Source organism: Haliotis cracherodii, unplaced genomic scaffold (genome assembly GCF_022045235.1).
Source record: "Haliotis cracherodii isolate W230 unplaced genomic scaffold, xgHalCrac1.p SCAF_2, whole genome shotgun sequence".
Taxonomy (NCBI): domain Eukaryota; kingdom Metazoa; phylum Mollusca; class Gastropoda; order Lepetellida; family Haliotidae; genus Haliotis; species Haliotis cracherodii.
In genome coordinates, this window is record NW_027266275.1 from 48,942,420 (window position 1) to 49,014,508 (window position 72,089).

Here is a 72,089-nt window from a genome sequence, read left to right on the forward strand (position 1 = left end):
TACTCCTTGATGCGAACATGTGCCTGGTCTAAGTGTTTCCTAGCCAACATTGTAGCCTGCCATAGCCTATTTTTGATTTGGGAAACAGTTTAATAAATCAGTAGAACGATTTTCCAGGCCTCTAAGACGAGTTTGAGGCCACACAGAACTGATCGCTGCCCAGTAAGTGCCCAGTGTCGAACCATAAGATGCCTTGTACTTCATAGTTAACATAGGTAATCTGCTACTTGTGGTATAGTAGCTTGGCTGCGGAAACCCCTGGATCTTGCAAACTGGTGAAGACTTTTCCATTTATCGTCACAGAGATTCTCGTTGATTGGGGAAGTGCTAAGGAGGCTGCCTTAGCTGCTCTAATGGAAAATCCTCAGCGAGACTGCTCTTGATACTCCGTACGTGAAGTTCGTATAATTTTGGTCTTGGATGGACCTGATTGGAGGGATGATGTAGCAGTACATGTGACCAGTTTGGAAGTCTTAGTAGTGGAATCCCTGCCAGTTTGACGAGCTCTGGAACCCAAATTCTTGTCGGTTAGAAGGCGCTACCAACAGCAGTTGTTGGTAGCTCGTGTGTAGGATCTTTGTAGTATCCGTGGTGTCAAGGCTAGTGGGAGAAACGCATACACGTTTAGGTCCTCCCATGATATTGTCAGAGCATCGACTAATCATGCTTGTGGGTCCGGCGCTGGTGCCACAAAGTTATCTGGTGACAGGAACTTTTGTTGTTGAGTATATGTTACGAAGGCTTGCAACAACTGAATGCACTTGTGTCCTCTCAATGTCAAAGACGTCGTTTGACGACCGAAGGATTAGGCAGATGAATAGGCATGTTTGAAACTGGGTCAGCATAACGCGATGTTGCAAACGTCTTTGGCGCCAGACAAAGTGTAATCGGCAGGTCATGGAATCGATACTAGACTTTTGGATCAGCTACCCAGCGACATGCAGGAGGTCACAGCATTCCACCCTACAGTGGGAAGACAGGTTTCTCTCAATTGCAGCAAGACGTTATCACTTCACGACTGCCACCACACTTAGAAATGACCTGCCAAAATCCAGTGGCGTTAACGGAACTGACTTCATTTTGCTGCCACTAGTTACCACCTGAGTCAATTAACTCAACACTCTAATGAGTGAATAACCTCGGCTGGACTAGTCACTTGGACTATAAAATATACTCACACGCAAAAGAAACGCAAGTCGAGTATGCAATATACATGTTATTTATTTTCAACAGTAAAGACAAGAAATACTAATAGGGCAAGATTGTTGACAAAAATTTGACTGAAGACAGTTTAATGGATTAAAAGGCAGATGACATAATTGTTTTTTTCAAATGTTAAGGGCTTACACAGTTTCGGGTCAATACCCAAAATGTCAGTCAATACCTGGTGTGACCACCATTAGCATTGATCACTGCCACACATCTCCTGTGCATTGTGAAGGCCCTAGGGATCCCCCTGCACACATCCAGAGCAGCTGTACGTATTTCATCGGCAGCTGTAGGGACTGGGCACATATTGTGCAGACGCCTTTGAACCTCATCCCACAAGTGTCCGATGGGGTTCAAATCATGGCGGAGGGCTGGCCACGGTAGAACACGGATGTTGTGTTGTTGCAGAAAGGCCATGGTAACTCTGGCAACATGGGGACGAGTGTTGTCCTGCTGGAAAATGTGTTGTTGATGTTGTGCAAAAAATGGAACAACGTGGGGGCTGATCACTTGGTCGATATACGGCTGAGCAGTGACGCCGTGTCCCCGACCTTGACCAACATTCAGAAAGCACATGGGTCCAAGTCTCTCATTAAGTCCAATCCCTGCCCATATCATGACTCTAGGTCCACCCCATGAATCCCTTTCCACAACGTTTCTGTCAGCGAAACGATCACCTCGCCGCCTCTAAATTCTGACTCTTCCATCTGCATGGGAGACACAAAAGCGACTTTAATCAGAGAAGATGACACGCCTCCACTCACGATGACGCCAATTGTGATGACCCTGTGCCCACTGGAGACGTGCTGGTCGGCGACATCTGAGGTTGTTGGAACGGAGACGTCGGATCACAGTGTCCCGGCTAATGTGTCGATTATGTGTTCCTATGGTCTGTCGAGCACTTTCAATTGCAGTTAGGAACGGATGTCGCTGGTGTTGACGGGTAATCTGCCGATCTTGTCGAGGTTTGGTGACCCTAGGACGACCGCTCCGAGGAAGGTCATCTGTGGTCTGTGTAGCATTGTATCGATGCAGGAGACGGTAAATTGTGGTTATGTTAACGTTGAAATGACGGGCAACATCTTGGACAGACTCTCCAGCTTCCAAACGTCCGATAGCCAGGTTTCTCTGAATTTGCGTTAGGCGTGGCATTGTTGACCAAGGAGTGGTAGGTCCAAGAATCGGCCACAGTTTTATACCCACTACAGTTCGTGACAGTTCGTGCATTTTCGATTTCGCGAGAAATGGGTGTATGATACCCACACATTCATTGAAATGGTGCGTTTTGGCGATTCGTTTTTTATGTTGCGTTTTTACTCGGGGCTTCCAAAATGCAAACAAAAATATTGATAACACCCTCAGGCTTCACTACATGGTAAAACTCGTATCAATTTATGGTTCCGTGTTTGTTTCCTATTTGCTTAAAACCACTTGCGTTTCTTTTGTGTGTGAGTATAGTTACAATATACTGGCGTAAATCATGGTGGGCATCTGATGAACTTGGCAACTAGCTAACAGACGTATCATAGACCCCACAAGAAAGTGTTGTATACTTAAATGTTCATTTACTGACAGTCCAGTCAATGACAACCTGAAAGAGAACAAAGTTTTTCCAAATATGGTGACTATTGAAAGAGAACAAAGTTGTTCCAAATATAGTGATGATGTGTATAATCGCGGAGAAGAGCGAGGATTCCATCTACACTTGCTGTGACGGGGGCTACGGCATGTCACCTGTGCCTGAGCGAGTTCACACTTGTTCATGTGAACAGTGAGATATGCCTGCTGGAGTCTGCCAGGTGGTCTTGCCAGGTATTGGAAATAATTACCTCACCTCCATTCCTCGAATGTCTGTCCGCACAAAGTTAACGTGAGGTGAGGTAAAATTGGGTTTAACGTCGCGTCCAAGATTATTGCACTTATATAGCGACGTGCATGTACGTGTGTGTGTTTGTGTGTTTACTCCTTGATGCGAACATGTGCCTGGTCTAAGTGTTTCCTAGCCAACATTGTAGCCTGCCATAGCCTATTTTTGATTTGGGAAACAGTTTAATAAATCAGTAGAACGATTTTCCAGGCCTCTAAGACGAGTTTGAGGCCACACAGAACTGATCGCTGCCCAGTAAGTGCCCAGTGTCGAACCATAAGATGCCTTGTACTTCATAGTTAACATAGGTAATCTGCTACTTGTGGTATAGTAGCTTGGCTGCGGAAACCCCTGGATCTTGCAAACTGATGAAGACTTTACCATTTATCGTCACAGAGATTCTCGTTGATTGGCGAAGTGCTAAGGAGGCTGCCTTAGCTGCTCTAATGGAAAATCCTCAGCGAGACTGCTCTTGATACTCCGTGCGTGAAGTTCGTATAATTCTGGTCTTGGATGGACCTGATTGGAGGGATGATGTAGCAGTACATGTGACCAGTTTGGAAGTCTTAGTAGTGGAATCCCTGCCAGTTTGACGAGCTCTGGAACCCAAATTCTTGTCGGTTAGAAGGCGCTACCAACAGCAATTGTTGGTAGCTCGTGTGTAGGATCTTTGTAGTATCCGTGGTGTCAAGGCTAGTGGGGGAAACGCATACACGTTTATGTCCTCCCATGATATTGTCAGAGCATCGACTAATCACGCTTGTGGGTCCGGCGCTGGTGCCACAAAGTTATCTGGTGACAGGAACTTTTGTTGTTGAGTATATGTTACGAAGGCTTGCAACAACTGAATGCACTTGTGTCCTCTCAATGTCAAAGACGTCGTTTGACGACCGAAGGATTAGGCAGATGAATAGGCATGTTTGAAACTGGGTCAGCATAACGCGATGTTGCAAACGTCTTTGGCGCCAGACAAAGTGTAATCGGCAGGTCATGGAATCGATACTAGACTTTTGGATCAGCTACCCAGCGACATGCAGGAGGTCACAGCATTCCACCCTACAGTGGGAAGACAGGTTTCTTTCAATTGCACCAAGACGTTATCACTTCAAGACTGCCACCACACTTAGAAATGACCTGCCAAAATCCAGTGGCGTTAACGGAACTGACTTCATTTTGCTGCCACTAGTTACCACCTGAGTCAATTAACTCAACACTCTAATGAGTGAATAACCTCGGCTGGGTTAAATAACGGGAAATAAACACAAAAGGCATTTCCCTGCAACTTGGACTAGTCACTTGGACTATAAAATATACTCACACGCAAAAGAAACGCAAGTCGAGTATGCAATATACATGTTATTTATTTTCAACAGTAAAGACAAGAAATACTAATAGGGCAAGATTGTTGACAAAAATTTGACTGAAGACAGTTTAATGGATTAAAAGGCAGATGACATAATTATTTTTTTCAAATGTTAAGGGCTTACACAGTTTCGGGTCAATACCCAAAATGTCAGTCAATACCTGGTGTGACCACCATTAGCATTGATCACTGCCACACATCTCCTGTGCATTGTGAAGGCCCTAGGGGTCCCCCTGCACACATTCAGAGCAGCTGTGCGTATTTCATCGGCAGTTGTAGGGACTGGGCACATTTTGTGCAGACGCCTTTGAACCTCATCCCACAAGTGTCCGATGGGGTTCAAATCATGGCGGAGGGCTGGCCACGGTAGAACACGGATGTTGTGTTGTTGCAGAAAGGCCATGGTAACTCTGGCAACATGGGGACGAGTGTTGTCCTGCTGGAAAATGTGTTGTTGATGTTGTGCAAAAAATGGAACAACGTGGGGGCTGATCACTTGGTCGATATACCGCTGAGCAGTGACGCCGTGTCCCCGACCTTGACCAACATTCAGAAAGCACATGGGTCCAAGTCTCGCATTAAGTCCAATCCCTGCCCATATCATGACTCTAGGTCCACCCCATGAATCCCTTTCCACAACGTTTCTGTCAGCGAAACGATCACCTCGCCGCCGCCAAATTCTGACTCTTCCGTCTGCATGGGAGACACAAAAGCGACTTTAATCAGAGAAGATGACACGCCTCCACTCACGATGACGCCAATTGTGATGACCCTGTGCCCACTGGAGACGTGCTGGTCGGCGACATCTGAGGTTGTTGGAACGGAGACGTCGGATCACGGTGTCCCGGCTAATGTGTCGATTATGTGTTCCTATGGTCTGTCGAGCACTTTCAATTGCAGTTAGGAACGGATGTCGCTGGTGTTGACGGGTAATCTGCCGATCTTGTCGAGGTTTGGTGACCCTAGGACGACCGCTCCGAGGAAGGTCATCTGTGGTCTGTGTAGCATTGTATCGATGCAGGAGACGGTAAATTGTGGTTATGTTAACGTTGAAATGACGGGCAACATCTTGGACAGACTCTCCAGCTTCCAAACGTCCGATAGCCTGGTTTCTCTGAATTTGCGTTAGGCGTGGCATTGTTGACCAAGGAGTGGTAGGTCCAAGAATCGGCCACAGTTTTATACCCACTACAGTTCGTGACAGTTCGTGCATTTTCGATTTCGCGAGAAATGGGTGTATGATACCCACACATTCATTGAAATGGTGCGTTTTGGCGATTCGTTTTTTATGTTGCGTTTTTACTCGGGGCTTCCAAAATGCAAACAAAAGTATTGATAACACCCTCAGGCTTCACTACATGGTAAAACTCGTATCAGTTTATGGTTCCGTGTTTGTTACCTATTTGCTTAAAACCACTTGCGTTTCTTTTGTGTGTGAGTATAGTTACAATATACTGGCGTAAATCATGGTGGGCATCTGATGAACTTGGCAACTAGCTAACAGACGTATCATAGACCCCACAAGAAAGTGTTGTATACTTAAATGTTCATTTACTGACAGTCCAGTCAATGACAACCTGAAAGAGAACAAAGTTTTTCCAAATATGGTGACTATTGAAAGAGAACAAAGTTGTTCCAAATATAGTGATGATGTGTATAATCGCGGAGAAGAGCGAGGATTCCATCTACACTTGCTGTGACGGGGGCTACGGCATGTCACCTGTGCCTGAGCGAGTTCACACTTGTTCATGTGAACAGTGAGATATGCCTGCTGGAGTCTGCCAGGTGGTCTTGCCAGGTATTGGAAATAATTACCTCACCTCCATTCCTCGAATGTCTGTCCGCACAAAGTTAACGTGAGGTGAGGTAAAATTTTGTTTAACGTCGCGTCCAAGATTATTGCACTTATATAGCGACGTGCATGTACGTGTGTGTGTTTGTGTGTTTACTCCTTGATGCGAACATGTGCCTGGTCTAAGTGTTTCCTAGCCAACATTGTAGCCTGCCATAGCCTATTTTTGATTTGGGAAACAGTTTAATAAATCAGTAGAACGATTTTCCAGGCCTCTAAGACGAGTTTGAGGCCACACAGAACTGATCGCTGCCCAGTAAGTGCCCAGTGTCGAACCATAAGATGCCTTGTACTTCATAGTTAACATAGGTAATCTGCTACTTGTGGTATAGTAGCTTGGCTGCGGAACCCCTGGATCTTGCAAACTGGTGAAGACTTTTCCATTTATCGTCACAGAGATTCTTGTTGATTGGCGAAGTGCTAAGGAGGCTGCCTTAGCTGCTCTAATGGAAAATCCTCAGCGAGACTGCTCTTGATACTCCGTACGTGAAGTTCGTATAATTTTGGTCTTGGATGGACCTGATTGGAGGGATGATGTAGCAGTACATGTGACCAGTTTGGAAGTCTTAGTAGTGGAATCCCTGCCAGTTTGACGAGCTCTGGAACCCAAATTCTTGTCGGTTAGAAGGCGCTACCAACAGCAGTTGTTGGTAGCTCGTGTGTAGGATCTTTGTAGTATCCGTGGTGTCAAGGCTAGTGGGAGAAACGCATACACGTTTAGGTCCTCCCTTGATATTGTCAGAGCATCGACTAATCACGCTTGTGGGTCCGGCGCTGGTGCCACAAAGTTATCTGGTGACAGGAACTTTTGTTGTTGAGTATATGTTACGAAGGCTTGCAACAACTGAATGCACTTGTGTCCTCTCAATGTCAAAGACGTCGTTTGACGACCGAAGGATTAGGCAGATGAATAGGCATGTTTGAAACTGGGTCAGCATAACGCGATGTTGCAAACGTCTTTGGCGCCAGACAAAGTGTAATCGGCAGGTCATGGAATCGATACTAGACTTTTGGATCAGCTACCCAGCGACATGCAGGAGGTCACAGCATTCCACCCTACAGTGGGAAGACAGGTTTCTCTCAATTGCAGCAAGACGTTATCACTTCAAGACTGCCACCACACTTAGAAATGACCTGCCAAAATCCAGTGGCGTTAACGGAACTGACTTCATTTTGCTGCCACTAGTTACCACCTGAGTCAATTAACTCAACACTCTAATGAGTGAATAACCTCGGCTGGGTTAAATAACGGGAAATAAACACAAAAGGCATTTCCCTGCAACTTGGACTAGTCACTTGGACTATAAAATATACTCACACGCAAAAGAAACGCAAGTCGAGTATGCAATATACATGTTATTTATTTTCAACAGTAAAGACAAGAAATACTAATAGGGCAAGATTGTTGACAAAAATTTGACTGAAGACAGTTTAATGGATTAAAAGGCAGATGACATAATTATTTTTTTCAAATGTTAAGGGCTTACACAGTTTCGGGTCAATACCCAAAATGTCAGTCAATACCTGGTGTGACCACCATTAGCATTGATCACTGCCACACATCTCCTGTGCATTGTGAAGGCCCTAGGGGTCCCCCTGCACACATTCAGAGCAGCTGTGCGTATTTCATCGGCAGTTGTAGGGACTGGGCACATTTTGTGCAGACGCCTTTGAACCTCATCCCACAAGTGTCCGATGGGGTTCAAATCATGGCGGAGGGCTGGCCACGGTAGAACACGGATGTTGTGTTGTTGCAGAAAGGCCATGGTAACTCTGGCAACATGGGGACGAGTGTTGTCCTGCTGGAAAATGTGTTGTTGATGTTGTGCAAAAAATGGAACAACGTGGGGGCTGATCACTTGGTCGATATACCGCTGAGCAGTGACGCCGTGTCCCCGACCTTGACCAACATTCAGAAAGCACATGGGTCCAAGTCTCGCATTAAGTCCAATCCCTGCCCATATCATGACTCTAGGTCCACCCCATGAATCCCTTTCCACAACGTTTCTGTCAGCGAAACGATCACCTCGCCGCCGCCAAATTCTGACTCTTCCGTCTGCATGGGAGACACAAAAGCGACTTTAATCAGAGAAGATGACACGCCTCCACTCACGATGACGCCAATTGTGATGACCCTGTGCCCACTGGAGACGTGCTGGTCGGCGACATCTGAGGTTGTTGGAACGGAGACGTCGGATCACGGTGTCCCGGCTAATGTGTCGATTATGTGTTCCTATGGTCTGTCGAGCACTTTCAATTGCAGTTAGGAACGGATGTCGCTGGTGTTGACGGGTAATCTGCCGATCTTGTCGAGGTTTGGTGACCCTAGGACGACCGCTCCGAGGAAGGTCATCTGTGGTCTGTGTAGCATTGTATCGATGCAGGAGACGGTAAATTGTGGTTATGTTAACGTTGAAATGACGGGCAACATCTTGGACAGACTCTCCAGCTTCCAAACGTCCGATAGCCTGGTTTCTCTGAATTTGCGTTAGGCGTGGCATTGTTGACCAAGGAGTGGTAGGTCCAAGAATCGGCCACAGTTTTATACCCACTACAGTTCGTGACAGTTCGTGCATTTTCGATTTCGCGAGAAATGGGTGTATGATACCCACACATTCATTGAAATGGTGCGTTTTGGCGATTCGTTTTTTATGTTGCGTTTTTACTCGGGGCTTCCAAAATGCAAACAAAAGTATTGATAACACCCTCAGGCTTCACTACATGGTAAAACTCGTATCAGTTTATGGTTCCGTGTTTGTTACCTATTTGCTTAAAACCACTTGCGTTTCTTTTGTGTGTGAGTATAGTTACAATATACTGGCGTAAATCATGGTGGGCATCTGATGAACTTGGCAACTAGCTAACAGACGTATCATAGACCCCACAAGAAAGTGTTGTATACTTAAATGTTCATTTACTGACAGTCCAGTCAATGACAACCTGAAAGAGAACAAAGTTTTTCCAAATATGGTGACTATTGAAAGAGAACAAAGTTGTTCCAAATATAGTGATGATGTGTATAATCGCGGAGAAGAGCGAGGATTCCATCTACACTTGCTGTGACGGGGGCTACGGCATGTCACCTGTGCCTGAGCGAGTTCACACTTGTTCATGTGAACAGTGAGATATGCCTGCTGGAGTCTGCCAGGTGGTCTTGCCAGGTATTGGAAATAATTACCTCACCTCCATTCCTCGAATGTCTGTCCGCACAAAGTTAACGTGAGGTGAGGTAAAATTTTGTTTAACGTCGCGTCCAAGATTATTGCACTTATATAGCGACGTGCATGTACGTGTGTGTGTTTGTGTGTTTACTCCTTGATGCGAACATGTGCCTGGTCTAAGTGTTTCCTAGCCAACATTGTAGCCTGCCATAGCCTATTTTTGATTTGGGAAACAGTTTAATAAATCAGTAGAACGATTTTCCAGGCCTCTAAGACGAGTTTGAGGCCACACAGAACTGATCGCTGCCCAGTAAGTGCCCAGTGTCGAACCATAAGATGCCTTGTACTTCATAGTTAACATAGGTAATCTGCTACTTGTGGTATAGTAGCTTGGCTGCGGAACCCCTGGATCTTGCAAACTGGTGAAGACTTTTCCATTTATCGTCACAGAGATTCTTGTTGATTGGCGAAGTGCTAAGGAGGCTGCCTTAGCTGCTCTAATGGAAAATCCTCAGCGAGACTGCTCTTGATACTCCGTACGTGAAGTTCGTATAATTTTGGTCTTGGATGGACCTGATTGGAGGGATGATGTAGCAGTACATGTGACCAGTTTGGAAGTCTTAGTAGTGGAATCCCTGCCAGTTTGACGAGCTCTGGAACCCAAATTCTTGTCGGTTAGAAGGCGCTACCAACAGCAGTTGTTGGTAGCTCGTGTGTAGGATCTTTGTAGTATCCGTGGTGTCAAGGCTAGTGGGAGAAACGCATACACGTTTAGGTCCTCCCTTGATATTGTCAGAGCATCGACTAATCACGCTTGTGGGTCCGGCGCTGGTGCCACAAAGTTATCTGGTGACAGGAACTTTTGTTGTTGAGTATATGTTACGAAGGCTTGCAACAACTGAATGCACTTGTGTCCTCTCAATGTCAAAGACGTCGTTTGACGACCGAAGGATTAGGCAGATGAATAGGCATGTTTGAAACTGGGTCAGCATAACGCGATGTTGCAAACGTCTTTGGCGCCAGACAAAGTGTAATCGGCAGGTCATGGAATCGATACTAGACTTTTGGATCAGCTACCCAGCGACATGCAGGAGGTCACAGCATTCCACCCTACAGTGGGAAGACAGGTTTCTCTCAATTGCAGCAAGACGTTATCACTTCAAGACTGCCACCACACTTAGAAATGACCTGCCAAAATCCAGTGGCGTTAACGGAACTGACTTCATTTTGCTGCCACTAGTTACCACCTGAGTCAATTAACTCAACACTCTAATGAGTGAATAACCTCGGCTGGGTTAAATAACGGGAAATAAACACAAAAGGCATTTCCCTGCAACTTGGACTAGTCACTTGGACTATAAAATATACTCACACGCAAAAGAAACGCAAGTCGAGTATGCAATATACATGTTATTTATTTTCAACAGTAAAGACAAGAAATACTAATAGGGCAAGATTGTTGACAAAAATTTGACTGAAGACAGTTTAATGGATTAAAAGGCAGATGACATAATTGTTTTTTTCAAATGTTAAGGGCTTACACAGTTTCGGGTCAATACCCAAAATGTCAGTCAATACCTGGTGTGACCACCATTAGCATTGATCACTGCCACACATCTCCTGTGCATTGTGAAGGCCCTAGGGATCCCCCTGCACACATCCAGAGCAGCTGTGCGTATTTCATCGGCAGTTGTAGGGACTGGGCACATTTTGTGCAGACGCCTTTGAACCTCATCCCACAAGTGTCCGATGGGGTTCAAATCATGGCGGAGGGCTGGCCACGGTAGCACACGGATGTTGTGTTGTTGCAGAAAGGCCATGGTAACTCTGGCAACATGGGGACGAGTGTTGTCCTGCTGGAAAATGTGTTGTTGATGTTGTGCAAAAAATGGAACAACGTGGGGGCTGATCACTTGGTCGATATACCGCTGAGCAGTGACGCCGTGTCCCCGACCTTGACCAACATTCAGAAAGCACATGGGTCCAAGTCTCGCATTAAGTCCAATCCCTGCCCATATCATGACTCTAGGTCCACCCCATGAATCCCTTTCCACAACGTTTCTGTCAGCGAAACGATCACCTCGCCGCCGCCAAATTCTGACTCTTCCGTCTGCATGGGAGACACAAAAGCGACTTTAATCAGAGAAGATGACACGCCTCCACTCACGATGACGCCAATTGTGATGACCCTGTGCCCACTGGAGACGTGCTGGTCGGCGACATCTGAGGTTGTTGGAACGGAGACGTTGGATCACAGTGTCCCGGCTAATGTGTCGATTATGTGTTCCTATGGTCTGTCGAGCACTTTCAATTGCAGTTAGGAACGGATGTCGCTGGTGTTGACGGGTAATCTGCCGATCTTGTCGAGGTTTGGTGACCCTAGGACGACCGCTCCGAGGAAGGTCATCTGTGGTCTGTGTAGCATTGTATCGATGCAGGAGACGGTAAATTGTGGTTATGTTAACGTTGAAATGACGGGCAACATCTTGGACAGACTCTCCAGCTTCCAAACGTCCGATAGCCTGGTTTCTCTGAATTTGCGTTAGGCGTGGCATTGTTGACCAAGGAGTGGTAGGTCCAAGAATCGGCCACAGTTTTATACCCACTACAGTTCGTGACAGTTCGTGCATTTTCGATTTCGCGAGAAATGGGTGTATGATACCCACACATTCATTGAAATGGTGCGTTTTGGCGATTCGTTTTTTATGTTGCGTTTTTACTCGGGGCTTCCAAAATGCAAACAAAAATATTGATAACACCCTCAGGCTTCACTACATGGTAAAACTCGTATCAATTTATGGTTCCGTGTTTGTTACCTATTTGCTTAAAACCACTTGCGTTTCTTTTGTGTGTGAGTATAGTTACAATATACTGGCGTAAATCATGGTGGGCATCTGATGAACTTGGCAACTAGCTAACAGACGTATCATAGACCCCACAAGAAAGTGTTGTATACTTAAATGTTCATTTACTGACAGTCCAGTCAATGACAACCTGAAAGAGTTTCAAATATGGTGACTATTGAAAGAGAACAAAGTTGTTCCAAATATAGTGATGATGTGTATAATCGCGGAGAAGAGCGAGGATTCCATCTACATTTGCTGTGACGGGGGCTACGGCATGTCACCTGTGCCTGAGCGAGTTCACACTTGTTCATGTGAACAGTGAGATATGCCTGCTGGAGTCTGCCAGGTGGTCTTGCCAGGTATTGGAAATAATTACCTCACCTCCATTCCTCGAATGTCTGTCCGCACAAAGTTAACGTGAGGTGAGGTAAAATTGGGTTTAACGTCGCGTCCAAGATTATTGCACTTATATAGCGACGTGCATGTACGTGTGTGTGTTTGTGTGTTTACTCCTTGATGCGAACATGTGCCTGGTCTAAGTGTTTCCTAGCCAACATTGTAGCCTGCCATAGCCTATTTTTGATTTGGGAAACAGTTTAATAAATCAGTAGAACGATTTTCCAGGCCTCTAAGACGAGTTTGAGGCCACACAGAACTGATCGCTGCCCAGTAAGTGCCCAGTGTCGAACCATAAGATGCCTTGTACTTCATAGTTAACATAGGTAATCTGCTACTTGTGGTATAGTAGCTTGGCTGCGGAAACCCCTGGATCTTGCAAACTGGTGAAGACTTTTCCATTTATCGTCACAGAGATTCTTGTTGATTGGCGAAGTGCTAAGAAGGCTGCCTTAGCTGCTCTAATGGAAAATCCTCAGCGAGACTGCTCTTGATACTCCGTACGTGAAGTTCGTAAAATTCTGGTCTTGGATGGACCTGATTGGAGGGATGATGTAGCAGTACATGTGACCAGTTTGGAAGTCTTAGTAGTGGAATCCCTGCCAGTTTGACGAGCTCTGGAACCCAAATTCTTGTCGGTTAGAAGGCGCTACCAACAACTGCTGTTGGTAGCGCGAGATAATCCTCGTGTGTAGGATCTTTGTAGTATCCGTGGTGTCAAGGCTAGTGGGAGAAACGCATACACGTTTAGGTCCTCCCTTGATATTGTCAGAGCATCGACTAATCACGCTTGTGGGTCCGGCGCTGGTGCCACAAAGTTATCTGGTGCAAATAGGGTTACTTGGAGACAAACTTTTCTTTTATTGCCAGTTGGAATGCTTCGGCCTTAGCTTACATTCTGTTGGTGATTGTGTGGCTGGTCTCGATAAGGTGTCTGCTAATCCATTTGCCGCTCCCCGTATGTCTTGCCTTTATCGCTAAGTTGAGCTTGTCTACCAAAGGTGAAAAGTCAACTGTAGGAGGGTCTCTGATTACATCGTGTCTTAAGGTGTATAGTGTATGCCACAGTTGAAATGAGTGTCCCGATCGTCAGACGTTCGTTTCTTGACTGTGGGGTCCAATGAAATATTATCCGGATTACAGCCTCGTATTCCAGATAATTGATGTGGTAGAGCTGTATGCTTCTGACCATAGGTCTGATGTTACTTCCAAGTTGAAGTGAGCTCCCTGGCCTTGAGGTGAGGTATCCATGAACAGCAGGGTTAGAAATTGGCACTAGTCCTACAGTCCCCGCCAAACCGCCCAATAGTAGAGGTATCATAAGGACTAGTAGAATTTTGCCATTTTAAAGGTTTTGCTATATGCTATCATTATAAGGACTAAAGTACTGTTTTGCTGGATTTAATAAACGACACAAAGCATTACGTAGATGTAAATACGAAATAAAAAACAATAAGTCCCAAGCACGAGAATCTGATGGCACACAAGTTCAGTAGCGTGTATGGCCACCATGTGCGTTGACAACTGCCACACAACGCCTCCGCATGGACCTTGTGATGCTTGTGAACACATGATTGGGAAGACGACGCCATTGTTGCTGCAAAATGGTGCCAAGATCTTGCAAATTCTGTGGTTGGTTCTGGAGAGTGCGCAGACTTCTGCCAAGAGCATCCCAGACGTGTTCGATGGGATTGAGGTCGGCCAGTCCATGACGTTGACTCCCGCATTCTGAAGGAAATTCCTTGTCAAAATTGCTGTGTGGGGTCTGGCATTGTCGTGTTGGAAAATCAAACCGGGTCATGTGCTGCCATAATAGGCAGAAGTTCTGGTGCCAGTACCTGGTCGCGGTAAGCAGCACCGTTGAGGTTGCCACGGATGACAAGAAGCCTGGAACGTGCATTGCCACAGAAAGCACCCCACACCATGACACTTCCGCCTCCAAATCTGTCAACTTCCTGTACACTACACTGGGCGTAACGTTCATAACGGCACCGCCACACCCTCGCCCTACCATCAGCAAATCGGAGATTAAATCGGGATTCATCACTGAAGACGACTTGATTCCAATTCCTCTGAGTCCATCGTTAGTGTCGCTGTGCCCACAATTGACGTTGACGTCTGTGTAATTGAGTCAGAATCGGCCCGCAGTAAGGCCGTCGTGCTTGAAGGTGAGCAGTTCTCAGACGGTTTCGAACAGTTTGCGCACTCAGGGAGTGAGTGAGTGAGTTGGATTTAACGCCGCTTTTAACAGTATTCCAGTTATATCACGGCGTGTCAGCTTAATGTGGGAGGAAAGCCCGAAGTGATGCAGGTCTCAGACGTTTACCGCTTCGGTGAAACACACGAGCACAGGTATGGTGCTGACAAACCTAGAAACATAATCGGGGCGAACCGGGATTCAAACCCACAATCATAGGTTTCTGGCGTGCCCAAGGGACGCAACTCTGCACAGCGAATCGCGACGCCTTAGACGACTGGGCCACCCGTGCCCCCTTGCGCACTCAGTCTACCCTTAAACAGTTCATTTCTGGTTGATGTAGCCGTCAAAAATCGGTTACAGAGGTAATCCTCTGCATGTGACGTCACACGTGGTCGACCTGGCCGAGGGCGATCAGCGGTGGTACCCGTTTACTGTAGACGCGTCTGTAAATCATAAACAGTCCGTCGAATACAACCCATCGTCCTTGCGACTTCAGCTACGGACGTTCCCGTCTGCAACATGCCGATGGCACGTTCACGTTGCACATTTGAAAGGCGTGGCATGACAAATGGCCGTAAAGACTTTTTTTTTTTTTTTTTGTTAATGACTGCTAACAAGTATGGCTGAAAACACGTGCGGTATTATGGCCACGTGACCAGTTGCACGTGAAAAACCACTTTTGCCACTATAGTGCTGTGCACATGATTTTGATCGAATCACCTGCACAAAAACGTGTGTTATCTGAAGACAATACGTGGCCATTACTGTTTAAATACACAATAAGGGCCCACAATGATAACTGGTCAAAATGTTAAATTTTTAGGATTGTGAAGTTTTTAATTTGGTTCAGTATAATAATAGCATGTAAGTTGTTGTTTGAGAAGGGAATATGTTACTTTTACGTTCTGATATTTTAACGATGATTGACTATCCCACATTGCAACACACAAATCACTAACCACTGACAAATCACATGCACGTGGGTTTCAAGCACCTGTCGTCAAGATGTCATGGACATTCACCTTGATCTACTAACACCTGGTTATGCTCAGTTTCACAAAAGTCTGTATTGTTCATATTTTTACACACTTTTACGTGTAAAAAGACATAAAAACCTTTGATACGCTGTATTTGTGCCAAGGCCCAATTAGTACTAATTGAGTTGTTAGAATATTTATATATTTTGTATATAAACTGCATTTATTTAAAATCTGAGATCGAAAAAACAGGGTTTTTTTCATTTCCGTGAGTACTTTAGCGGACTGAAACTGTTAGTTTCTACCGCTGAAAGGTGGTTGTTGTATTCCGGCTTGTGTAAACAAGTTCCTGCGCAAACAATCGATTCCACTGTCCATAACAAGAGGTGTTTCCTCAATGTGTTCTGGTACTAGGATGTTAGTCTCATTAGACATGATCCTAAAGAATGGAGATCCTGGAATTGTTGTAAGTCGGACTTCTGATAATTAATTAACCAACGTAGTTATGTTAATAATTTCCTGGTTAATATTGTAGTCCGGGTTTGTATCCCTTCATCCAGGTACAATGTATTACGGATTCCTGTGTGACGAACAGCAATTGGTTTAGTCACTCGTGTACATAGTCATGGGTTGAATTAATTCCAGAGGGTAGTGTACCGCCAGTGACAAGAAGGGTGGTTCTCCTTCCAGTTGTGTTAGTCCAAGCTGTCGTCTGTTGACTGGTGACGGTTGGAATGGGGTAGCGGAGAGGTCGTCCTAAGTGTAATAGCTATTACCATACGAAGGACGTTGAACTTTCGAGTTGTTGATGTGGAGATGAGTTGGCCTGCTGATCGACGTTCAAGTACAAATTACAAAAAAATTGTGTAATAAAGCGATGGTTAAAAATCTTGACGGTCATTCGTGTCATCTAGTATCTCATAGAAAAACGATGCTGAAGATGTAGTTTATCGGTTGGCTGATCGTACGAAGCAGGGTAATCAGGACAACGTTGAAGAGCGGTAGTAGCAAACACCTAGCCTTGAATGGACGTGGCTAACATTAGGATCATATACCGAAAAAAAAATTGTCGATGTTCACCAACTCGTGTTGTGAATAAGTGAGGGATGACTTGTCCTGCCAGGTTGATTGGTGACGTGTATGTAGCAGGGCGTGGAGTCATCCCACAGATGACATTCTTACCTTGTCAGGTTGCTGACGGGGTTAACCTCTTTGGTCATGTGGACATTTGAGCAAAATAAGCCTCAGTACCCTACTATGGGGCCCGAGACGTGCCATCTGTTGACGGGGGAGTATACAACATTGTGACAATGCATTCACCATCACTCAGGGTCTCCACTCACACATTCAAACAAAACCATTTGATATATATACACACAGCCAACTGACAAAAGCTGACGTGTAATAACTATTTTTAACTCTAATCAGAACATTTGTTGCAACTTTCTACACAACCACATGGACTTTAGGTTTGACTTAGTTGACAAACATCAGATACTTTAGATACTTAAATACATTTTTCAACATTATCATTTTTAACAAGATACATAAAAATGACATTAATTTCTAAGAAACAACAAACTTAATGAACATGTAAAAGAACTAATAAACCTAAACATAATTTAGTGTTTAAGTATTTAATTGACCTGTTCATTAAGTATGTTGTTTGTCCAACAGCGTGTTACTGACAACTTGATTGCATCTATGGGTCGTTGGTGTCAAGCGGTGATTGATGCACGTGGTCGGCACAACCGATACTGACATTTTCTGTACCCGTGACATTAACTGTATCGTGTACGTGTCTGTCTAGGTGACACGATTAATGTTTTGAACATTGTGTACATTGATCTTCAAACAGTGTTTCAATTATGGTTTCTGTGTCCTATTTTGAAACAATCGCATTATATTACATTTTGAAAGTCAGTGTCAAGTTTCTTTTTTTTGAAGAGTATATATTACAAAAGTTATTTCTGGGATAATATCTTCTCAGTAAAGTACATGGTCGTACTTTATGGGGTTGAGTTACCCTCTGGTGACGGCTTGACTTCCCAAGCTGAGTATAGGGCCGTAGTCCAACACGATGAACTGGCCATTTAAAAGCAGGACTATAGAAGGCAGGGAGCGGGCGGGAATGCAGCAGTCAAACGAGACGGAAAGCGATCCTCCTCTACGGATAGCCACTAACATATTTTGTTAAGCAAGAAAACGAAGGTACAACCACAGGGGATAACACAATTGTTTGGGTTTCAAAGCGGAGGAAAAAACAACATGCACGAAAACCGTAAACAACGCCTTGAACCGACGAACAGTCGCCTTTATCGAACACTAAGCTGAGTAAGTTGAGATCCAATTCTGGCAAGGTGGTACACATTAGACATCGTTAATAATACCACTCTCTCTTCGTGGTAATGGTAAACTTAGTAGTGAGGTCGTGCATTTAAATTTTAAGTATAAAAAAAACAAACAAAAATTCTTTTTTTCAAGAATAACGTATGAACACCATAGCGATAGAGTTGAGAGGTTGCTGGATATGTCAGGTGATGAGGTTGCTCGGGTCGTGTCACACGGGATTTTAGTGGTGCGTGAACCATGATCACAGTGGTGATTTGGTGATGTGTGGGATTTGTTTGGCTGAGTGGTGTTTTTGAAGTTGGAAACTGCTCTAGGACATTTCCACACCAAGATCGAAGAATTAGAGGAAATGCATAGTGTGAGATAGGATAAGTTTAAAAATTCATTATTCCTGGGCCTTGTATCTGAAAGGCTTCTTTTAAAGATTTTGAGAATGATTAATTTGAAAAATATAAAAAAATGGAAATTTTGATTTGAATGCTAAAACATATCCATGTTTCCGACTCCAAGACCTTGTGGTTATGTGGAAGAGTTAGAAACATTTTCACAATGCTGTTTGGATTTCTTGATGCCAGACATTCCCTTACAATTTCATTTGATTCATTAAGCTGGTTATGGACAGACAAGAGACTTCAGCTCACTTGGACAAAAGACAGATTTCTTTGTAATGGTCACTGTACTTTATTGTTATTTAAACAATGCATACCCCACAACAAACAACATAACAAAATAGTAATAATGATTCTCACACTAACATGTTTGCTACAAGTCAGTTGTTGGGAGGATCATTTGTTGACAGCTCTGCACAGTTGTTTTCAGAGGTTCCTCTTGATGGGTAGTTTCATGGAACACTAAATACTGACGTAATGCTTGTACATTCGACTGCACAAGGAGAGTGCAGATGAAAGAATCGATACCCAATACTTGTTGGATTGGTAGGACCTTTACTGGGATTCTTGGTCACATGACTGCCATTTATCATCTCTTGGTAACTCATCTGACTGTTGTAGACACTGTTTTGTGTAAAGTTATATTGACTTCTCAGAGTCCCTACTAATTCACATCTAATTGCAAAGTTTTCTATCACATCACTGAACACACTTCCCTGGTGAGATGAGTGAAGGCAGGGGCATCAGCTGGGAGCTACTCCCTGCTGTGCCTGGCTACAGCTTGTGTAGACACCCAGGTCCCTGCTAATTAAAGGTACAACATCTTCAAGGTAGGGCGTCAGAGATAAGAGAAGCAACTTTGCCAGCACTTGCTCCAAGGATGAACGTCTCATGGTCACCAGCAACTTCCTTCACCACCACTTTACCAGAACACACCTGGAGGAACAAGGCAAGCTTTATTTATAAGTGGACATTTTGGATTCATGTGCCTGGTAAAAGTGCTACACATGAGACTTTCACTAGAAACTTTGTATCAGATGAGCCCAAAATGGTCAACTTAGGATGCCATGCTCACAAGTTGTGCTACTTAAACAGTTGCAACATGATGTACTGCATATTTACTTGTCATTACATTGGTGTTAATGAAGTATTTAATATGTTTATGAGTTAATAAAGTATATTGAAGGTATGAGACTGGTTCCTCACCTGTTCTAAGCCATAGTCTTTCCCAAGCTTGGATGCCTCATTTGTAAGTTGTTGGGCACGGACCAGCATTATGTCTCCCTTGAATGAGTTGCCTGGGTTGTAATCACTACACATAATCAACTTATTGAAAAAAGATTTTGCTGCCAGCTCCAAGTCAGTGCGGTTCTGGAACTGTCGAGTGGTCATGAGCTCATCCACAGCAACACCCACACGGCTGTCCAGGTCACGGGCCAGCAGCAACTTCTCCGACAACTGAAAAATGGCCATACAACCATACAATTTGCTCAAAATTAGCATGTATGAGGAGAAACAATGACAGGTAACAACTAAGAAATTGACTGAACTCACAACACGAGCCAATGAGTTGGGTTTAACGCTACTTTAAACAGTATTCCAGTTATATCAAGGGACACAACTGGCGCTTTAGACGACTGGCTCACCCATGCACCCTACAACTCAAGACTGGTCCTTGGATTGTGACCAGGACTGGGTACCATAAACAGTACCTTTGATGCAGGATACAACAGAAATCCCCAGGACACAAAGTATTACAAACATGCCCGCTATTACCTTGTTTGTCCATAAGTATTAAGTTGCCATAGTAACTGTCACTTGACATTTTTTTATATTTTGGATAGGTGGATACAGAGACGAACAAGTGAAGGTCCAACCCCTAGGACACCTGCCATCCATGCACAGGAATCAAACACTAGTTATTGTTAATAATTCTAAGAATTCACATTATTACAGATGATTGCCTTTAATCCTGTATCTTACTTGTCACACACTATAAAATCTATATATTTTCAACAGAATTCCTCTTCTGTGTCAACTATCCATAATAAGTAGTGCAGACAATTGTATTTCGCTGCCCAATGCTCCTGCTTCATATGTTCATTTTCCATGTATCCAGTTTATTTGTACAAAAGTACATTTAGTCACTCTTAAACTGTTACTTGTAAGTGTGTCCCAATGCCACAGGATCTTAACTTCAATGCCAAGAAAGCCTTGTAATCATTCTTCAGTGAACTCACCCTGTTATAGTCAATGGACATGAACTGCTGAACAAACGCACACATGGCCTCGGTCTCCTCCTGCCCACGATGGCCTGGTGTCAGCTTGGCACGGTGGGAATCTGTATGAGCATTGACATACAGATGGGAGCCATCCAACAGCACCAGGGACTGGACGATATCGGGCCTGTCACTATTGTACTGCTGAAGCTGAAGTGCCATCTCCAAGGCGATGCATGCACCAAACGAGTAGCCAGCCAGGCAGTAGGGACCATCTGGTTGGACACGGTCCACATTCTGGAATTTACAACACATGCTCTTGTACAGTGTGTAGTAAATATCTACAGGGCATTTGAGATGTAGAAATGCCCTAAAAACCACAGCTGAAATTATATTTTCAGAACAATTTCACTAACTTTTAGGTAGAATCTTGCAAGGGCCTCCACCGAGGTCAGGGGGGCATCAGCAGTGCACTGGATTCCATAGACTGGGCGCTGTAATTGGCTGGCTACACTCTCCAGCGACAGAGTCACACCTGGTACAAGAACACCAGAACATCAGAATAGTCCAAACATTTCCACCATCAACATCTATTCAAAATAACAAGATGTTAACATTATCTCTGATATAACCTCAAAAGTCAAAATTAACTAGAGGATTGTTCATGCCATTCCCATCACATACCTTTGGAAACAAAAACCAATGAACTTTTAATGATTGTGTACTTTATCTTTTGTGCTAAGTAAACTTTTCAAGCAACCAATTTAATAATCAGAACAAAATATGTGCCTAAGGTACCCATGGGGCAGGGGAGTTGAAATTCCAAACATCAACATATATCCCATCTGTTTGAGCCAAGCATATTCTCACCTTCTATTGGGTGGACAATGAACAGGGGTGTCTTCTCATTGTGTACTCCACCAATGACTACTATGGTGTTGGTGGGCATGATCTGAGACATGTCATAGCGAACAGACAGGCCACTGTCATCTAGTGTGGAGCCAACATCCTTGTTGCTGCTGGTGTCCACCGTATCCCCCCCTCCTCCTCCTCCTCCTCCACTGATGTCCTGCAGACGTGTGATGGTCAGCTGCCGGATCTCCCGCATCGACATGGAGAGGTCATGGTCACGCTCCAACGTCTGCTTCACCTCTACTCCCATTAGAGAATCCAGACCAAGGTCAGCAAGACTCATGTCAGGGTTAATGGTCGAGACATCCTTTACCCCTGGTCAAGAAATATGCCAGACCTATCAAAGACTAGTACTGCACAAAGTATGTGTATGGTATTTTTGGAACCACATGCTTCACATAATTATAGTTCAAGGCCACATCAATGATGGATTGTAATCTGACTGCAAGCTACGTCAATATTCATATTTGTTTCACATTCTACTAAAACATTTGGAACAAGATAAAAAGTGAGCAGGACTCGCTAATACCCCCCGACTAGGATGCCAACAAATTTCTAAGTTCAAAACATGAAAAAAAAGCAATATTTTCTCAGAAAATCCACTTATTGAAATCAAACTTTGCACTGCACCTCTCCTAATGGTATAGAAACTGTACCCCAAAATGGAAAAGAATCCATAAGTAGTTTTCATGTCACAGGTTGCACAAATGTTGGAAGTTGGAAGTTCACATTTTTTCATAAAATACACTTGTCAAAATCAAACTTTGCACTACACCTCTTCTATTTGTATGAAAATCATTCCCTAAATTTGAAAAGAAGCCATGCAGTATTTTTAAGTTATAGGTCGCACAAATGTTTCAGAAAAAAAATAAATTCTTCATAAACAAAATGAAAAAAAAAGCTGTTCTTTTTCAGAAAATCCAAATACTGAAAACAAACTATGTACTGCACCTCTATTAGATACAAAAAGTGTTCAAGTTTGGAAAGACCCAAATAGGTCGGGGGGTATAATAACTGAAACACTGCTTGGAAAGATTTCTTATTTTGAATGTAATCAAGTGTACATGAGCTGTTGCTGGGATAGTCTGACTACAATACCTAATATGTGAGCTACAGCTGCTACCAGGTCCTGTTTGCTAATGTCATTCTTGGTGCCAGTCTGTTTCTCTGCCATCACAAAACTGGACACAACTGGGTGGGGCTGGTTGAGGAATCTTTCGAGCACCTCCATGCAGGAGCGGATCCTCTGGGGTAAGGTGCCCCCAATGACAGCATCATTGCCAGCCATGGTCTCCAACACCACACCTACATCACCAATAGCTCCCCACTGGATGGCAACACCTGAGAAAAATCATTGTGTTAAAAGTTTCAACATGCTTTTATCGAATAAGTCCTTCCTGTCACCTATTGAGAGAGACCTGTGCAAGGCATCTACTGCATATATTGTTAAGTACAGGTGTGAGAATGAGATGAATGCTACCTGGCAATCCTTCCTGTTGTCTCTGTTCCACAACACGTTCCATCACCGAGTTAGCAAAGCCATAGTTAGCTTGTCCTGCATTACCACGCCCACAACTGACCGAGGAGAAGACAACAAACATATCCAGACTGTGCCGACAGGTGGCAGTACGACTGGCGAGGTCAAGGTTGATTGTACCCTGTACTTTTGGATGACATACTGCCTGGAAGGTCTCCTCGGTCTGATTCTCCATCAAACTATCTTTCAACACCTGTCAGACAAAAGACAAATCATTTTTTACAACAAAATAAAACTAATCAGAAAAATTCGCTTTATATTTTTTGTCTGTCCATTAGGCCTTTTTTAAAAATTACATGTGTAATTGGTTACGGATCTGCCGACAAAAATCAGGAAAGTAGAGACAAAAGTGAAATTCTAAAGTGAGAGTTATTTTTATTACCGCCGAGTCTGAAAACCCCATTGAGCAGTATGTGAGAAACTGTTTTAAGTTACTCAGTTTGTATATTACCATTGCTAGATTAAACACCCCTCCAACAGGGCCCATTTTCTCTGCCTCCTGCATAAGCTTCTTGGCTTCTTCCTCCGTCTTGATATCCGTTGAAGAGATGCACACTCTCACTCCAGCATTACGCCAAAGACGCACCCTCCGGGACTGGTACCCAGTCCGTACACCAGATCGAGATGTGAGGAGAAGTTTCCTTGCTCCACGTTCAACCAGCCACTGACCAAGTTCCAGACCAAACCCTCCCAGGCCACCAGTAATGATATAAGTTTTGTGGCCACTGCAATATGTTCGAGAGATCGCTTGCACTGTGAGAGGAGCTGCACTGTCCTCTGACCGTATCTACAATACCAAACAATAGATCTGCAAGTGTCGATTCTAACAAAACAATAATGCTTGATGATATTAACACTTTTGGGAACATGTTCCTAAGCATGAAAGTTCTTGCAAAAAATATTCACTGAAAGTACAATATGGTCATTCCAACAAAAGGTGTTGACTCTGCATGCTGCATGTAAATACTCAAGTCCACAAGGCTACCTGTAGATCTGACCACGCTAAAATGAATTTCAAAATGAATTTCAAACTGAAGCACAGGTAACTTGGCTCTTCATTGAAAACACAGGATGTTAATATTGCTTCTATCACAAAATTACACATGAGCTATTTGGTGCTGAAGATATTAAGTGAAGCAGCATAGGTTGATTCCAGTGTATTGAGTGGGAAACAGGATATTCGCCTTAAACAAGAACAACTCAAACATTGTTTTTGTACACATACTTTTAATTGTACCTGTAGGCTGTATATCACTTATGTTATCACACTTCTCATTGTAATGCATCAGACATAGAAAAACACCAACATTCAAGCTCTTTGTCGTCCCTAAAACTTGAAATACACATCTTAGTCCATTCAAGTGTTTTCTGCATAGAGTTGTGAAACCTCTGACTAAGCAGAACCATATATTTTCCAAACTCTTGGTATTTACCTTGATCAGAACTTTCCCCATGTGTTTTCCTTGGGCCATGTATCGGAATGCGTCTTCTACCTCGGTGTGAGAAAACACTGTTGTATCCAGTGGTTTTACTGCACCTGACCTGATGCCATTGCTCACCAACTGGTGCACATTTTCCCAGTCCTTGTTGCCTGGGTCAAACAGTGCATCCAGAAGAATACCATGAAAACTGATATTTTTCAAGAATATCGACATCCCTGGAAGCAAATAAAATGTAATGTGGTCATTGGACAGTTTCAATTTACTAAAGAAGGAAAAGAACTTGTAATGTTTAATAATACTACGGCAGTTAGTTACAAGGCTACCACAGAATCTAGCTGACTTACCCAGTGCAGTGTTGTTGGAAAGATCAAATTTGCCAATCTCCAGGAACCTTCCATGAGGAGCTAACAGTCTCAAACTGGCCTGCAGTTTCTCCTCTGCCAGGGAGTTCAGTACAACATCCACACCTACATCAGAGAAGTTCAAGAGTGAGACTGAAGTAACAGTACTGGCATAGCTTAATAGTCATTACTTTAATCATTAAGATGCAAATGTTTCACTAACAATCTTACCTCTTCTTTTTTGGGGTAGAATAGGTCTTCAGCAACCCATGCTTGCCCTAGAAGGCGACTATGCTTGTTGCAAGAGGCGACTAACGGGATCGGGTGGTCAGGCTTGCTGACTTGGTTGATGCATGTCATCGATCCCAATCGTGTGGATCGGTGCTCATGATATCAATCACTGGATTGTCTGGTCCAGACTCGATTATTTACAGACCACCGTCACATAGCTGGAATATTGCTGAGTGCAGCGTTAAACAAAACACAAAAAAACAAACAAACCTCTTCCTTTTGTTGCTCTTAAGATGTCAAATTCAAATGAATTGTCCCTAGAGTTGGCAAAGTTGAAATCCTTGAGGGCTGGAAACTTTTGTTTGAGGTACTGCCTCTTCTCCATGGAACCTACTGTGGTGAAGACCTGACAGCCATGATGCAAGGCCACAGATATGGCTGCCTGACCTACTCCACCACTGCCGGAGTGGATGAGGACATGGTCCCCCTTCTTGATGTTGCCTCGCTCAACAAGTGCATAATATGCAGTAGCATACACAGTGGGCACACTGGCTGCCTCCTCCAGACTCCAGGACTTCGGGACCTCCCACAAGAAGCGCGGGTCAGCATCAGTAGTTGTTGCCAAACCCTACACAGAAAAGAAAAGTATATATTTGTTTAACATTAATGTTTAATTCTTGAATTTTTTTATTTTGGAAAGTTGTTAGAGAACTTGCCTTAGCAGTTAGGAGACCCATGACCTTCTTGCCATCCTTTTGTTTGCCGGAGAACTCCATGCCAAGCATGCAGTCTTGAATGTCCATCCCCCCAGGGATAGCGTCGGGGGGCAGCTTACCAGTTGCAAGCATCACATCCCGGAAGTTTAGGGAAGAATAGTGCACGCTACAAAGTTCTCGCTCTGCACCGACTGTGGCATCAAGCTTCTGCAGGGGAGAGACTATCCACTTTAGACTTGAAAGATCCCCTCTGATAGTCACATCAACATAAGCATGCTCACTTTCACGTTGCAACCACTCAGCATCTGCAACATGCGTAACTCTGTAGCATTCTACAATTGTATTCCGACAGATTTCGAATCTCAAACAATAGATTCTGCATAATACATATTGTACAGTTTCCTGTTTTGACTATTTACTGCAATGAATGAGATGCGTTACCTTTAGACAATGGAGTATGCCTGTAGGAGCCCCACTTGGATTGTTGCTCAACATTCATCACCAGATCTTGTCTCACCAACTTCTTAAAGCACTCACTACTAGGGGCAATCCTCTCACTTGAGAACATGCACCTAAAATAAAAATAATCATTACTAGTGTAATAAAATAAATGCATAATGTTTTGAAACTTGACACTTTGACAATACTATTACCTTAACACCTTTTTAATTGGATTTTTCACAATATATCCTACCTGAGTCTTTCCCCTCCTGATTCTTTCTGTAGACAATTACACAGTCCCACTATGCCACTGTTCTTGTTGTTGGCCTGCAGCCAGACATTCTCCCCCTCCTGACGTAGATGACAGTCGGCCAAGGCCGACTTGACCATGTCCACCCAACTACAGTTGAGGTCATCCACACAGATGATAGTCTGGTTTTCCTCCCCAGTATTGTTGGCTCTGCGCACCAGGAACATGTTGTACAAAACACCATCTGACTTGTCACAGATCACCTGCAGTCCATGCTTCATGAACAGCTCTGTCCAGCTAGTGGAATCCAGATAGCATCCAAGTGTTCTTGAATCACAAGTCGTGACACAGTCTAGTTTGAAATTTTTTATGGCCAGGTGAAGTGGAAAGTTTTGGGTAGCTTCTATTATCAGTGCAAACCCTTTTGCTCCACATGCATCAACAACATTTTTCAAAGCAGCACTGATGTTTTTCTCACAGTGGAGGATATTTCTCAGGATGATCAAATCAGGCTGACTGGCCCCTGCTGGCAAAGTATTCGCCAGATCCCACTGCAGTGTACTCATACCAAGTTTTTCCAGTTGTTCTTGATCATTTGGTTGGGGATTTGCTAGTGTGTAGTCTACTTGATTCATGGGATGAGCTGCCAGGAGTGGCAGGACACGGCTATACATTGCTCCACTTGGAGGACACATCTCCAACACATTCACTTTGCTCTTCAGGCAATTCTCTAGCACTATGTCCATACAGGATTTCAGCACTTTTCCATCAAGCAGACAATTGAGTACAGAGTCATTTGATAGCTCTGGCTGGAATGCATTCACAATGTTACGAACATTTTCAGGGAAACTTTCTGATAAAGGAGTAGAGAAAATCTTGTACAAAGTTTGCATGAGACCACATGTTGACTGTCTAGAATAGTCCACTACTTTGTCAATACTAATGTGAGCTTGTGGCTCTTCCACTGACAAAAGACTGGAGTTGGGAATGTAAGCAGCTCCACTGGATTTCAGAAGTGCTGCAAGGGACTGCTGTGCATATGTCAAACAGTCTTCAGAGTACTGCTTCAAATTGGAGTCAACATGTTGGAGGTTCTCATGGTATGGAATGAATGAGTAGAGCTCTAACGTAGGCGTCTGGTTGGATCGTCTTGGAGCAGAAGTAGAATGCAGTCCTCTTATTTCAACTCCTCCACACACACAAACATCAAGGCAGTGATCCATTACTACAGGAATAGTAGCTGCAAACAGGGAACAAACAATAACTAGGAGATGACAGACCTGGGACTGACCTGAAGGAATTCCTCCGACTAATTCAGTTTCCCAAACCTGCAGTATGTAGATAACAATTTAGATGTAATGCTGTAAATCAGGAAATTAATGCATCTCCAAAAGAATGCAACCACTGGCCCCTAGCCAAAAATGCGACTCAATATGAATGCGACACCCCCACTCCTCTCGAGCATCAGTGGATTTATATCTAAAGACAATGTCATCTGGTGGGTTTACAGGAGAATACTCACTTACATTAATCCAACCTTACATTAATCCAATCACACACCAAATAGCACCGCTTATAGGCGCTCAGTAGAATACTTCCGCTAAAACACTAATGCACTCTGGCTCTTGTCGGCCTTTGACACCCGTGTTGTGTAGGTGGCGTCTGTCTGGACTTGCAGATGTGATCAGTGATGACATAAGTGAGTAGAACGCTTGTCTTGACACCAGCAGTGACAATTCACAGGATGTAATTTGTGTTTGAATGACATTGTTTATATACTTGTTACAAGTGCTGCTCAATAAACAGTGATGTTGAATACATACTTGCTTGTTTTCAGCGTATGTCTGAGTTGGTATTTTTGCTATCCAAAATGTTCTCATTAATTTCAAGATTTACAGTAAAGACATAAAGAGTGCCAGAATGGCAGTTTAAGTGAATGCAAATCTTAATTCCGAAACATTAATTTGTTATTTCAAATTAACATGTACATAAAAGCAACAAAATTCTTTCCATAATCATAAGAAATGTCTGCTAAAAGCAGAGTCCATTAAATGAATCAAACTAAGTAATGTTTATGAATCACAATCAAATAGTCATAATAACAGGTGTTAGTGAAAAGGTGAGCGCATCCTGCCCTACCAGTGGCAGCTGTAACACCTGTTACAAGTCAAGTCTTCACCTGAGCTAACACTGGAACCTATGGTTCAAGTCAAAGTAGGGAACTGCAGTGGACATCCTTTTTGTCACTCATGTGTTACATTTGGAAATGTCTTCCACATGCCTGCCATAAAACCCTTTTGAAAGCTCTACTGAGACAATAAACGATGTAACCTTGAAAAACATTTGAGCAAGAGGTATATTGTTTGATTTTCTACATTACAGAGCTTTTGAGATACAAAGTGAAAGTTGATTATTGGAAAGTTATCCCACTTGTCCTAGTCTTGTGGATAGTTTCTTGTCAATGAATCTTTATGCACTGATGTAAGCATGCAAGATGGTGCTGGTTCACTGGTCTCGTATTTCTAGCCTAGTGGGTAATGAGTGGGAGAGAATTCTCAGTAACTGACCCTCTTTGCCCTCTGCTGCTGGGATAACAAACTGGGCATGTATGGTGGGGTCTATGCGCACAGACTTGATTCTAGTTGGTAGTCGAAATCCTGAAGCCCGGCCCATCACCTGTGCTTGAAGCATTGTGTCCAAGAAAGACACCCAGTTGCCTTTCCACACCAGTTCCCCTGAGTCAGCTGCAAATAGTGGACATTTCCATTCAAGACACAATCTGATGACAAAATCATAAAATTGTGATAAATACAATGTGATTAATTACTGAAGGAAACTTTTCATGTTGCCATTAGATTTTATTTGTTATGAATATGAGAATGCCACAGAGGCCTGTGGGGTTTCACATCATCAGCAAAGTCATCACAATGGCAAAGTGGAGAGAGATTTGGGCCATGAAGCCATCTTGTTGTGGATGACAAGAATCAATGCTAAGGAGATAGATCTTCCAGATTCTTAACATAATTTAGAAATGAAAGTGATACAAGTCATAAATCAATAATATAATATAGGTTATATCCTTCATATCCTGGCAAACATGACTCTTTGGTGTTAAGGCAACGCTCATGAGAGAACACCTAAGCACTTTGGCTACAATGAATGTCATGTGTCGGGAGACTCGCATACTAGGCTCTATAGTGTCTTTGAATTTATAATTACACTCTTCAGCTCATTTTTCAAAGCTTCAAATTTTTCCCAGTGGTCATCCAAGTGTCGCACATATTCTGGAAACATTTTTTTCACCGGATATCCATTCAAGGTGCCTTATGTTACCATATCCCTCCAATGTTATCCTGAAATCCACACAGGATATCGGTGTGAAAGTCTGACCTGTGGAACATTTATGATTTCACATTGCGCTATGCACATTGAGAAATGAATAGAATATTTGAAGAACAAATTTGATCCTGTGAGAAAAAAGTATCACAGCAACTACCTTTGTTGGTCATCTTGTATATGCCCTGGAACTCAGGACCATAATCGTAGCCTCGAAGTCTGAGATCTTTGTACACATCGGAGAGTGTGAGTGGAATGTTTTCTTCAGCTGGGGCCTGTGTGGGTGGAGTTGTGTCCTGCTTCAGATGGGACCTGAAGGACGAGTCCTCCTCATCTATCAGCTCATGAATATGTCCACTAACGGTCAGGTTACCACCCTCGCTGATCTCAAACTCTCCTGTCACCGGCATTACACAAACCTCCAGCTTAACACTACCTGTGTTGGGACAAGAAGTAGTAGTCAATAATAATATGTATACAGCGAATTGAAGGATTGGGAGGAGGATGGTGGATGGGTGCTGGTTGGAAGGACAATGCAGGGTGCTGGTTGGAAGGACAATGCAGGGTGCAGGTTGGAAGGACAATGCTGGGTGCTGGTTTGAAGGACAATGCTGGGTGCTGGTTGGAAGGACAATGCAGGGTGCAGGTTGGAAGGACAATGCTGGGTGCAGGTTGGAAGGACAATGCTGGGTGCTGGTTGGAAGGACAATGCTGGGTGCTGGTTGGAAGGACAATGCTGGGTGCTGGTTGGAAGGACAATGCAGGGTGCTGGTTGGAAGGACAATGCAGGGTGCTGGTTGGAAGGACAATGCAGGGTGCTGGTTGGAAGGACAATGCTGGGTGCTGGTTGGAAGGACAAAGCAGGGTGCTGGTTGCAAGGACAATGCAGGGTGCTGGTTGGAAGGACAATGCTGGGTGCTGGTTGGAAGGACAATGCAGGGTGCAGGTTGGAAGGACAAAGCAGGGTGCTGGTTTTGAGAATGGCGATATATCAGATGCCTTTTGAGATGGTAAAGTTTTGTTTTGCTCATCATGCCAAGCTGAAAGTCCTTCACAGTATCATTAAGACTGTTGAGCTTACCAATGCATATCACGAACAACACACCATACAACTTCTGTAACTGGGCTGGTTGCCAGCAGAATGCTCATTTGAGGTATCTCAATCCTCTGCGCATTCAAAGCAAAAGTTAATTTTGAAGTTAATTTTGAAGTTAATTTTGAAATTATCATTCATTACTTATATTCATCAATTCAAGTTTTTATTTTGATGACATTTCCCAAACATCAACTCGTATGATAAAAAATAATTCTGAAATTCAAAACAACTATTTGCAATTACTGAGAAAAAAAAGCTAAATCCTGACAAGCAGATGATGACAAGTTGAAAACAAGTGTTATTTATTGAAAGAATCACAAACAAATTACAAATAATGAAATAATTCAGTAGTCGTCAGATAATACGTACCTGTTTTGGGTAGGATAGTGGCATGATGAATGTTGACATTCTCAAACATGACCGGCAGATGTTCATAGAACTGCCCCCTGAGTTTGGCCAGAGTCCGCCATGCAAGGACAAGGTAGCCAGTACCAGGGAACAGTACTCTGCCATCGATAGCGTGGTCCACCAGGTAATGGTCTGGAGATTCCGGGGAGACATCAATTTCATAAACACACACAGTGTTTCTTCCCGATCCTCCGCCAATGAAATCATCTGCTTTGGGAACATCCCATGACTGACTGTGGTCCCACCGTACAAGAGGCGACAACATGGGAGTCCCAGCAGGCACTGGGTACCTCACAGGGGCAAACAAAGCCAGCGGATCAACTTTCATTCCTGCTGCATAACACCTGTGAAATAAATACATTTGGTTTATATGAAGAGGTCCAGGTCAATATTGGCTTAAATTGCAATTCTGCAAATTTTCATAGTCATTTCTATTTCTGCAAAGTAACTAGTTTAGGAACACTGACTTGGAAGATGATTTGACCTGCGAATAACAGCAGTGTGTAGATCTAGAAGTTGACTCCATCATGTGAGGAGTGAGTGCAAATGTAGTCTTGTAAATGGCATCACAAAATGTACTTACTTTCCTATACTGGAGTGGAAGTAGTTGACATTATCTGGGTGATTTCTCTTCATGAGACCAACAAATGTACAGGTAGGAGCAAGTGATCTCTTGAGTATTGCCTGCAGCAGACAGTGTGGGGCAATCTCTATGACAACAGCATTGTTGGGAACATGTTGCAGAGCCTCCTGAAACAGCACAGGGCTCACCAGGTTGTTGACATGATACTCTGCTGAGGAGAACCTTGCCATATCTGTCTGCCACTCCTCCTCTGGCACAGAGCTGCTCACCCAGCGTTCAGACCGACGCTTGGGCTTTATCACCTGAAATAGTAGGTTCTTGAAGGTTACACACCTTTAATATGTAGAAATGATGTCCTCGCTTCACAACTTTAAACAGGACAACACCAGTGCACTATTAGGTCTGATATTTGACCCAGTGCATACACTTACCTTGTCTAGAACAGCCCTCAGAGTTGGGGCAATCTCTGCCATATATTGGGAATGGAAAGCGACGCCTGCACTCTGCACTTCCTTTGCAAATATCCCCTTTTCTTTCAGTTGTAGCACAAACTGAGAAACAGATTGTGCAGGGCCCGAGATGGTGACTGTATCCTCGGAGTTGTGACAAGCTGGCACAACACCTGCTGGGCATTGCTCCTTGGCCTCAGCCCAGGTCAAACCTTGAAAACACAGCACATTTGTCAATGCAAGTCTTACATGCCTGACTGCTAGTTGACAATATTAGTAAAGTCCATCTGCTAAAGAGACAACACTGCTGGATATATTCTAGGGTTGGGAATTGGACCAAAAAGTGTATTGCGATATATTGGAATATTTAAAAAAGAGATGAGGAGAAATGATAAAGCAGCACCATGGTGGCCATAGAGGACAAATGGCTATCTGTAAGTTAGACGAGGGAGTTGGTCGATATAATCTTGTGTAACTCAGTTGGAGCCACTTAAGTTTAGTATCTTGAGTGGTTATGAATAGCTACAATAAATTCTTATCCTACATTAAAAAAAAGGTTGGGTAAGTTCATCCCATTTGCATTTGGTATTAACAGTAGTTTCTGACGATCGTAAAATGTTATGACACTTAGCATGGTTCTGCTTTAAACAACATTTAGTGGTGTTTACTAAAAAATGAGACGAATCACCTCAAACTTTAAAACAGAATAGGGGTATCTCCTAATTGATCTTGTGTGGTTATTTACTGATTTCCCAACAGTCGTGTATGGACCGATTTCTGGGTAAACCTCTGTTTCAATTTGGAAAGCACCTCAATGTGAATATGGTATTACGAGGACTGACCAACTGCAGCCATGCCGCCAGGTGGAAGTGTTGCCTCCTGGATACAACGGCCTCTCCAGTAGGCTGCAAGCAACGTTTCCTCCGCAGTGAGAGAACCATCAGCATAGGCACAGCCAAGCTCCCCAACAGAGTGGCCGACTAATCCATCTGGAACCACCCCCATCTGCTCCAGCATGTCCACCAGGGCCAACTGGAGAATATACAGTGGAGTATTTATTACAGCAATATCCCAGAGGAACCTGTACATTAGTTAATAAGACCGAAAATTATTGTGTCCCTCCTTGATATCAAGTTTTGTATAAACATAAATAGGTGTAGAAACTTGTCACACTGACACAAGAGCTGTAGATAAGCTAGGTATTTGTGTAAAATACAGACAAATAAAATCAAGCATATCAAATAGGCAACAAACTACTACAATTGGCGACACCCTACTACAACTGGCGACACCCTACTACTATTGGCAACACCCTACTACTATTGGCAACACCCTACTACTATTGGCGACACCCTTCTACTATTGGCGACACCCTACTACTATTGGTGACACCCTACTACAACCCTACTACTATTGGTGATACCCAATCAAAATCAAACCCCTGGGTATTATACCCAAATAACCAAAAGCGTATCTAACAAATCATGACATTAGCATGTGCAAACATCTTATCAAATTACAATCCCAAGGCAGTGTAAAAGTTTCAATGATCATTCTAGCCTTGATAGCATGGACACATGATGTTGAAGGATCCTACCTGTATAGCTGCAATACCACAGAAGGTATAAACAGTGTTGTCAAACGTGGCCTTGTCCCCTTCTGTGAGCACCAAGTACAGCTCAATGCCATGTCTCTGCAGTATGGAATCCGACTTCAGAATTGACTGCTTGAACACCTCTAGCTCCATCATGCTCCGGCCCATTCCAAACCATTGCGTGCCCATTCCAGCAAACACATACCACACTGGCCGACTGTCACTCGAGCATTTCTGGACAAATGTTCAACATGTTAGACATGAAAGCATACAAGTGTACATCCTTCACAGATCACAGAGTCTAGTAGCAGATGGTTGCATGAACATGATATAGTGCATCAAACAAATTACAAACATTCATGGACAGTTAACAAACATTGATTTCTGCCCATCAGCAATCTTGCAGTTATGCAGGGTGAAACCTTCATGTAGAAACATAAGTATGTGGAATGTTATAGAAAGTTCTATTCTATGAAACAAGTGGATACATGATTTGGGCAGTCACCTGTATTTCTCGAACCTCCTCCTGAGAATTGAGTATTGTGTATCCCCTGTATGGAAATGCTGTAGTTGGTGAGCAAGCACTCTCATTCAGCAGGGCATGGAGTTCCACACTGTCACTGTTTTGGTGCATCTGTGTCAGCACGTGGTCCACACATTCTTCTGTGCGGCCTGCATACACACACAGGCGGCGACAGGAAGTGGCTGGATGCTGCTCACACTTTTCATTGTCGTTGGACTTCAAAATCAAATGCACATTAGCACCACCAAAACCAAAGGAGTTCAGGCCAACGTAACCACCTGGCCACCGAGTGCCTTCAGTAACAACCTTCAGTCTGCCATCCACCAAACCAGGGATGTCTGGGTTGGGCTCCTCATAGTGTAGATTGGCAGGCACTATCTTCTCCTCCATTGCAATAACCACCTTGGCTAGCGCTGCTAGACCTGCAACACGAAACTTGGACTGAATCCTCAATGAATCTCTCAAAGTGTGTCACTAACTTGTAAGGCCTGATTGCATCTTCTCTTACTCTACCAAACCACCCATGTTCACTTTGTGAATTGATTTCACAGTGACTGGAAGTAAGGAATGTCAAATGGGTCTTTGATTTTCTGACCAAACTCACTTTTCTTTAGCAGAGAAGGTGGTGTTCAGGAATATATTTAAAACAAAAGCAAACCATGAGTCACAAGACACTGTAGCTCACTTGAATCGTTTTGAATATTTGCAACAATAAAGGTCATGAAAGAAGGATCAACAACAATACCATTACAAAATATTGTTCCTTGGAAATAACCGTACAGTAAAGTACGGTTATAACGAACTCGAAGGGACTACTAATTTTAGTTCGTTATAAGCATATATACAGCATAACTACAGCAAATAGTCTGGACCAAAAAAGTAAGTTCGTTATATCTGTCAGTTGGTTATAAGCGTGCTCGTTATAACCGTAGTTTACTGTATGTAACTACAATGGCACACTGCTGAAATATTCCTTTCTTTGGGATTTCATTAATCTGTTGGTTCAAGAAAGGATTTATAGGGGTATGTGAAGATCAGAGGGCAGAGAATGGTAACATCAAAATATTTCAAAAGGGGGATGGAGGAAGCTTAAGATCGGAGTTCAGACTGAGTTATTGTAGCTTGACCACAAACTAAAAATTCAGGACAAATCTGTTTACATGAAACTAATAAAACTTGAGGATAAAAAAATAAAACAAGAGGCCCCCATAGGGCCTGTATTGCTCACCTGGATATTTACGCAATCATGACAAAATATACATTTGCATTGTACATGTATATAATGCAGCAAATATTTCCTAATTTTGACTGTCAGCATTTAAAAGGAGTGGATGAACGTGTACTTCTCTAGATACAAATGTAGCAAAATGATCTGAACTGTTTCCATGTTATGATCCAGGATCTAAGTTTCCAGAGGTAAGGCTGGACCCCAGCACGAATCCTTTGGCATAAATGTATTATTCTCTTCATAACAAACAAATGTATACACTGTATCTGTTTATTATAGGATGGGGATAATATGGGTTTGCATATTATGGTCAAAGTCCTAACTCCTTTGGGAGTGCTGGACAGATGAACAGAATTGGATCAGAGAGTCAAACTCTCATGGCTGAATTTGACATGGTTATACATTTTGTCAAATAACCGATATGAGATAGCCAATTTCAGTGAACCAATTCCAGCTCTGTTGAGATTTGATAGTGACTGAATGTTGCTAACCTGATGCTGGCTCAGGGTGACCCATGTTGGACTTGGTGGATCCAATAAGTAGTGGCTTATTGCGGTCTTTACAGAAGACGTCCACTATGCTGTTGACTTCCTGTGGGTCTCCCACTTTGGTGCCTGTGCCATGAGCCTCCACATAGGCCACCTGACTGGGGTCTACTCCCGCCTCGTGGTACGTCTCTTCAAGCAGCTGTTTCTGTACTGCACCAGATGGGAAGGTGATGCCTGCATAGCAACAACAGCAACTGGCATCACAGAGCAACTTTCTTTCTGCCTTGAGTAATAACTTGAGGCTTAAGGTAAATGAGTACTTTTTAATAATACTCTATGCAAGAAAAAACAAATTTCCAGGTTGCACAGTCTCACCTTGTTCTTTGTTGCCATCTGCATTATTCTTGGAATGTACAATTGTAGTGTAGACTCTGTGAGCAGCAGATACCTTCTGAATGTGGATAGCTACAATCCCTTCACTGCGACAATAACCGTCACCTGCAATATTGTCCATTAAGTTCTTAATGAAACTTACTGATAATGAACTTAATTGAAACAAGTCTTCAGTGTCGGGAACAACAACAGGACATTTGAAATTTGTAGTAGTGGTCTAGTATTCATTGACATGTTATATCATGTTTGGTGAATGATGCTATTAACATCCAGAAGGGTATGATGAAGGATTATTGGTATTCTGGCAGAGGGTATTTAGTATTAATTCCCAATTTAATTACATCTGTAACATGGAAACATGGAACTAATTTTTTACAGTAATCAGCTTGACTGTGCGGACTCGCGAATTGAGTAGATAAGATGAGGGGATGACTCTACTCACCATTGGCATCAAATGATTTACAACACCCATCGGCTGATAGCATGCCCAGCTTTAAGAACTGGAGAGCCGTGTTGGGCTTGATGCAAATATTGGATCCCCCGACGATAGCAGCATCACAGATACCAGCACGAATACTGGCCAGCGCCTGGTCCATAGCCAGGGAACTAGAGGAACATGCTGTGTCTATGGCATAGCTGGGACCTTCAACCAAAAACAACTGCTGCTAGTAAATGAGTAGACACAAAATGCAAACATTGTATTCATTTTGTTGAACATCCTTTGTCCCTTTCAATATGCAGGCCACAACAGATCTTTCACTGGCAATTAACATAACGGAAACAGTCATAAGCATACACACTGAGAAACCTCCAGAGAATTGTAGCAGCAATACCAAAGATCTGCCAAAACTACAAGATGAAAATGGTTCTTGTTGAAAATGGATATGTCAAAATTGTTTCAACTAAGCAGCACACATGTTGGGGCTTGTCACAAGAATGCTGTTGTCTTGTTAGTAAATAATGTAAATAATTTATTTTTCAAGTGTTATTGTTTGAAACTTTGGTATTTAAACCCAATTCCTCTTGGAGCCAGAAATATTTGTTACCAGTACCTTTTGCCCATTGTTTACAATTGTAATTAATAGGGCTGGGACTGGTTACTCGGGTCGGGTGGGTACTGACTAGGACCCGCGTATCCACAGGACTACCCGGACCCATGGTTACTCACGGGATATATTGTTTAATAGCAAAAAATTATCTAGAACTATGGTTACACTGTAAGAGACTAATGTTCGCATTCCTTCTGACTTTATACCTTTGAATAAACATAAAACATCAGTGTTTGCATGACCAGATCATTTTATACGAGTATCTAAATACATTTTACCAGGGCTACGGTCAAACCATTCCCAAACGGACATTTGGACATTTCTCTCGAGACCTATAGCGGGTACCTGTGTAGGGTCGGGTAATAGGGTGAGTGGGTACCTGGGTTGTAAATTTGGACTCGTCCCAGCCCTGGTAATTAGCTTCAATTTTCCTGACTTGCTCCAAAGGAATAGAATTTCTTTGGTTGCAAACTTATTCAAAAACGTCCTAGTAAAACACTCAGTCAATAAATACTGAGCCTAGAATCCTTTTGCAAAGAGAACCAGACAGCCAATCCCATGCACATGCAGACAAGAACGTATCTGCGTAGCCTCCTGAGGGCAAGTTTATTACTTTTGTATCATTTTTAATGCAACACTGTTGATTGTTTGATAGTTCTTATTAAAAATTCATGAAAATCATTTGTAAAGAATGCAAAGGATACTTTCAGTCATGTTCACCCATGTTTTTCAGGGAAGTAACTGATAAACAGCCAGTATTCTGATAGGTACTTGCCTGACATCCATGGGAGAAACTACAGAACACAGATCCTCGTCATGTATTGATTCAAACTTCACACAAACACACTCATGCAACAAATGATTTGAGCATAGTATTTAAAATAGTTTCCACATAAATACTTAGGAGAAAAAGCTTAAACTATAATCTTATAATAAACGAAATGTCTTTCATACGGAGAAACAAAAAAAAAATTCAGCTCCATAAATCTGACAACTTCAGGACATGGCAATTAGGTTTACAGAGCCAAATATGCATTATAAAATTTAACCGCATAGTTAAAACAAGATCAAAATTTAAAATATTGCAAAAAAAATAAACATTGGTTAAATACCACAGCTAAACAAAATACACATTTCATTACATTTTGTACCAAAAAGGCTGAGTAATGGAGACAACTAGGTCAGGCACTTTGGCAGACATACTGAAAATCAGATTCAACCCAAAAAAAGTCAGAAGTCATCTTTTGTGGAGACATGCCAAGTTGAAGTTTCATCAGGTCAATAGGTCATGTTTATGATTATTGTCAACACATTGCAGACAAGCAGTGTATGACATGAGTTCAGGTTTACATTCCTTTCAGTCAGGTGGGCTAAAAATGACTAGGTTATAAAATCAAAACTTTAAAAATGCAAACTTTTGGGGCACGTACCCTTGAAATCAAAGAAGAACGACAGTCTGTTTGCAAACATGGCCCTGCAGCATCCTGTCATGCCGTACCCCACCAGTGTCTCAGGGTCAGCGGAGAGTGCTTCCCCCGCCTCGGACGCACTCACACCAATAAACACACCTGTCTTGGAACCCCGCAAACTCTGGGGGCTGTACCCTGGGAAACACAGCAATGAAAACATTCTCATATGACGAGGGACAATGTAGAAGACAAAGCATGGTGTGATTATTCTAACACTGACGACATGCAGAAGAGTACAATCTCCCCCCTGAACCTTTTGAGAAGTAAACTAATTTTAATCTATTTTAAACTTTCGATGAACAGGCTATCAACGTAATTTGATCTGGACAGGTTAAAAAAAAGCAAGTAATAAAAAGTTAAATCTTTTTTTATCTCTTGTCGGACACAAAGTCTAAAAACATACTGCATTCTTCCCCTTCACTTTCAGCTCGTTTGCCAGTCTTACCTGAATCTATAATTGCCTCATATGCAACTTCCAACAGAAGTCTCAGCTGAGGGTCCATGGCATCTGCTTGTTTGGGGTGGACTCCAAAGAAGGAGGCATCGAACTTGCTTAGATCCTTTAATTTCCCATTTCTTCTAGGTAGTCCAAGGAAACCTAAATTGTCATATTGAACCTTGTATCTATATTTTCATCCCACACAGCCATGTCCAATTCACCCACACATTTCAGTGTAGCAAAATGCCCTCCAACAAGATCACAGGGACAAGGTATTGGCGGACCTTTTCCATACCTTGGATTTTGGTCTGTAAAACTTGGTCTATATGCCGTAATATATAGTATGGTAAAATTACTTTTGAAATTGAAACATACTACTCAGCACTAAACAATATCTTATCCTAATAGATGTGAAAATGAATACATGATAGTGTTATCCCCCTTGAATTACCTGGCTGCCATCTCCTATCATCGTCTGTGATCATGTCTTCTTTAAGCATCAGGTGCTGGCGGAACTCGGTCATATTGTCGGATTCAGGTAGTCGACAGGAAATGCCTGTGATGACCACATCCTCTGTGCAGGACACCACTCCTGGAGAGGACTTATCTGCAGTGTTGGCCAGCTTGCAGGTCGCTGTTGCTCCCTGGAAGGGAGCTTCTTCAATCACGTGGGCAGGCATTACTAGCACCTGTCACAGGGAAATCTTCAACATTAGTTCCCCTGTCAACCTCCAGCAACAAGCACACTCAGTAGCGGTGTTACACAAAGCAGAAGGCGGCTTAGATAGTGTGTAGATGGGGCATCTTGTTAAAACTCATGGAATAATTTATTAGTATTTATTTCTACATTTGAAACATTTTTCCTACTGCTGAGCGCGGATTTATGATGACCTTGTTCTTTGTCTTGTTCTTAGGAAGATGGAGTACACCCTTACCCTTACGCCAGGAACTTGTGGAGTAAATATCATATATATATATGAAAGGAATCTTTTAAAAACAGATGTGGATATTCCAAAGAGGCAACAATTCTATTTCTTGCCTAACACAGTAACAGTCTCACAAAGTAGTGCTCATGGGTTGGTGTAAAACAAAGAAAGATTCCGCAGTGTTTGTGTGAAATGGTACACATTTTGTATTTACTATCTAAATCATGAAATGTTTTTATTTCAGCTTCTCAACATATCCTCACAAATATGTTGTAGAAACAAAAGATCACTTGGTTTTCCACATCTTTGACCTAAGGCCTCTTTCTCAACCTGTCCATGATCTTGTCCAAGCTGGGCCTTTATCCTACTTGACACAAATACAAAAGCTTGAGAGCAGAATATCTGAGAGCGGGAACATATCACTAAAGCCAAAAAGACTGAGTTTAAGTACTTTTTTTCAAATTGAATTTCAAAACCTGGCTTCTATTAGTATTACAGGGTTTATGGCACAGTACTTCAGTATCAATTTCAGTATCACTTCACAAGTGCCTTCTTTGTTATTTATGGGTATCACAATTATCATGTAGATGAGACCAGTCTTCTTTATTTGAAATACCATGACATACTCAGGAGGACCCCTCAACCCCACACTTACCCAAGGTCCCCGCCTGAACCCCACACTTCCCAAGGTCCCCGCCAGAACCCCACACTTACCCAAGGTCCCCGCCAGAACCCCACACATCCCCAAAGTCCCGGCCTCAACCCAACACATACCCAAGGTCCCCACCTCAACCCCACACTTACCAAGGTCCCTGCCCCAACCCAAAACATACCCAAGGTCCCCACCTCAACCCCACACTTACCAAGGTCCCCGCCTGAACCCCACACTTACCCAAGGTCCCCGCTGAAAGTTATCCATACACCAGGACTCCCTCAACCCTGTCCATACACCAGGACCCCCTCAACCCTGTCCATACACCAGGACCCCCTCAACCCTGTCCATACACCAGGACCCCCTCAACCCTGTCCATACACCAGGACCCCCTCAACCCTGTCCATACACCAGGACTCCCTCAAACCTGTCCATACACCAGGACCCCCTCAACCCTGTCCATACACACATAGAACTTCCAAATTGATTAACTGTACCAGTTACAGCCATCATCTAAACAGCATTTGTCACGTGATCATGTGCATTGTTTCAGTTATACAAATTACACATTTTTGTAGTTTAATCTGTGGTACCATACTCAGTTATTTTATTCATTAAAATGAATAATAAATGCTTTGTCAGTTTGCTAAAGGACAAACCAATATTCCCCAAATTCGATCTACATATGCTTATCCCCAACACAAGGTACTAGGCATTTCGCAATATATTCAGGTTATCAGCTGGTTATGCTTTTTTGTTAAAATAACTAAATTAGTTTTTTAAGAAATGTATTTTGGGAAGAAATGACAGACAGATAGTAACCAATAACAGAACTAAATGAACTCAAGTTTGATTTTTTTTTACGCAAGGATAAGTCATATAAGATCACCCATGTCTTTTCTGAAGTTGTATTTGAGCAAGGAGCTTTTCATTAAATATTTCTAAACAAGAGTCAGTTTTCTTCATTTTGCATAAATATTTCTCTCTTATGAAAATGAGCAAAAGTCAAACCCAGACATAATCACTTGGGCGCAATAGCCAGTATATATTTGTATGTTAAAAATTCTAAGAAGCTTAAAGAAATACTTGCCTGGTGGAATATTGATGATGAATGTGTTCATAATATTATGTACATATCTATACAACGCAGGATTAAATTGTACCTTTTGAATAAAAAGGTGATATCAAAAAGGACTTTTCTCCAGAATCAGCACAATTATGGATACTTGCAATCCGTCATTGCATCATTATAATGAATAATGTAACCAATTAATCACTGATAAGAATGCATCAACAGAACATCATTGGATTGAAAACAATGCTACACACTTTCAAAACACTAAGTTGGGTTAGGACAACGCTTCAGACTGTCCAAACACCAAGTCGGGTTACGACAATAATTTGAGTCAACTATGCCAGTGACCAAGTCTATCAATATTGCAGCAATCTTTTGTCTACGCAGCACAATCAGAAACTGATGGTATACAGAAACCATGGACGAACAACTTGAAAATAATATTCATGTACTAGTCATAAAATAATCAAGAATGAAATTGTCATGGCCATTTTCAATTCAACAGCAGGGGACAATACACAACATACCTTAGTGTTACAGGCAAGAATATTTCCTCAGAAAGTGAGTCCTTTCAAAACTCAGAAATGTCCTGGTGAAGAGCCACCAACTAGAATGTCTAACTTCAGCAGCACATGGCTTGTAAAGCCTTCATGAACCAATCAGTGCCCAGGTCACATGTCACCTTCTGACTTCATCTGATTGCTCATTGGCTTATCAGAACATGCAACAGGTGATACACCTGTCACCCCTTGGTCATCATGGTCTCTCCCACTGACCATGCATCAGGCATCAGGCCAACACACTGCTGGAAAGTTCTTCATAGACAAAACACAGGAAAATGAGTTTGACAACATTACATTTTAAAATCAATACACATTTCCCAAGCTTTATACACCATCTAGTTTGTCACATACTTACAAGAGCAAAACTGTTTCCTTTTTTCAAAGAAGTGTTTTAATTAGTTTGGAAATAAAAAATATATATTTTCGGAAATCCATAATTTAAAAATGAAAACCCCCCACCTGAATAGCAAGTCACCAGCACACCTGTTTAAAATATCCCAATTAAACTAAAGGCACTTGTTTAGCACTTTCCCGATGCATTTACAAAGTTTCCTATGGAAATATTGAACTTTTTTAGAGCTTGCTACAGAACCTTAATCCAACATCTTGCAATGGAAATGCAAAAGCAGCAAATTTGTTTTTCAAAGAACAAGGTAGGATAAGGGTCCTTTATGGCCAACAGGATCTGCCTAATTTAGGACTTGAGCATACCTTTTAGACATTGTTATGTAAGATAAATTAATGAGAACTAAACTTTGATCATTTCAACAACTCTAACACTGTTATGAAGCAAATGATTGTTCACTCATTTTAGCCACATACATTTGTGTAGTTGACCAGTCAGAAGTCCAAAACTTGGGATGAAGAAAAAAGGCTACATGTTTGCCATGTCTGACAATTTTCATGCCAATATTTCAAAGTTTAACTTTAAAATAACTCTAAAGTTTGACTTTCTCAGTTGATTAAAAAAGGATATTGGCGCACCTCAACTTTTCCTTTTACAGTGAGTGAGTTTCGGTTTAACGCCCAATCCTCAAAGAATTGGACACTGTCAGCTGTAAGCAGTCACAGTCGAATATCAACTGAAAGTCCTATTTTGTGCTTTACAACTTTCCCTCAGTTGTTGTCAATACTTTATGTACACAATGTCAGAGGCATGTTTGTTTGCATGGTATGTAAATTTCTGACAAACATATTTTATTTAACAGATATTTCCAGGTGAAACATATTTAAAAGGTTGTCACTGACAAGTATATTCTATCAACATATTTCTGTCATGCGTAACAGCTGCAATGCCAACTCGATGTATCGTTAATATAACTGTAATGTTTCAACAATTCATAAACACATAGCTACACACATCATGTAATGTTTATTGTAATGGAATGACCTAAATTTGCCTTCTATTACAAACAGATAGAACTTGCACTGTTTACAATATTGTCTTTTTATTGAGATGGATACGAGCCAGCTATAAATCAAATATAATTAATTATTTGAAACATGATATTGCTTGTCATTACATTACAATATATCTTCTGTTGTATATTATACATATATATATATATACACCGTATTCAACGAAATCAGCGCCCCGCTCTAATAAGCGCGCACCTCGATATTTGCTGATATATTGGCTGTTGAACAATCCCAATTAGCATCCCTTCCGATTGATCAATGTACGCAAGACTTATTTATTCGCGTATAATACGCACTCATGTGTTATATGCACCCTTAATTATGGGCAATTAAATTCTGGAAAAATATATCTGTCGTATATAAATATTTAAGGCTGTCAGCATAAACCACGAAACTTATCTTTCCACTCAGTTTTTTTCACTAAAATAATATTCCAATAAGAGTCCCCGATTTCTAATTTTGAGAGCGCCCTGGACGCTTATTACGTCGAATACGGTGTGTGTGTGTGTGTGTATATATATATATATGAGCATTGTATATTAGTGTTGTTTACAGGAGTGTTAATACTAGTGTTGTTTACAGGAGTGTTGTATATACTAGTGTTGTTTACATGAGTGTTGTATATACTAGAGTTGTTAACAAGAGTGTTGTATATACTAGTGTTGTTTACAAGAGTGTTGTATATACTAGTGTTGTTTACATGAGTGTTGTATATACTTGTGTTGTTTACAGGAGTGTTGTATATACTAGTGTTGTTTACAGGAGTGTTGTATATACTAGTGTTGTTTACAGGAGTGTTGCATATACTTGTGTTGTTTACAGGAGTGTTGTATATACTAGTGTTGTTTACATGAGTGTTGTATATACTAGTGTTGTTTACAGGAGTGTTGTATATACTAGTGTTGTTTACAAGAGTGTTGTATATACTAGTGTTGTTTACAGGAGTGTTGTATATACTAGTGTTGTTTACAGGAGTGTTGCATATACTTGTGTTGTTTACAGGAGTGTTGCATATACTTGTGTTGTTTACAGGAGTGTTGCATATACTTGTGTTGTTTACAGGAGTGTTGCATATACTTGTGTTGTTTACAGGAGTGTTGCATATACTTGTGTTGTTTACAGGAGTGTTGTATATACTAGTGTTGTTTACAAGAGTGTTGTATATACTAGTGTTGTTCACAGGAGTGTTGTATATACTAGTGTTGTTTACAGGAGTGTTGTATATACTAGTGTTGTTTACAGGAGTGTTGTATATACTTGTGTTGTTTACAGGAGTGTTGCATATACTTAAGTTGTTTACAGAAGTGTTTTCTAATGCTGTTTGTAGAAGTGATGTCATTTGTCTTTGTAGAGAACACCATGTTGAAAATTAATTATGAAATGGCGGTCGTTGCCACGACCTGTCAACAAGACATTTGGTGTATAGAGCAGGCACTCATCTAAAGATGGGGGTGGGGGTGCATAAATTAGACATACTTTGTCCTGTGAAAAAATCAAAACATACTAAGATGTATACTTATCAATAAAAAGATAATAAAAAGATGCTAAAAAGGACATGCAAATTACATGTGATCTTGCTACCTCAACTTTATAAGAAGGGACCGTGTGGTCAGGGTTTCAAGGACTTGGTTTTATATACTTCCAGAAATAATATATAAATTTCTCGATCACTGCAGTAAATCTGAGAACAGTGTTAACTTGAAGACAATACAAAAGTATTCCCGTTGGTTTTCTCACCTTTTATTGGCATTTGATCATATAGGCTATAACCTTAGTTGGTCAGAACTGCGCGTGATAATTTAAAACCTGAGTAATGAAACGTAATGTAAGTCAAATTACCACAAAAAATATAAAAGCTTCGTCGTTACTAAACAAATACACGAACATGGGTTAATTAACGGATTCTAACATCCCTGTTGTGAACGCCTTATAGCGAATGAAAATATATCTTGATACTCCCGATTTAACGCGTGTGATAAATATAGAAAGAGACGGGTCAAAGTCCATAACAAGCGCTCGCACACAAACAAAACCACTGATAAACACTCACCGTCAGTACTAGTATTTACGTTGATTATGCTGTATGTATGTATAATTTCTGTTTTTGAGAATGGTAGCGGCGCAAGGTCTCTTCTATTTTCTTGTCACGTTAAACTATTCGTTTGGATTATGCGAAGCTACCACGTCGAAACATTGTGCTGATCATCTGATGTGGGACCATGACGCAAGGGCCAATCATAAGACGTGTTACTAAAACACGTGACTTTAGGAAAACATTCGATTTGGAGGTGTCACTGCTTGATATGTGCAATGTCTTCATTCGTTGTCTTGAAGTTATTCATAACAAAAGTGCCCCACCAATTCTTCTGCAATAACGAGTACCATTGCATAGAGTGAGACTGTAAATTGAGAAATATACACGCATGTAAAACTAACGTTACATACAATGGTCGACTGGTCGTGTGTGTGTGCGTCCGGCGAAATATGACGCAGCCCTAAATTATGCCAGTGTCACCGACTCCCCATCGACACTGTCGGAATGCTTTTTAGTGTGTGTGTGCGTGCGAGCGTGCGCGCGAGTGTGTGTGCGTGCGTGTGTATGTGTGTTGGATGGGGTGGTGTTTGAGGGAGAAACGACTCCCCACCACCTCATTTTTTTATGGGGAACACAACGTTTCGGAGTATATATTATGCTTACTCTATCATTCACCTGATGAAGGAGTAAGCATATACTCCGAAACGTTGTGTTCCTTATTATAAAGAAGTTGACATCCTTAAATTCTCTTCCTTAACCACAGGTCAGCATGGTCATTCTGCAGCTATGTTAATTAAAATCTTGTTTCCGCTCCAAATTAAGCGACTCGATCTACTTCATAGAATCATATTCACTGACACAGTCACTACACTGCTTCACATATAGTATGCCACTAAGATATCTACAATGACACAGCAACAACACTGCTTCACGTATAGTATGCCACTAAGATATCTACAATGACACAGCAACAACACTGCTTCACGCATAGTACGTCACTAAGAACTACACTGACGCAGTCACAACACTGTTTCACGTATAGTACGCCACTAAGCATGTTAAGACATGTATACACACTGACAGTCACAACACTGCTGCACCTAATAGTACGCCACTAAGCATTTTAAGATATGTATATACACTGACACAGTCACAACACTGCTTCAGATATAGTATGCCACTAAGCATGTTACGATATGTAGATACACACACACAGTCACAACACTGCTCCACGAATAGTACGCCACTAAGAAATGTATACACAGTGACCCAGTCACAACTGTGCTTCGCGAATAGTACCCCATTAAGCATGTTAAGATATGTATATGCACATACAGAGTCACAACACTGCTTCACATGTAGTACGCCACTAAGATACATATATAAACTGATACAGTGACATACACTGATACAGGGACACAAACTTCTTCAGGTATAGTACGCCACTAATATATGTATATACACTGATACAGTGCTTGACTATCAGGCTTCTAATCTATTTTACTATTTATTAACAAAGTAAAATTAGTGATGTGTTTACATTTGTTTACATCATACATCTTTTCAAGGCATGCGTCGCAGGTATCGCAGATGTTATATTGTGGTTTTTCTCCGAGTCAGCAAGTGGTATTTGCTACCAGCAAGTGGTATTGTCTGACAGCAAGTGGTATTGTCTGACACGGAGGAAAACTACAAGGTATGACCTTAAACCTTAGTCCACTATTACTTGACGTGGTCAATATGACACAATGATATCCGGGAATCAGGTGATCACTAATATAATGGAAGAGGGTCTCTGTATACACCTGTCAGATACACGTGTACTTGGGTTGGGGTAGCCCCTCTATACACCTGTCAGATAGAGGAGTACTTGGGTGGGGGTAGCCCCTGTATACACCTGTTAGATAGAGGTGTACTTAGGTGGAGGTAGCCCCTCTATACACCTGTCAGATAGAGGAGTACTTGGGTGGGGGTAGCTCCTCTATACACCTGTCAGATAGAGGTGTACGTAGGTGGGGGTAGCCCCTGTATACACCTGTCAGATAAAGGTGTACTTCGGTGGGGGTAGCCCCTGTATACACCTGTTAGATAGAGGTGTACTTTGGTGGCGGTAGCCCCTGTATACACCTGTCAGATAGAGGTGTACTTCGGTGGGGGTAGCCCCTGTATACACCTGTCAGATAGAGGAGTACTTGGGTGGGGGTAGCCCCTGTATACACCTGTCAGATAGAGGAGTACTTGGGTGGGGGTAGCCCCTGTATACACCTGTCAGATAGAGGTGTACTTCGGTGGGGGTAGCCCCTGTATACACCTGTCAGATAGAGGAGTACTTGGGTGGGGGTAGCCCCTGTATACACCTGTTAGATAGAGGTGTACTTAGGTGGAGGTAGCCCCTGTATACACCTGTTAGATAGAGGAGTACTTGGGTGGGGGTAGCTCCTCTATACACCTGTCAGATAGAGGTGTACGTAGGTGGGGGTAGCCCCTCTATACACCTGTCAGATAAAGGTGTACTTCGGTGGGGGTAGCCCCTGTATACACCTGTTAGATAGAGGTGTACTTTGGTGGCGGTAGCCCCTGTATACACCTGTCAGATAGAGGTGTACTTCGGTGGGGGTAGCCCCTGTATACACCTGTCAGATAGAGGAGTACTTGGGTGGGGGTAGCCCCTGTATACACCTGTCAGATAGAGGAGTACTTGGGTGGGGGTAGCCCCTGTATACACCTGTCAGATAGAGGTGTACTTCGGTGGGGGTAGCCCCTGTATACACCTGTCAGATAGAGGAGTACTTGGGTGGGGGTAGCCCCTGTATACACCTGTTAGATAGAGGTGTACTTAGGTGGAGGTAGCCCCTGTATACACCTGTTAGATAGAGGAGTACTTGGGTGGGGGTAGCCCCTGTATACACCTGTTAGATAGAGGTGTACTTGGGTGGGGGTAGCCCCTGTATACACCTGTTAGATAGAGGTGTACTTGGGTGGGGGTAGCCCCTGTATACACCTGTCAGATAGAGGTGTACGTAGGTGGGGGTTGCCCCTGCATACACTTGCCCGATAGAGGTGTACTTGGTTGTGAGTAGCCCCTGTACTTGTTGTTTCATTTGTCAATGCATCCATATCCGTGCTGTTATTTTACTTGGCAAGGCAGCTTTATCAACACTGTTCTTAGTTTTTTAACAACAGTGTCTGCAATATATGTGTCGACAGTGACTTTGAATAGCTTCATTGGATGCATTGGATATAGGGTGTGGCAGAGACCATATATCGTTATCAGGTCTCTGGGTGTGGGATGTTTTCAGGGTTGGAACGTTTTCTCACTTGAGGATTGGTTGTGTATGACCTGTGGCGGTGCTGGTGCAGCAAGACTCACATCCCGCCATGGCACTACTCCTCGTCAGGTCGGGCTGCGTCATCCACCTGTCTCGTGCAAGCCCTCTTGACCTGCTGTTTATCTAGTTCTTCTGAGTGTGTAGGGTGATCACGCCGACGTCAGCAACACGCCACATGGTACTGTGCTGTCCATTACTGATGCTGTGTTTGAAGGACACCTTTTTTCGGGAACATTTCCTGTATTTACATGAACACTTCTCGTGATGTGTACAAGTACACCCCTATCTGACAGGTGTATAATACAGGGGCTACTCACAACCAAGTACACCTCTATATCGGACAAGTGTATGCAGGAGCACCCCCCTCCACCCCCCCCCCCCCCCCCCCCCCCCCCCCCCCCCCCCCCCGCGCACACACACACACACACACACACACACACACACACACACACACATACACACATCTCCTAAGTACACCTCTATCTGACAGGTGTATAGAGGGGCTACCCCCACCCAAGTACACGTGTATCTGACAGGTGTATACAGGGGCTACCTCCACCCAAGTACTCCTCTATCTGACAGGTGTATACAGGGGCTACCTCCACCCAAGTACTCCTCTATCTGACAGGTGTATACAGGGGCTACCTCCACTCAAGTACTCCTCTATCTGACAGGTATATACAGGGGTTACCTCCACCCAAGTACTCCTCTATCTGACAGGTATATACAGGGGTTACCTCCACCCAAGTACTCCTCTATCTGATAAGTGTATAGAGATGCTACCCCCACCCAAGTACTCCTCTATCTGACAGGTGTATAGAGGAGCTACCCCAAACCTAAGTACACGTGTATCTGACACACACCCACACCCACCCACCCCCCACACACTTTACACTAGGCTACCCGACCGCCCCAGTTTATCAAGAGTTTGTCCGGCGATTTTTACCTTTTTAAGGTAACATATCACATCAAAATGTCTGAATGCAGACATGGGGTAAATAATTTTGTGTTTGCCTACAGGGAAACAGTCTATTACATTGATACAACTTGGTACAAAGATATATGGGTACAATGAGATGTCTTTTTATTTGTACTTCCTTGCAACACCAATTATGAAACTTGTGTACAGAACTGATTGATATTGATGAAAACAACATTATTAATGGTTCAAACTATCCTGCACTCTGATATTGTTTGGCATCATCGTCAGCTGGCCGGAAACAAACAAGCATTTCAATGTTAATGAACATATGAGGTTGGCAATCAAGTTATAATGGAAAACTATTTCCTTTGTCAGACAGTGGTCATATACTGACGTGCTACACCCATTCCCAACCTGTACATTTGTAATAATCATCAACAACAATCTAACACAACAAAAACACGACTTTATGTGAATTGGGATATAAAACCAATTTCTACAATGTAGCCACTTGACCGTGGCGAGATGCTCAGAGACAGCTCGCCACTGCTCCGGCAGTGAACATTACGTCACCTTCTCAGTGTTCAGTGACGTGTGGCAGTGTTCTTTCGGTGGACCGAGGTTCTCTGAAGGTTATTTTTCGAGGTTTTTAAAGGCGTTACCTTTGAACATACAATAAAACCCACCTGCTTGATTGCTGCCTCCAACTTGAACAATCTAATGGTAGACACAGTGCATTTATATTGTACATTAACATTCAATGAGCGCAGGTTCAAAAGTTGTGAAATAGTATAGACTGTTTTGTTTGAGGAGTGCTTTGGTACCTGATTGTTACAAGTGTTATAATTACTCTTTACATATGAATGACAAGAATAGTCCGGTTTCCTGAACGACGCGGCAACATAAAGGTGCACTCTTTAACATGTACTTGTATCAACCTCGACAACTGCTTTTTCTCTCCCCAATCAATGTTTGGCATGTATTCAATAGTACATGTGATTTCTTTTTCAATGTTACATTTTTTCCACCGGGAATTACACAAGAAAGATATGAGCAACAAACTTGAAGTAATGGACTAACGGCCTGCTGGACATTCCTTTACAACAGACCAGAATACAGGGATTGCTAACACTATCACTCTTTGCGTGTTAAAATTGTCCCAGCTTTGATGTGATCATAATAAATAACACTAATTAAGTCTTGCTTTGTTTTGACAACATTCCAATAACATATTTTTTTCTTAAATGAATAGATGGAGCAATGTAGATGCATTTAAATCTATGCAATAACTTAACACAGTGATGTTGAGAGAAGCATAGTGATATTCAAAATATGCATGTGAAAATAAGTACACTATCAAGCAATTCAAAAATAAAATTCTTTAGAATTTTGAACACAAAATAATGTTCCCAAAATCATGTAAAACCAATCCTAGAAATGCATCTTCAGTTCACTGTGATTCCATGTAAATATATTATATTTCACTATAACTGAAATGCAAGTGCAAAATGATCACATGATGCATATGGGTATATAAAACATCTCTCAATATTCGTCAATGCATAGAATCTATTCATCAACAATAACATGCCAGGTTTATCGGCATTACAGCGAGAAGGGGCCATTGGTAGGCTGCAGTTGTAACACCGTCGCTTGAGACTTTGGTTGAACTAAATCAGGAGCTTACCGGGCAGACAGCATGGCACCACATCCGATGAATGTCTATATTCTTCATTTGAGGAACAGTTCCTTGAATTTCTGGCCAGGAAAACAAGGATTTCTTTTAGGCAAATCTCACAGGACAGCGTTGCATCGACGAGGTATTGCGTCCAGTTTTTGCTTCCCTTCCTACAACAGAACCCACGGATCTTTAAGGGCGGCCATTCGGTTTAAAAATACAAAGTTAAAAAAAAGGACAAAAGTACACAATAAAGGCCAAATATACATGTACTAATTAGGCAGATGTCGGATTACACAGTACACCGCATTTATGAAAAGGCCCTTGGCCCATGACGATGCTAAACGCAACATGTATATACACAATGTGTACATCATACATACATACACACATACATACATACATACATACATACATACATACATACACACACACACACACACACACACACACACACACACACACACACACACACACACACACACACACACACACACACACACACACACACACACACACACACACACATACACACACACACACATACATACATACATACATACATACATACATACATACACACATACATATATACATACATACATACATACATACATACATACATACATACATACATACATACATACATACATACATATAATGTGTGACGTCAGACGGTGAGTGCACGAGGAGTGTCGTAATACATTGAGTACTTTCATTCTCACTGACGTTCTTTATTGTAAACGTCCATCCTGACTGACGTTCTTTATTGTAAACGTCCTTTCGTTCTCACTGACGTTCTTTTTTGTAAACGTCCTTTCGTTCTGACTGACGTTCTTTATTGTAAACGTCCTTTCGTTCTCACTGACGTTCTTTATTATTGTAAACGTCCTTTCCTTCTCACTCACGTTCTTTATTGTAAACATCCTTTCGTTCTCACTGACGCTCATTATTGTAAACGTCCTTTCGTTCTGACTGACGTTCTTTATTGTAAACGTCCTTTCGTTCTCACTGACGTTCTTTATTGTAAACGTCCTTTCGTTCTCACTGACGTTCTTTTTTGTCAACGCCCTTTCGTTCTCACTGACGCTCTTTATTGTAAACGTCCTTTCGTTCTCACTGACGTTCTTTTTTTTAAACGCCCTTTTGTTCTCACTCACGTTCTTTATTGTATACGTCCTTTCGTTCTCACTGACGTTCTTTATTGTATACGTCCTTTCGTTCTCACTGACGTTCTTTATTTCTGTAAACATCCTTTCGTGCTCACTGACGTTCTTTATTATTGCAAACGTCCTTTCGTTATCACTGACGTTCTTTATTGTAAACATCCTTTCGTGCTCAGTGACGTTCTTTCGAATACATTCTTCTTTCTTTTCTTATGACGTCTTTTCGTACCATTTGACAATTAATATTAATACTTTCGACCTTTGTTTCAACTTTGTATGATTTTAACCTGCGTCTGTTTGTTGTCTATTTTGACTTTATTAGTAACATTTAGTTCTTTATACGTAATATCTTACCTTTATTGTGTACTTTTGTCCTTTTTTTCAATTTTTTGACCGAATGGCCGCCCATAGATCTTGTTTCAACATGACAACGCAAGATGTCGTCTGCCACTTTCTGGTCAGTAAAGTCAACTTTTTGCCTTTATCAGTTCGCTCCACAGACATGCCGCCAAATGGACAACATTTGGACCACACTGCTCGTCAGAATATAACACGACATAACCATCCTGCAGACAGACTTATACAGGTACGCAGGATGGAATGGCACCAAGGGACGTAAGTCTAACGAGCGATGCACAATGTTGTCTATAAGTGCGTATCTTGAAGCCAACGGGGGAGAAACTCTAGATTGACTGTGCTCATTTCAATTTCATCCTGGTAGTGTGACTTTACTCTCAACCGTATTGTCTTAACAGTTACGGCAAACTCCGTATCATCTGTATATTTACTCATTTCAGGATTACAAACGCTGTACAGGTAACGTCTTGTTTTGGGCAAGCCTGACATAAAGTTTGGCACAGTTCATTTCAAGTCCCAATTATCATCTAAATGACACGATACTGAGAGTGAATGTTTGTGTGTTTGTTGTTGAACGCCGCACTCAGCAATATTCCAGCTATATGACGGCAGTATGTAAATTAATCGAGTCTGGACAAGACAATCCAGTAATTGATATCATGAGCATCGTTCCATGCAAGTGGGATACGATGACGTGCATCAACCAAGTCAGTGAGCCTGATCACCCGATCCCGTTAGTCACCTCTTACGAGAGGCATAGTCGCCTTTTGCGGTAAGCATGGGTTGCTGAGGACCTATTCTACCCCGGATCTTCACGGGACGAAGACGTTAGGAACATGCACATTGCATGTTAGCGTCCACTGAGCTACCGTTATATTGGCATTCCTATGGTTCCGAGGACGTCACTTCCTGTAAATAGGATCTCATCAGTCTGTTAAGTACTTGGGGATTTCCATCTGATAGTCTATCCCGCTGAAGCTCCGAGGCTAAAGCTGACATATATATCCTTCTATAGTAGCATGACGAAACATTTTCACCGACCTAAGATGGAGCAAGCAGTCCACCACCATGAGTGCAGTTACATTGTCGTAAATGGCAATGAAGGTTTCCAAGATCGTGCCACCGCTTCCGATGCAGATTTGGAGAAGCCGGTAGCCTGCATCTTACACGTGACTTTTTCCAATCCCGAGGACGACTTTAGAGACTGCTGCTTGGCAAAGACAGGAGCTATGATAATCATGATACAATCCGTATCCTCCAATTTCCTCAAGACTTTGTCTTGGAGTGACCGTGACCTGAGTGAGTGACCTCTCCACTTCATGGATAATCAATCCAGCTTATAAATCTGGAAATTGAGTGACGTATACTGGGAGTTTGTTGTTGAGGCAATTGGCACATAAGTCCCAAATCGATGTTGTCCACTTGAACACTTCTGTAAAATACCACCTCAAACTCAAATGTACTTGAGTAGTCTCTGGTGCTACCATCTTGGCTGGGATATGGCCACTATAATTGGTCTGCCACATGATGAGTTAATATCCGTAGATACAGCAAGACAACTGGTACTCCTCCACATTGTTACGTGTCGATTACAAAAATGAAACAGTATGTTAACCCAGATATTTTTACGTAAAAAATTAGTGTGGAACCAACAAACAAACAACAAATTGTATACAAATCAACAGTTGTATTACAAAATTAACTAGATTTACAAATCAATACAAATTACTGCACAGCAATTACAATGGCAGTATGCAATAGAGTGGTAGTACAATTCAATGGCAGTATAACATTACAAAATATGATGGCAGTGGGGATATAAAAAAGTTCAGTTATAATAATATTCACCTACCTGCAACAGTGGTCAAGCACTCATAAAAGATAGCAACCACAGATCATGAACGCTGGGCAAAGAACATAGCAGGGCAAAATTGCTACGTACAAATGCAAGTAACTTTAAGACACAAATGATGCAAACTTACCAATAATGTGAACCATACTGTAGAAATAAAACTGATATGGAGCAATGCTAAGTAGAACCAGTTAGGAGGGATATCGCAGAAGTTAAAATAGCAACAACAAATAACTTGTCAAGACTGCAAATTGAATCAAGAGGACGACCAAGGGCAGTTAACCCGAATTGGCGATTGTTCTTACTCAGGATGTTCGTGCATGCTGTTTTCACCCTGTGTTATGGGTATCGAACTAAAGAAGCAAATTGCAATATGATCAATGTATGCCCTGCAGTTGCTTTTCTTTTGCTGCTAGACACAATACAGCAACACTCAACTTAGAAGGAAGGAGTTCCCTCCTGTCTTTTCAGGCCAGGGTCATCAAATATTTTAATCTAATGGTGTCATTTATGATTCTTGATTATGATTCCTCCTTCAGGTAATTCTCAACATACATATGTTTCAAAGATGACTACAACTCTATGGGCATTTAACTTGTTGCCATCTTCATACACAAAAGGGGGGCGGTCGGGTAGCCTAGTGGTTAAAGCATTCGCTCGTCAGGCCGAAGACCCGGGTTCGATTCCCGACATGGGTACAATGTGTGAAGCCCATTACTGGTGTCCCCCGCCGTGATATTGCTGGAATATTGCAAAAAGCGGCGTAAAACCATACTCATTCACTCACTCATACACAAAAGTACCAACCCGTGAAGATCCGGGATAGAATAGATCTTCAGCAACCCATGCTTGCCGTCAAAGGCGACTATGCTTGTCGTAAGAAGCGACTAACGGGATCGGGTGGTCAGGCTCGCTGACTTGGTTGATGCACGTCATCGATCCCAATCGCGTGGATCGATGCTCATGATGTCAATCACTGGATTGTCTTGTCCAGACTCAATTATTTACAGACCGCCGTCATATAGCTGGAAGATTGCCTTCTGTTTCACTTTTCAGGCCAGCCAACCTCATCCAAGCGAAGGACTCTGCAGGGTTGCTTATCCTCTCAACACACTGCACGTAACTCGATGCAGTGATCGTTCAGATAGCCTCTCCTTGAAAAACTGAGCCTGGGCCGAATTGATATATCACTTTTTCGCTAGCCATCAACAAAATCAACACTGACATTGAGATTAAGTCCCGCATCCTTGGCTCATTTACGTAAACTGTGGATAGGCCTTGTTTTCATCATGTTGTTGCACAGTCGGGCTGGTAAGCCTCCCCCCATGTAAAGGAGGTGAGTAAGGGGTGTTGGGGATCTGTGCTGAGGAGGTCTAGGATGATAACCTTCCTCTTTGCTGAGCAAAAAGCTTACAGGATTTAATAACAAACAGAAAAGGACTGAAAGAATGGCCCTGAAATATTCCTCTTCTAATAGAAATGGGTTCCGAAGTCACCAACTACCCCTACGAATACATCTCAAGTTGAGTTGACCATCAATTCATTAAAGACTTGAGTAAAACAAATAGTCGCTCTCGGAGGTCAATACATTCCAGTGACTTTAAAATCCATTCGTGAGGTACAGAATCATAAGCTTTTCTGTAGCCTTGAGAGTTTACGGGTATTATTATTATCATCATTATTATCCTCATCCTCATCCTCATGATGATGATGATGATGATGATGATGATGATGATGATGATGATTATTATTATTATTATTATTATTATTATTATTATTATAATAATATTTTTCGAAGTATTTAGTACCAGAGATAACTCAACAACCAGTGGCCAGAAAAATGTCCAGAAAAATCAGCAGCATCTGCAACAATATGTTGAAAAAAACCTCAAGGACATAGGTTCAAGGACAAATGGCAGATAATTCAAAATTGATTCATTAAAATCGACTTTCAGCAGCAAGTATCTCCGAAATCAATGCCCATCAATATGGTATGGTACATGACCCCACATTTCACCAATCCACTCTAGTGTCAAGAACGTGTTCTTCGTTCCTTGTCTGCGATTCGTTCTGATTATGGATCCCTAATACACCGTTTTTAACCACCTGTAACTCAGAAACCAGTCATCCGATTTAGACCACATTTTGTGTGTGCATGTAGACTATAGAGCCCGTAAGTAGGTCACGGGACTACGCGTGACCTTACGTTGTTTCAGTACTTCCGGTGACAAAAAACGTTTCACGGCAATATGGCGATAGCAGTGTTAACATTACGTCAGACAGAGCCCGGCTAATCATGCTCGGTACACGCTTGTGTAATTTGGAAAACAATGACATGTTACAGACATTAAAACACTTGAGCTAGGTAGCATGAATAGCATGTATATGCTTGTCAAAGCAGTTGCAGTGTTGTCAAGACGTCCTGTGATCGATGCCAAACTGGCCGATACCCATACATAAATTGAGGTAAGTTTTTACTTTTCGTCCGCTGCTGATAGGCTGGTATAATTGTCAGTGTTGATAAGTCAATACTGATCGGTTAATCATCACACGAACAGGGGTGATTGTGTTCAAATATGAACAGAAACAGTCGTTCTGTGATGCTTACCAATAAAAAATTAACTTAACTAATGTCATGGCAGTTATCTCTATATGAAATATATTCTTTGTTGGAATATCAACATGTCTATAAGGGTTCAGCATGCAAAAACACTGGTTCACAGGACAATAGCCAATAAAGATTCTGGACCAGTAATCTTAAAACACATTGTGAAAATATGAAATGTCAGTTACCTCATTTGTTTACGTTGGCTTTACCAGCAGAATATTTGGAATACACAAATTATGAAAAATAGGTGAAATTATTTCCATCTCTGAATCAAGTCAATATCCTTGTACTAAATCGTGCTCATCAATGTTCACTGAATGATTGATAAGTTGAAAATGTTAACGTTTTGGACTGATAAAAACACTACTGTTCATCACAATAATTCTTGTTGTTGCTATCAGTCACAGTCTGCACAGTGGTATGACAATTATATTGCTGACAAGGTGTAACACACTTTATTTCTTCCCATTACACTTCATATATTGATCAGTATCTTTCATAATGTAGGACAGGTTAATCAGTGTCCCTTTCCATAATTCAGTGTATTTGTCTCGCATTCTTGCCACTTGACTTGAACTTGCTGTATGCTGCTTCATATTTTGGTTGTTGTACAGAAGAAATCCACTCCATATTTTGGTTGTTGTATAAAAGAAATCCACTCCTGCATTACAGAAACAAAAACAACATAGAACTAGACGTCAAGAACATATGTAACCGGGGGTGTTCATGAATAACACGGGTCGTTATTTGTCATGAGGATTTATTATCAGAACAAACGCCCCTGTAGGTGAAACTGGGGCGGGAACTGCGTTCACCAACACAACTGACAGGACTTACGATGCCTGCATCTATTTGGACGGTCTCAGTTGTAAATACTCCACAGAACAGATATTTGTTGTCCGCATGGTCAAGGTTGTTGTCCGCATGTAGTGGCTGGTGTTCTGGTTAAATGCTGGGTGTTAGTATTTGAAAGAAGGCCAATCAGGCGCAAGCTGTATTAAACAAAGGACCGACCCAAGCTACCTACTCTAGTTAAAATAAAAGAAAACTCCACGCAGAGATCAAGTCGTTATGCAGAGCTGTAGAATACAGCAGCCAAACAGGTTTATTTAGTTTAATTCAACATAATAAAAGGTTAAAACACCATTTCATTTCAAAACATATGTATACAAATATATAAAATACAGAAAATATACATATATACAACACTGCCACACACTTCCCTCCACTACGAAATGATGTCCTCATCATTTAATCCTACCAGTCACAATATCCAGGATTGCATCAGATACTCGATGTGACTGATCAGAAAAACTTGCTGTATCAAGGAGGGTGTTGAGATAATTGGCTCTCGTTAGCCAGTCCGGCTGTGCAATGGCTGACAGAACATAATCTCCACTTGTCATCCACTGTGGTTGTGTCGCTGTCGATTGGACCGCTGAGGTTGGGGGACGGGTCGCGCAGATGACCTCACACCAGAACGAGAGTTAGGAACTTCAGGATGAGTGAGTGATTCACCAGAGGGTAGTTCCTCCTGAGCATCCCCTGTGTCCTCCTCCTGATCTCCCTCAGTGACTGCAGCCATCTCATCATTCTGATTCTCCTCTACTGCTGCTGCTTCAGGTGGCCTATCAGTTGGAGAAACAGCTGACTCTGAAGATTCTGAGGATTCATGGGAGAGATATACAATACAATCATCCTCACTTCCTGATTCACAATCAGATCCTGGTCTGTATGCATCAGCCTCGTCGGCTGGGATGGTCACAGTCGGTGCTAAAGTCTTCTGTCGTGGTCTTGGTGTTGGCGTTGGAGTTGCTGGATGTACTTTCCTCGGCCGAGGTATGGGTGGCTCCTGGTTCTCTGGCTGTGGGATTGATCCAATTGGAAGTTACAAGTTCCTGTGTAATGTCCTCTTCCGTCCTTCTCCATACTCCTTACCAACTGTATACACTGGTATGGATGGATTCGGCTCGGCAAGCACAATGTACACTTCTGTTTACCATTTGTTGGCCGACTTGTGTCTACCATCAAAAGCCACTACTTTGACAAGTACTCGGTCGCCTAATGCTAGAACAGCAACTCTAGCCTTCTGGTCATAGTACTTCTTCTGCTTACTGCGTGACCTCGTAGCTGCACTGGAAGCAATGTCGTAAGCTTGAGAGAGTCTTTCACGAAGTTCCTTGGTGTACTTATTGATGGACTTGGACTTGCTTGGCTCCATGTCTAACCCAAATGCTACATCAACAGGCAACCGAGGGTGCCGTCCATACATCAGAAAGAAGGTAGACAACTCTGTAGACTCATGTCGGGTACAATTATAAGCATGGACCAGTGGTCCAACATGGGCTTTCCAATTCCTTTTGTTGTCCGGAACAAGTGTGCGGAGCATGTTGCATAAAGTACGGTTGAAGCGCTCACACATTCCATTACCCATTGGATGGTAAGGCGTGGTCTGTGACTATGCGTTTGGGTATTCCGTAGTGAACAATAAAGTTGTTGAAAAAGACCTCTGATGTTGTTCTTGCAGTCATGTTCTTTGTTGGATAAGCCTGAGCATATCGGGTAAAATGATCTGTCACCACGAGAACATGTTGTTGGCCTCCTTTCGATGCATACAAGCTCCAAGGGTTGCGATGTTACAATGCACACCAATGGGGATCTTCCAGCAGATGGAGTCTTTCTTCGTAGACAAGATACACAGTTCTGATTGTGTGCTTCAACATTGCGAGTCATACCAGGCCAATAAAATCTCTCACGTATCAGCGATATAGTCCTTTCCCTTCCTGGATGTCCAACATTGTCATGGAGTGATCGTAATGCTGCGATGCGGCACTGAATTGGAAAAACCAGCTCATCCTGCTCTTCTCCATCTTTCATTGTGATTCGATTAAGCACTCCTCTCTTCAGTCTTAGCTGCTGATATATCTTGACAAGGGCTGTGAGATTGGCATCATCTATAACTGGTATTCTATCGCGCCTTGTCTTGTCCCTTAAGTGTCCAGGGCTTGGTCCTTACCCTGAGCTCTCCTCCATTCTCTAACATTGGCTTCACACTTATCATTAGTGATCATCAGATTGTCATCATCATCAACATTATCGAGTGAGACACAAAGACTCTCAATGAAGTTAGGTGTAGTGAGCGCATTGCAGATGACTTTTACAGAGTCCACATTGACCTGGTCCAGTTGTGAGGGATCTGATGGGAGTCGGAAGCCGTGAGAGAGTATCTGCATCAGTATTAGCTTTCCCAGGCCGGTACTTGATGGAGAGGTTGTAATTAGAGAGAGATGCAAGCCACCTATGCCCAGTCGAATCAAGTCTTGCTGATGTCAAGACGTATGTTAATGGGTTGTTATCCGTCATAGCAACAAAGTCATTGCCGTACAGGTAGTCATGGAATTTCTCTGATACTGCCCACTTCATACACAGAAACTCAAGGTTGTGCGCCGAGTAATTCCTTTCAGATGGCTTCAATCCTCTGCTGACATAGGCTATGACTCGCCGTTGATCGTCCTGGTGTTGATAAAAGAACTGCTCCTAGACCTTGGGTGCTTGCATTTGTGTGCAATTCAAATGGCTGGTGGAAGTCGGCATATCCTAGGACTGGCGGCATGGTAAGACGATCTTTGATTTCCTGGAGGGCCTGTTCCTGTGCATCTCTCCACTCCCACTCGGTCTGCTGATGTTGCTATCTCTTGGACTTCTTTGTTGCAGTCCAAGGCATCAGAATAGATAAAGGCCTTGCAATCTTAGAGACATTTTGCACGAACTTCCGGTAATATCCAGCGAAGCCGAAAAACTTCCTGATATATTCTGAATTGGTAGATGTTGGCCATTTTCGTATCTTGGCCACTTTATCTGGGTCTGCCTCGATTCCATCAGCGCTGATAATGTAGCCCACATACTTGACCTTTCGTTTGAAGAACTTACACTTTTGGGTGCAAGTTTTAATCCACAGTCACGGATGCGCTTTAGAACTCTTTCAAGACGCTCCAGGTGTTCTTCATATGAACGAGAAAATATGATCAGATCATCCAAGTATATGAGACAGATTCATCCAAGCACTGCTCCATAAGACGCTGGTAGGTTGCCGGGGCGTTGGAGAGTCCAAAGGGCATTCTGGTATACTCATAGAATCCCAAAGGTCCTACTGTGAAGGCTGTCCGTTCTTTGTGGCACTCCTCAGTTTCCACCTGATGATACCCACTCTTCATATCCAGGACTGTAAAGTATTTCATTCCCCTTAGACAATCCAGCATCTCCTCAATTCTCGGTAGAGCATAAATATCCTTGATTGTGTGATTATATAACTGTCTGAAGTCGATACACATCCTCAGCTTTCCATCTTTCTTGCGAGCTAATACCACATTAGATGCCCAAGGGCTGTGCGACTTTCGGATGACTCCTGCAGATAACAGTTGATGCAATTGAGTCCGGACTTCATCAAACATAGCTGAGGGTATCCGGCGATGTCTTTGCTTGAATGGTCGTTCATCATCTAGTTCTATACGGTGGCGAACAAGGGAAGTACATCCTAGATCCTCATCATCTTTTGAGAAGATGTCCTGAAACCTTGTAATTAATTCAAGTCCCAAACCAACTTCATCAGTTGAGAGTCCTTCCTGTTCCATCTCAATATTCTTCAATATGGAGGCAGAGTCTACAGCTGTACAACAAGGTTGGTCCTGAAGAGTTACAGGTTGCAGCTCACACAATAGGGCATCGGGAGGAACAACTATCGTACGTGTGGTCACGTTGAAGAGATGAACGTCTACAAAATCCGGACGACCATCTTAAGAAATGACAGTTGGGGCAATGTCCATGTCTTTGCTAATGCTTGACTTTGGAGTAGGCTGCATTAAAGCACAAAGTCTGGGTGATCTAACTCCTTTGGCCACTTGTCCTTTAATTGATGCTGTGCTGTTAGACGGTATCAATGTATTCTTGTCCTCCACACTCCTAACCAGACCTAACCTCCAGTCATTGCGTAGTAATTCCCGTTCCTGTAAGGTCATGGTCCTATAGGTAAGGTACCAAGGCGTCTGTAAGGCTGCCTTTTGCAAGTACTTGACTCCATGGGTGTGCTTACAGTTTTCCATTAGACAATTCAGTATATTTGTTCCTAACAGTACTGGTACATGTGCATTATATCTGGTGACGGGTACTATTAGGAAAAGGCATGGTACTGGTTCTGCATTATCTATTCCACCTCCAACAGACTTAATCCCAACTTCATTAAAACCTATGTAAGGTAGATTTTCTCCTCCAGCACATTCAATATCCAACATGCCGCAAAGTGGCTCCAAGAAAATGTGTTTTAAGTGTTTATCATAAAACGATTCTGTCATCACAGAGACAGTAGCTCCGGTATCTAGTAAGGCATGGGTCTGAACATTATCAACTGTGATGTATGCTTCATTTGCATGTCCAACAAGTCCGTCTGGCAGCGTGCCCCTGGGGTACTTCGAAGAGCCTAATGGTAACCCCTTCCCATAGGCCCTTGCCAGTTTAAAGGTCGACGAAGGTGATCTAGTCTGACTCTACATCCCGATGCTATGTGGCCAGGGTACCCACATCTACAGCATATCGGTTCTTGGTAGTCCTCCTGATCCCAATATGGTGGTGTGGAATAGGCTCCAGTAGACTTAGTCCTTCCTTGGACGACGTAGGTATCCTTGGCATATCTTGGGTAATCTCTGGATGAACTTCTTCTATCCTCAAAACCTTGTTTGAAATCTTCTGTCTCCATAGCTACCAGAATGGTAGGCAGCACTCCTGGACTCATCCCGTTGTTCATTTCCTGCATAAGTGTTCCTGGTATGGAGGGTGTTACCAGATGGAGCTGGGTGAGGTGGGTACTCCCGGGCATGGCCCTTCCCTCTTCTGTGGCTCCCAAAAGACATATCTTGCCTTGCTTGGGATGTCTGATGTTGATATAACTGGGCTGTGTCCTGTCGTTTCCTGATGTCAGACACTTCCACTCGTAATTGATCTATGGCGGACGTCAGGGTCTCAATGTCATTCTTTGAAACTGGTTCAACTGGTATAGCCATTTTAGCTGAAACATTGCACTTCTTTGTTTCCGACTTGGATAGTCCCCGCTTCACGTCGTAATCTAATTCCCGTTAGGAGATTCGTAGCTCATCAAAACTAGCTAGTGAGTCAAACTTGTGTCCAGATATAGCCTTCATTGTTGGTTTCAGACCACTCCAGAACATGTGTCTCAGCATCTCATCCTGTTCCTTCATGGGAATTGTATGGTGCTCAGTGATCTGTGATAGGAGGTGTTCCAGGCGGCAGCCCCAACTAGCAACATCTTCATCCTCCGTCTGGGTTGCACTATAGAATTGTGCCATGAGGGTTTCCCGCGCCTAACTGTGCCATAAATACTTTGGAGCTTGAAAAGTAAATCAATGTTGGAAGCTGTAGATCAAAGTCACATCGCAACTCTTGCAGCCTCCCCTTTGAGAGATCTGCAGACAGCCTGATCTATAACATCTGAGGTATAACACTTGGACTGAAATAAACAATCAACTTCATAGGTACAGGTGGTCATCTCCACTAAATAGAGGTAACTTTGGGGATTGGTGATAAGCCACAGCTTGGGCTTTGCCTTCCACTCCTGGAGGTGGCACTGACTGTCCATGTAGACTTGGCTCTTCCTTTATCAAGGGACCCGCTTCCTGCGCCATTCCTTGGATCCATGCCTTCAGGTCCTGTGGTGATTGGTCCTTGGGCTCCATACCAAGCTTCCTGAACAGATTAGCCACAGGCTGCAATTCATCCTCCTTAAATTCCATGACCACAGAGAACAGGAAACACGAGTAGCAAAGTAAATAAAGTAACAAAAAAAATATGCAGATGGGTGAACCAACGAAGACGAATTGTCTTGAGTGGGAAAGATAGAAATGTCGATTCAGAAGAAAATAGCGTGGAAAAATGGAGGCTATAGACAAATAACTTTGCACGTTATGCAACAGAAATACTGACAACAACTCGTTGTCCTTCGGCCATGGATGTCAGTGTACATGTGTAACGGACGCGTGAATGCAGACACGAAGAAAAAAACAAACAAACATGAGCAACCTGATAATTGTACTATTCCCCAACAATCTTTGGTACGTTACACTGCAATGGGTCAATGGTAAATGTTTATCTGGTAAGTATGAGGGGGATTATGCAATGGTAGGTGCCAAAGTGCAGTGCTCGTCTAGTTCGTCATAAACTTACAAGTACACGCAAATGTATCCTACTTTACCTATATGACAAGTAACAACTGTATTTGGTAATGGCATAACCAAATAAGACCTGGAAGAATACTTGGTTCAATGGGATAACCAAGTGTGTTTAATGGTTAAATATGTTAAATTAACTGTCAGCTAAGCTGATTAATTGCCATAACTATTTAAGGTTTTAGTTTGTTTTAGGTAAGGGGTTCTATAAGCAAAGTGGGGAAGGATTAACACACATTATTGATTCACACACAACTTTCAAACTAAAAATATATGAACAAGCTATTAATTTATTAAACAATCTAACCAAAGGTACAAAGGGTAATTACATATTCACACCAATACGTTGACATATATAAACATCAACTAAATACATGTTTATTGGGATGATAAACCCAATTATCTGATTGGCGCTGATGTTATCCTTGAACGGGTACCCGCAAAATATAAACTGAGTTTAACTAAACTAAACTGAGCTATGCTAAACTTAACTAAACCAAACTAATCTAAACTGAGCTGAGCTTTAGCTGAACTAAACCAAACTAACATGAAAAAAAACAAGCCGGCATATGCATTTCTCCACTATATAGGCCTTTACGTAAATCAATATTTACAGATTTGTCAATCACTTGTAACAGCAGAGGAAGTCAAATGCTGTACACCAAACAACAGATCATGTGGTCTTGGCTGTGTACTGTACACTGTAAACCAGGTCTGTAGTATCACATCTGAGCTGCGTCCTCCATCCAACGTTGGTGGTACGTCACTGATCAATCCTCACTGGGGCTCCATTAGTAACCGGGGGTGTTCATGAACAACACTGGTCGTTATTTGTCATGAGGATTTATTATCAGAACAAACGCCCCTGTAGGTGAAACTGGGGCGGGAACTGCGTTCACCAACACAACTGACAGGACTTACGATGCCTGCATCTGCCGTCATATAGCTGCAATATTGTTAAACAACAAACAAACAAACAAAGCTACCAATGGACTTCCAAAAGTGAACTTGTGCCTGACAATGACCTCCAGTTCACTGCAGAAGAATTCAGTATCTTCTTAAAGATGAATGGCATTCAACACAGACGGAGTCCACCATATCACCCAGCAACAAATTGCACTGCAGAAAGATCTGTCCAAACACTGAAGAATAATGTTAAAGCCTTAACTGAAATGATCCAGAAAAGAAAGTGTCAAATCTGTTGATCAAGTATCAATTGTTTGATAGGCATTACTTAGAAGTTGACGGATGACAAAGTAGACACAATTTATGTATGAACAACTTCTTTTAATGGTGTAAAAAGCGATGTTTAGGTAATTATAGATCCTTATGTCGTTGTCAAGCCAGACTGAATGAGGAACATTGAACAGAATATATATCTATATATATATAGTATATATAACAATTATCCATCCAATCTCATCGACAAAGTCATCTCCTCTGTACTCCATCCCACACCAAGATCTGCGACCCTTAAACCCGAATCAACGCCCTTCCGCATCGCCCTCCATTTCATAGGAAAAGCCTCCCACATCAGCCGCCTCCTCAAACAGCAAGCCAATATTGACACCCACTTCACCAGCTCCACCCTCCTCAATACCCTTCTAAGAGCCAACGGTAGGAACACAAATAAAACCTCAAGAGGCTAAAGGTGTAGTTTACCAACTTGACTGCAACTGTGGACAACCTTATGTAGGTGAAACATCCCGCCCCGTCAACACCAGAATCAAAGAGTACAAAACCTCAACCATCAAATCAGACAGTAAATCAGCCATCTCGAACCATATCAACAACTGTCCTGATCACAACATCAACTGGGACAACGCCCAAATCCTCAATAATTTCACTAAAACAAAACTAACAGAAGCAGTCCCCATTTGCCACCACAAGCCATCAATCAACAGAGATCAAGGCTGTTTCATCCCATCCATCTACTATGAACTCATTAAGCACTAATAACTTATCCTGTTTAATTGGCTTCCACCTATGTGTTCTCTGTCCATCATGTTGTGACAGTATTATCCTTCTGTTGTCATCACTTACTCATGCTATCCCACTCATCTATGCAATTGTTGTTACTGTTAATCCTCTACTGTTAATTCTCCACCTACTATATATATTCTGTACAATGTCCCTAAACTAAATTCTCTACTAGATCTAAATTCCCCCTACCAAACTATAACTCAATAAGAACTGACCGAGCCAAAACAAACCCAGGTAGAGCCGGAGGCGGCCTAATCACATACGTCAGGGAAGACTTAAGTTACAAAGAACTAAAAATAAACACACCAAACCTAGAAGCAAACGGTATCCAAATAACAAATAACAACCAAAAAATTAATATCATAAATATATACCACTGGGTAGAAAAACAGGTCAAATCTGAGGATTTAAACACCCTCCTCCAAATAGGCAATAAATCTACAATCTTCCTAGGAGACTTTAATGCCCACCACCCTACCTGGGGTATAGAAGATAAAATAGATAAACACGGAAAACTCATCTCAGAATAGATAGAACAAAATGACCTAATACTACTAAATAAAAACCAACCTACTAGATACGACAAAATACACCACAAAATGTCGGCTATCGACTTAACCATATGCACCCCAGATTTAGCCCAAAGTATTCAATGGGAAGTACACGGAGTACCACTAGGTAGTGACCACTTCCCCATAAATATAACTATAGGAGACGTAAACATCCCAACACTAACCCAAAACCAGGAACCTAAATTTCACTACAACAAAGCCGACTGGGACAAATTTCAGGAAATTTGCAACCAGGCTAACCTAGCTGACCTAGAAAGTAACGACCCCGAAATCTACTGTAAAAACCTCACTGACTATATAATAAACGCAGCTAAAAACTCAATTCCCTTCAAAACAAGCCACATAGGCAAACCCTCGGTTCCTTGGTGGAACGAGGAGATAGAACAAACTAGAGGTAAACGCAAATCCGCATTCAATAAAACCAAACGTGACTTCAAACACCTAAAGATAACACATGAATTAAATCACAAAGTACAAAGCTTAGTTAAAACAGCTAAAACTAGAGACTGGAATTTTTTTTGCGAAGAAATTAACCATCAAACAGACGCCAGAACAGTTTGGCGCAAAATCCACGCCATTAGGGGCATTAAACGTCATAAAAAAACTCCCAACATAAACAATTCAACAAACCCCACTGAAAAAGCTAATAACCTAGCAAATCACTTCTCGGCCGTCAGTAGCAATAGCAACTTCAACCACAAATTCCAGGAACAACTAAAATCAGAAACCAAATTGAACCAAAGAGCCAAAAGATAATAACCTAGAAATTAATCTCCATTTCACAATGGAAGAACTACTCCACGTCCTACAAAATAGGAAAAAGGGCACAGCCCCAGGCTTAGGCCTTACTTCATACCAGATAATTAAACAACTACCACCCAAACTACTCCAAACTCTTCTGAAACTCTATAACCTCATATATCTAAACGGACAGGTCCCATCACCTTGGAAACAAGCCCTGGTCATACCAATCCCCAAACCCAATAAACCAGCTGACCAGGCTAATTGATACAGACCAATCTCCCTAACTTCTAACTTATGCAAAGTAATGGAATCAATGGCAAAAAACAGGTTACAACGCTACTTAGAACAAAACAACATAATAAATCCAGACCAAGGCGGTTTCACTCCTGAACGCTCAACCTTAGATAACCTCGCCCGACTAGAGCAGGACATTAAAACAGGCCAACTTAACAAACAATATACTACAGGCATCTTTCTAGACTTCTCCAAAGCATTCGACATGGTTTGGCATAACGGGCTAATACAAAAACTACAAAAAATAGGTCTTAAAGGTCAAATAATTAACTACATCCAAAGTTTCCTAACAAACCGCAAAATCACCGTGGGCATAGACCAAACGCTATCGGATCAATGTCCCCTAGAAAATGGCACTCCCCAAGGCAGCATCCTAAGCCCAACACTCTTCAATATTATGATAAACGATCTATTCGAGGGACTATCCCCCAAAGTAAACACATCAAAATTCGCGGATGATGGAGCCCTCTGGATCCGCACTAAAGGCATTAAAATGGCCCAAAACGTACTACAAAAATCTCTAGATAAAATACAAAAATGGGCTGACAAATGGGGATTCTCCCTAAACTCAGAAAAAAACACAGGAATAGTATTTAAACACAAAAATATGCATCCCGCCTCCCTTAACTTAAACTAAACATCAAACCAATCAGATTCCAAAAACAAACCAAATTCATAGGATTAATCTTCGATGAACATCTCACCTGGGATGCTCACATTAAAAACCTTGTAACCAGATGCAGCAAAGACCTAAACACGTTAAGATGCCTAACCGGCTCCAACTGGGGGGCCTCTAAAAACACCCTCCTCTCACTCGATATATCACTAATTAGATCCAAACTAGACTATGGCAGTGCCATTTACGACACCTTAAACAACTCTCTCATTAGAAAACTAGACTCAATCCAGTATCAGGCCCTAAAACTAATCACACGAACTCAACATGGCACCTCCTCCACCTCACTCCAGGCCTTAACAGGAGAAATGCCACTTAAACTACGTAGGGAACAACTTACCCTAAACTTCTGGGCCGCGTCCCAACAAACCCTCTAATCGAAAACTAAATAATAACCAATTACCTAAATGATGACAAAATAATATAAATAATCTTAAACAAAACAATAAATCATCCACTGTCTTCACTCCAAAACTTAAAATACCAAAAATAGACACAACACTAGCCGATACATTAAATAAACAGACCGATCCTAACATCGCTAAAACCACCACACTAGCATACATACATGAAAATTGGCCAAATTGGTGTCACATATACACAGACGGATCCACAGATCCGAACCCAAAACACACAGGTTTGGGAGTCCACATCGCACAACCAACCAAAAACACACAATCTTACCGACTCCCAAACAACCAATCCATATCCACGGCCGAACTAATGGGCATGGCCTCAGCACTACACAATCAGCAATCTAAAAAACACCAAAAAATCCTCATCCTAACCGACTCCCTCAGTGGACTACAAGCCCTCAAAAATAAAAACACTAAAAACCGCCCCCAACGTAGGAATCTTTGGAAATGAAAAGGCAGATAAAGCAGCAAAATTATCCCTTAAACTCCCAGAAATAAGCTTAAACTTACCCAGCTCAAAATCAGAAATCAAAAGTGTCACTAAACAAAAAATCAACAAAAAATGGCAAAATATATACCAAAACTCAAATAGCCAAATCAGGAAAGTACTCAAAAAAACCCTAAATAAACCAAAAATACTACACCCTTCCAAAAAAATCGACAGAATAATTACTAAACTACAAACAGGCCACACCAAACTAAATAATCACTGTAAAATAGCTAATCTACACACAACAGGAAACTGCCCACATTGCAAACAACAAGAAACACCAGAACACGAACTCATTCACTGCACACACTACCAAACACACCGAACAACACTACAGACCACCCTAAATCTTAAAACCGGACTTACACTAGAATCAATCCTAAATCCACAAAATAAATTAGAAAAATTCAAAACCTTAGGCATATACCTAATAAAAACAGGACTAATTAGTCGCATTTAAACCCCAAATAAAATATTAAAACCAAAACTACCTTATCTAACAACAACCCAACACACACAGCTCCCTTATTTCGTCCCCCACCCACCCTTGGCATTCTTTCCAAATCACAAAATTTCAAAATTACTATATAAGCAACCCCTAAAGCCCCCCTCCTGGGTTGCACAAACTCATTTTTCCCCTTTTTTGAAACACATTAAATGGCCTGGCCGGGCCCATGTGCGACATACGCTTGCAGTCGGAAAGCGCACGTTAAATCTCCAATATAAGTAAGTAAGTAAGTAAGTAAGTAACCCTCATTCATCTCATTTGGTATGCTCACATAAAAAACCTCGTAACCAAATGCAGTAATGGCCTAAACACACTCAGATGCCTCAAGGGATCCAACTGGGGAGCCTAAAAAAAACCACCCTACTTTCACTATACATAGTTCTTATCCGATCTAAACTAGACTACGGTAGCGCCATTTACAACACCCTAAACAATTCACTAAACAATAAATTAAACTCAATATAGTACCAAGCCCTAAAAATAATCACCCGCACCCAACAAGGCACTTCTAGCACTTCACTGCAGGCTCTAACAGGAGAAATCCCATTAGAATTACGCAGGGAACAAACTTCTGGACGGCCGCCCAATCAAACCCTCTCGTTCAAAACGTTCTTCATAAGCCCAAGAAACCAAGCGCTGGCCCGCAAAAACCCACTACTAAGCCCCATATCACAAAGAATAACAATCTTCCTAAATGAACACAAGCTAAATAATTTAAGACAAAACACCAAACCTTCCAACAATTACACAACAAAACTCCAAACCCCTAAAATAGACACCACACTTGCCTCCACGCTAAACAAACAAACGGATCCAATATCGCTAAAAACAATTCA

General features: G+C 42.2%; 1 protein-coding gene across 2 annotated transcripts; it reads right to left on the minus strand.

Annotated features, from left to right (window-relative positions):
* Positions 1 to 18,890: 18,890 nt before the first annotated feature.
* On the minus strand, positions 18,891 to 46,597 carry LOC139468162 (fatty acid synthase-like). 2 transcript variants are annotated; one of them, XM_071249949.1, is made up of 29 exons: positions 46,442 to 46,597; positions 40,208 to 40,445; positions 39,763 to 39,915; positions 39,279 to 39,452; positions 37,242 to 37,442; positions 36,782 to 36,904; positions 36,410 to 36,640; positions 34,673 to 35,112; positions 34,171 to 34,401; positions 33,416 to 33,605; positions 32,556 to 32,785; positions 32,125 to 32,426; positions 31,503 to 31,885; positions 30,198 to 30,473; positions 29,269 to 29,445; positions 26,705 to 27,941; positions 26,452 to 26,582; positions 26,011 to 26,315; positions 25,565 to 25,922; positions 25,067 to 25,189; positions 24,714 to 24,937; positions 23,732 to 24,067; positions 23,224 to 23,473; positions 22,842 to 23,084; positions 21,702 to 22,058; positions 21,248 to 21,366; positions 20,853 to 21,128; positions 19,819 to 20,070; positions 18,891 to 19,548 (listed from the first exon to the last, which is right to left on the minus strand). In XM_071249949.1, the coding sequence occupies exons 2-29, from the start codon at positions 40,434 to 40,436 to the stop codon at positions 19,438 to 19,440; spliced, it is 7,662 nt and encodes a 2,553-aa protein (XP_071106050.1). In that variant the 5' UTR covers positions 40,437 to 40,445; positions 46,442 to 46,597; the 3' UTR covers positions 18,891 to 19,437. The 2 variants fall into 2 exon arrangements, with proteins under 2 accessions (XP_071106050.1, XP_071106052.1); XM_071249951.1 differs by lacking the exon at positions 46,442 to 46,597 and adding an exon at positions 42,937 to 43,030.
* Between the last annotated feature and the right edge of the window lie 25,492 nt (positions 46,598 to 72,089).

Excerpts from the sequence above, each read along its gene's own strand:
- LOC139468162 (XM_071249949.1), bottom strand. The coding sequence starts at position 40,436 with ATGCCTGCCCACGTGATTGAAGAAGCTCCCTTCCAGGGAGCAACAGCG. Across the intron at positions 35,113-36,409 it reads TCACCCTGAGCCAGCATCAG|GTCTAGCAGCGCTAGCCAAG; the intron begins GTTAGCAACATT and ends TTCGTGTTGCAG. Across the intron at positions 21,129-21,247 it reads TTGCAAGATTCTACCTAAAA|AATGTGGACCGTGTCCAACC; the intron begins GTTAGTGAAATT and ends TGTAAATTCCAG.